This window comes from Limanda limanda, chromosome 23 (assembly GCF_963576545.1).
Source record: "Limanda limanda chromosome 23, fLimLim1.1, whole genome shotgun sequence".
Classification (NCBI taxonomy): Eukaryota; Metazoa; Chordata; class Actinopteri; order Pleuronectiformes; family Pleuronectidae; genus Limanda; species Limanda limanda.
In genome coordinates, this window is record NC_083658.1 from 8,581,181 (window position 1) to 8,648,702 (window position 67,522).

At 42.7% G+C, this 67,522-nt stretch overlaps 8 protein-coding genes and 1 non-coding gene across 11 annotated transcripts; 5 read left to right on the top strand and 4 right to left on the bottom strand.

Annotated features, from left to right (window-relative positions):
* The first annotated feature begins 10,414 nt into the window (after window positions 1–10,414).
* Window positions 10,415–14,720, top strand: LOC132996847 (collagen alpha-1(VIII) chain-like). Its single transcript, XM_061067214.1, has 3 exons — window positions 10,415–10,436; window positions 11,660–11,917; window positions 12,019–14,720. Exons 2-3 carry the CDS (start codon window positions 11,665–11,667, stop codon window positions 13,971–13,973), a joined length of 2,208 nt encoding a protein of 735 aa, XP_060923197.1. The 5' UTR covers window positions 10,415–10,436; window positions 11,660–11,664; the 3' UTR covers window positions 13,974–14,720.
* A 710-nt stretch (window positions 14,721–15,430) lies between these two features.
* Window positions 15,431–18,334, top strand: LOC132996683 (protein jagunal homolog 1-B). Its single transcript, XM_061067018.1, has 4 exons — window positions 15,431–15,519; window positions 16,459–16,556; window positions 17,701–17,773; window positions 17,857–18,334. The coding sequence occupies exons 2-4, from the start codon at window positions 16,468–16,470 to the stop codon at window positions 18,250–18,252; spliced, it is 558 nt and encodes a 185-aa protein (XP_060923001.1). The 5' UTR covers window positions 15,431–15,519; window positions 16,459–16,467; the 3' UTR covers window positions 18,253–18,334.
* A 219-nt stretch (window positions 18,335–18,553) lies between these two features.
* Window positions 18,554–29,332, bottom strand: LOC132996684 (NF-kappa-B inhibitor zeta-like). The gene is made up of 10 exons (XM_061067019.1): window positions 29,102–29,332; window positions 28,519–28,568; window positions 28,081–28,397; window positions 27,902–28,007; window positions 21,230–21,376; window positions 19,822–19,885; window positions 19,584–19,744; window positions 19,406–19,516; window positions 19,150–19,317; window positions 18,554–19,076 (listed from the first exon to the last, which is right to left on the bottom strand). The coding sequence occupies exons 1-10, from the start codon at window positions 29,151–29,153 to the stop codon at window positions 19,038–19,040; spliced, it is 1,215 nt and encodes a 404-aa protein (XP_060923002.1). The 5' UTR covers window positions 29,154–29,332; the 3' UTR covers window positions 18,554–19,037.
* A 544-nt stretch (window positions 29,333–29,876) lies between these two features.
* Window positions 29,877–39,276, bottom strand: gk (glycerol kinase). Of its 2 annotated transcripts, XM_061067146.1 has the most exons (21): window positions 39,111–39,276; window positions 37,716–37,789; window positions 37,526–37,632; window positions 37,358–37,435; window positions 37,159–37,238; window positions 36,524–36,661; window positions 36,330–36,439; window positions 36,167–36,233; window positions 35,964–35,981; window positions 34,314–34,349; window positions 34,157–34,224; window positions 34,040–34,082; window positions 33,886–33,966; window positions 33,717–33,795; window positions 33,523–33,619; window positions 33,335–33,419; window positions 32,714–32,834; window positions 31,760–31,903; window positions 31,576–31,662; window positions 31,279–31,365; window positions 29,877–30,560 (listed from the first exon to the last, which is right to left on the bottom strand). In XM_061067146.1, exons 1-21 carry the CDS (start codon window positions 39,201–39,203, stop codon window positions 30,550–30,552), a joined length of 1,704 nt encoding a protein of 567 aa, XP_060923129.1. In that variant the 5' UTR covers window positions 39,204–39,276; the 3' UTR covers window positions 29,877–30,549. The 2 variants fall into 2 exon arrangements, with proteins under 2 accessions (XP_060923129.1, XP_060923130.1); XM_061067147.1 differs by lacking the exon at window positions 35,964–35,981.
* A 378-nt stretch (window positions 39,277–39,654) lies between these two features.
* On the bottom strand, window positions 39,655–39,726 carry trnae-uuc (transfer RNA glutamic acid (anticodon UUC)). The gene has a single exon. It is a non-coding gene; the product is annotated as a tRNA-Glu (tRNA).
* A 173-nt stretch (window positions 39,727–39,899) lies between these two features.
* wbp4 (WW domain binding protein 4) lies at window positions 39,900–43,448 on the top strand. The gene is made up of 10 exons (XM_061066859.1): window positions 39,900–40,153; window positions 40,323–40,395; window positions 40,486–40,548; window positions 41,298–41,424; window positions 41,510–41,698; window positions 41,787–41,854; window positions 41,948–42,023; window positions 42,152–42,360; window positions 42,452–42,699; window positions 42,802–43,448. Coding segments are annotated over exons 1-10 (1,266 nt in total). The 5' UTR covers window positions 39,900–40,151; the 3' UTR covers window positions 43,013–43,448.
* A 498-nt stretch (window positions 43,449–43,946) lies between these two features.
* Window positions 43,947–49,054, bottom strand: mtrf1 (mitochondrial translational release factor 1). 2 transcript variants are annotated; one of them, XM_061066845.1, is made up of 9 exons: window positions 48,627–49,054; window positions 47,446–47,543; window positions 47,285–47,366; window positions 47,086–47,193; window positions 46,584–46,756; window positions 46,369–46,486; window positions 46,121–46,257; window positions 45,948–46,046; window positions 43,947–44,240 (listed from the first exon to the last, which is right to left on the bottom strand). In XM_061066845.1, exons 1-9 carry the CDS (start codon window positions 49,009–49,011, stop codon window positions 44,103–44,105), a joined length of 1,338 nt encoding a protein of 445 aa, XP_060922828.1. In that variant the 5' UTR covers window positions 49,012–49,054; the 3' UTR covers window positions 43,947–44,102. The 2 variants fall into 2 exon arrangements, with proteins under 2 accessions (XP_060922828.1, XP_060922829.1); XM_061066846.1 differs by lacking the exon at window positions 45,948–46,046.
* Window positions 44,745–45,789, top strand: LOC132996552 (5-formyltetrahydrofolate cyclo-ligase-like). The gene has a single exon (XM_061066847.1). It carries the CDS (start codon window positions 44,859–44,861, stop codon window positions 45,357–45,359), a length of 501 nt encoding a protein of 166 aa, XP_060922830.1. The 5' UTR covers window positions 44,745–44,858; the 3' UTR covers window positions 45,360–45,789.
* A 204-nt stretch (window positions 49,055–49,258) lies between the features above and the next one.
* On the top strand, window positions 49,259–51,781 carry LOC132996909 (coiled-coil domain-containing protein 122-like). Its single transcript, XM_061067270.1, has 6 exons — window positions 49,259–49,325; window positions 49,680–49,777; window positions 50,325–50,723; window positions 50,828–50,944; window positions 51,107–51,180; window positions 51,389–51,781. Exons 1-6 carry the CDS (start codon window positions 49,298–49,300, stop codon window positions 51,471–51,473), a joined length of 801 nt encoding a protein of 266 aa, XP_060923253.1. The 5' UTR covers window positions 49,259–49,297; the 3' UTR covers window positions 51,474–51,781.
* The last annotated feature ends 15,741 nt before the right edge of the window (window positions 51,782–67,522 follow it).

Genomic DNA, 67,522 nt, shown 5'->3' on the forward strand with positions numbered 1-67,522 from the left:
CCCCCCCCCCCCTCCTCTTCCTCTGCTGGTTCCTTCAGCACAGTGAAGAATTTGGACAAAAGCTACATGTTTCTGACGTTTCACACCAAAAACGCTGGTGAGGATTCGCACAGGAATGCAGACGCAACCCAAGCAGGCCCGAGCATCATTTCCAGCTCGTTCCTCATGTTGTTTTCATCAACTTTTAGATTTAGTTTGACAGTTTGCGACTCTTTTACCTTAAAACAGCAGCTTCAGAATTGCTTTGATGGTTCACTGACTTGGAATAGAAAGTATGGCGCCTATTTCTTTCCCACTCTTCACCCCGAACGTCTGCTCTTGCTCCATACGTCACTTGAGTGAGCGGATACGATCTCCTGTGAGAAGTCACTGACTCAGTCATAGTCTCAGTAATGCCGAACTGTAGATCAGTTAAAACAGTCAGTAAAACCAGCAATAATTTCAATATTTTAGCGAGGAAACTTTTAAAATAGGAGGAATTCTTAACAGAGTTTGGTGGATAGAAGCCTCTGAGTTAAGTGAGTGGGACAACACTAACACACTGAACAGTCAGAGCTCCACTCGACACATCCTTGGTTTTTTCTCTACATGACGAACCGTTTAAGCCTTATTTATGCTCAGAATGCATATGGAAACTGACAGAGCCTTCTCTCAGTAGTCTGTTTTCATTTTGTATATTTGTGCACGTCTTAAAGCTAACGGATATGGACGAGTAGCAGTACCACCACAAATCTTGGTGGGCGGGGGTCAGTGTAGCCAATAGTTCCAGCGGGACGATTGTGAGTATTTAACGTCCACATGTAGTGATTTATTTAATCGCCTCACAGACCATTAGGCGCTTTTATTATCACGGCCTCCTCCAAAGTCGCCATGTTTGCTCTTGATTCTGAGCTGGCCTCTAGTGGATGCATCCATGCTAATGTTTGGACACATGGAAGTCTGTGGGTTGTCGTGTTGTTGGTAAATTCGACTAGCGTTGCTTAAAATTGATGAAATTCCTGCAAAACTGCATTAACCTCAGTTAAACTAAGGTTTAATGCCAATTCGCAATTGATTGTATTCAAAACCGAGATGGGGTACATGCTAGCGTTGTCACTGCAAGTATGTTAACATGCTGAGGTCAGCATGTATACGAGTTGATGAATCTTACTGCTCAAATAATGAGTGAAAGTAGCATTTTTGTCCCTGGAAAAATGGGCCTTGTGCGCCCTGTTGTAGTCCCAAATAGAACCCCTCCCCTCAGCTGGCTGTTGACCCCAGCCAGCGCTGGCTAACCAAAGTGAGACCATGCCTTTTAAATCTTTCTGCATGCAAAGAATGCAGCGAGAGGTCCAAGTCAAACAAGAATCTTCCTCCCAGTGATATATTGTCGTGCAGCTGATTTGGTTTCCTTTCTCGCCCCCCCCCCCGGTTTTGCTTCTGTCTGCGATGACCTCAAATGCTGCAAACATGTAGTGGTTTCCTTCTCCTCGCACAGATCCCCTCCCTCCCTCCTCTCTCATACATGTACTGATCCAGTGCTTCTCTTCTCTCTCTCTCTGCTCAAGCGGCTCCACCCACCTGCAGATAAAAGCCAAGCCCTGGGCCGAGCTGCTGTTCAGCGTCCGTCTGTCCCAAACTCCTCAGAGCTCTGTGATACCTCCAGCCTGCAGCAGCACCGCACGCACAAAGGTAAGCGATGCCCGGACAGTTGCTGATGAGTTAATCGGAACTTTCTTTGGGTGCAATCCAGAGCTCCACAGGCACGACCAGGCTCTCAGTTTGTGTTTTCCTTGACTTCTTGTGCAGTTGCAATGTCTTAAGTGGAAAATATTTCTATTTTCTCGTTCTCTGGTTTTTGAATTCTTGGAGCAATGCACAGGAAGATTTTTTGGGCTGGCACGTGGTTCACTAAGTCTCAGAAAGGGCACACGGACATCCCATTGTTTCAGACCAAATAGCATAGGATGAATCCTTGGTACAGCATCTTGTTTGAATTAATTGTCACTTACTGGAAGGAAACTTTTTAGACATTTTTGTGTGTGAGGAAGAAAAGGATTCAGTGTTGAGGTCATTGTCGTTTTAACAAGTCGACTTAAATATGAGGGAAACCGGAGTCAAATGTGTTTCAAACTTTCTGGCAGCACATTGGTTCTGAGAAATGAGTCAGCGATGGAAAGTTTGGGCTTTTAAGCACATTTTTTTTCCGTGTCTTCCACCTAGAACATGCAGACGTGACTGTTTTAAGTCAGAGTTTCGCCTCTTTAACCTCTCAGCATAAGTTGATCTAATCGAATCCAAGTGAGCACCTGCCAGGAAACGTTTTGGAATCCCTGCTTTACACCCACTGAGGATTTATCACAATGTTATGCATGCCCAAGGTTCCTTCACCTCTCTTTAACTGGAAATGTGTTTCAATAGCTGCTATATTTCGTAGTTTTCAAAAGCATGAAAGCTTTGGTGCAAGTAGAAGATGTGGAAAACAAATTCTAGCTGTTTTTTGTTTGTATGGACAACTCTGCGTCTTTGTTTGATTTCCTGTTGCTGATTGCAGCCTTGTCTAACTCCCAGCCTTACATTTCTGTTTGAGATGATCCTGTTTTTACTTTCTCAGCGAGAAGTCTTAATTAGGGGGAAAAGTGGCACAAGGTAAAACAAGTCGTATAATTAACTCGCTGATAGTTTTTGATGACCGCAAAGCTGGTAATGCACAGCCACGGTGGTCCTCGGTCTGAAAAGACTGTTGGTATCAGAAAATCATGGTATGGGCTGTTTGTTATTAGGTGCTAAACAGCAGCGGCGTGGAAAAACACATTAGACTGTTTTGAGGATGAGAGAAAGCCAAGAAAGATGCAATCGAGAGCATCGGGATCCTTGACTTTAGTTTTACCTGCTTGTTGGAAGGTTTTTCCTGTTATTATCCATTTGGCTTGAAGTCTGGACCGACCACCACATTTCCCAAGATGCAATTGTGCATTTTGGGTGGATGGTTGTTTTGTTTTTCTTGGCCTGCAAATGATTTTTCCAATGTAGATAAGCTACTAAAGCAAACAATGTTAGAAGTGTCCAAGGGTGTAAGGCTTTTATTAGGATCTTGAAACTATATGTTCACATTTAGTGAATCTGAATTAAATACCATGCCTTTCACATGTTTGGAAACTGTACTTCATCGTCAGCTTGCGGTTGGATCCACAGTTTTAAGTCAGGGTTATAATCTTTGGATCCTGGCACTCTTGCATTGTTTGTTTTCAATCAAGGTCAAGTAAGTAATAGTAGTAGTTAGTAGTACGTGTCCTTTGCTTTAGATTAATATACTTTAAGATATCGGAGACAAAGCCAGTTGCTGTAACAGGATGTGAATTTCTCTAAAGTTTGGTTTGCTTCGAGCCCAGGCTGCAGAATCGAACCTGCAAACTCCAGGGAAGTGCGTGACTCGTGTGCACGAGATGCTTCTGTCCTGGACTTTATGCATTTGTCACGCAGTTAATGTCTCCTGGCGATCTGTTTTTATTTCCCTCCGTCTCGCACTCCTTCGCCGTTCTCACCTACTGAACAGGAAGTGTTTATGCAGCTCGGAGAGAATGTGTCTCTTGATCCCGCAGCTGCAGCCTCTGCGACTCGAGGCCATGTGTCCAAACACTCTGCTGCTACCGTGCAAGAGCAGCACTGCCTTGGAAATGTCTCAAAATTATGAAGCCTCACTCTCTTTTTTACATAAAAGTTGCATTGTTTATCAAAAACTAAAACTGGAGTTACTAATCTCAGCTAACGTGAATTTACCCTCTTTATGTGCAGCAAGTGGGAGTTTAGGTTAATACACTATTCTGAGATCTGGGCTCTAAATTGTGCTGATTTATTACAGAGCGTCTCTTATCTAAACTCCTAGTAGACGGAGTCGTAGTCCTTATTATGCATCGTAAATACTCCACCGCAGAAACATCTGGACAGAAGGAAAAGGGAGGATTGTATTTTTTCCCTGAGTGGCATATTTTACAGTGGGACTGTGTAACACATTAAGCCTCCTGAGATAGTCGTCATATAAATATATATATATATTGTCACCAGTCAGACGATCCATAAGCCTTGCATGATCTGGATGGATTTAAATATTTTCAGAAAAAGGTAGAAAGACCCCTGAAAACCACCATTAAAGTGAAATAGTCTGGCAATAAACCCCATGAAACCTCCCCTCAAACTAACATATAATCACCACCTAGTAATTTTTAAATATTGCTCTGCTCCCACTCTCCAAATTTCACCAGTTACGACTCCCATGGAAGCTGGCGTTCCCAGCTTGTGCTGTATTATTCATGCCCCGTGTGTTTTGCAATTGCTGAAGCATTCATGGCAGGATGTTGGGGAATCTTCACGGTCAGTTTGCGGTGGAGCTTTTCTGACATTTTTATGCTTTGCAGCTAGAAGTGTGCAGATCCATCATTGAAGAGCTGCCTGTTTAATGCAGGTCAGAGCTCGGCCCTCGGAATAACGTCAGTCGCAGGAACAATGTTTGTTATACAGCCAGCCATTGTTAGAATTCTTTTTTCAGAATAACCTATTTCACTCTGTAGCAAAACTTCCACAGATGGTAATTGGACAGTACTACTTGTACAACCCATTTCATGAGAGAAGCGCTAATAAACAGTCAAAACTACAGCTTAAACCACTGTTGATATACAGAGGGGCCATTTTGGATTTCAAAGTTGGGGGTGTTGAAGTTCCCCATCTTGTTTAGCATTGTCTTTTGGCCTTTTACTGGTAATTTGTTCCAAATACAGTTTTTTTGTAAGGGGCCAAGAGCCAAAATGTTTGATGTTGATGAACAATGTCATTTATAAACTTATACATGCTTTAATGTAAAATCTAAAATGTAGTGGTGTAAAGAGAAAAAAATCAATAGGCCTAAAGTACATGTGGTCTCTCTTTGATTCACACTGAACACAAAATGTATTTACGCAGCTGCAATTTGCAGATTTCCCACCGGAGTCTGTGGTTTATGCTCGGTATAAGTGATCAGATCTGATTATTAGCCAAACGTTGTTGCTGCCTGTAAAAACAATCACCCACCGAAGCAGTGTCCCTGCGAGAGCTAGTAAAAATGTGGCAAAACCACAGGAAGCTCGGGCAAAAAACTCGGTCGAGTCTGAAAAACCGCCCGAGTGTTTCTTTCCCGCTGTGCGAGATAGTGGAACATGTCGTGTAAAAAATAAGCCCTCTTCAGAGGAAACGTTTTCTAACTCAATAATTGTCTTTTGTTCCTCAAATAGAACAAATGTGAAGTGCCTCTCAGTTCTGAGCTGCTATTAACTTTTATCCATGGACACCAGATACGGTGTTTTGACAGAACTCAAAGCTAATGGGAAAATAATTCTCCGCCCTCCCCGATCTTTGCCTGAAATGAAAATTGTGGCCAGACACTCTGTGACTTACGGTTCCCAGAACTGCTAGAGAGGGAAAGTCTGTCAATGAGCTGGGTGAAGAACTTGAACAGACAGTGTGTGTGTGTGTGTGTACGAGGAGGTGTAAGTGCAATCACGTGCATTTACGTCTCTGTGCGTCAGAGCGGTGAGAAAATACAGCCAATCTGAGTGTCATGCAGATGATACTTCCCTTCGCGGTGGATCGGTTTGTTTGCAACATCGGTTTAAAATGTTGCCACCCTCCTAAAGGTCAGCTAACCTCTCGTCTGAGAGAGAGAGAAGAGATTGAGTTGGTGTGAAGGAATGCTGACAGAAAAAAAGCGAACGGAGAGGAACTAGGGAGGGTGGAGCAGTCGTGCACATTTTGCCCGTGAGAGAAACTCGTGTTTTCCCTTCCTATCGAGATAAGCCAGGATGAAGGGTGGAAATGAAAATGTTGCTGGATGATTGAGGTGGGACGCATCACCTGCTCAGAGACCTGAAGGCCAGTGAACTTGGAAAAAAGGAAAATAGCTTTAGGTCCAGAATATCTTCCAAATATGACGACCCAAGACGTGTTGATCTGCACACAGGAGATGATTGTAGCATTATGTTTGAATCAACTGGAAAAACAGTCTTGATCTGAAATGTGTGTATCCTTTTACATTGGAAGCACATGAACTTCTCCACCCAGGCCATGGAAATACCAGTGAACAAGACAGTGGAATAGAAATGGAGTTTGTCGCCCTCTATTGAACCACCAGCCCCACTACTGGCTTTGTTTAAAGTTATTGTCTCATCTTGACTGTTTTAAATCAAGTATAGCTTAGAAATATCCAAATACTTAAGGTACTAGATGAAAATAGCTTGTTTTGTTTAATTATGGCAAGTTTAAAAGGTAAAATGTACAGTATTTCATTTTGTATCATAGGGAAAAGCAACAAGTCTTCAGATTTAAATCTGGAGGTTGGGAATTATAATGACTTTCTGCTGATAAACAAATTGATTAATGTTGTTAATGTTTTAGTGGGCCTGGGTCTCGGCCTGCTCTGACCTGAGGTGATCCTCCATAGTGTTGACTTTAGCGGCCTTCAGCTCGGCATTCTTCTCGCCCAGTGCGTTCCTGTTGGTGAGCTCTTTCTTTTCCAGGCTTATGCCCTCAATCTTCTTCTTCCACCTTCCATGTCTCGCCATGCCGTGCTGGTGGACGGGGGGTCAGCCTCTTATTCAGTTCTGTAGGCCTCCGGTCGTCTGCACTTTGCTACTTTTCATACTATCTTACTTGGCTTCTGTGGTCGTGCCATGTCGCTGTTGGTGCAATAGATCTCTGGCATTAGATCTCTCTCTCTCTCTCTCTCAGCTGTTGTGTTGCAGTCTTGTTTTTGTTGTGCAGTCGTAGTTGTTGTCTCACTGTAGGTTCGGGAGAATAGTTTCATTCCTTTTATTTCAGTTGATCCACAAAAATCCACATTCATTTTCCCTGTAGCTCAGGGGTTGTAGTTTTGCAGTTTGTCTTTTATAACAAAACATTATGGCGTCTATCGAAGTCTGTATTTGGATTCCTGATATTTGCCTTCATGAAAAAGGTTGTTTTTCACTGAGCAGATTTGATTTTAAACAGTTGATACACGAGTGGAACCGCCGCTCCTTAATAACTATGAGTCAGACACTTCTGATAATAATCTCTTTATTTGACTTGGTTTAGTGACCGTTTTCTGTTTCCACTCGTCTCCTGCAGCCGTGTTTACCTGCTTGCTCACAAAACACAAAGGCCAGGCCCGACCACAAGCAATTAAGACTGGCCCCCATATCTGTAAGCAATGACATGCCTCCGCTCCTCCTCATTCGTCTATGGAGCGGTACTGTCCCACCATCTGGAACCAGTCAGGAGAGGAACACGGAGGAGAAATGGAAATGTGATTATTTTCAAAGCCGAGCTGGAGGTGATAAAAGGCTCGTGGCTCATCACGAAGCGGAGCCGGCTGCGATTGAAAGTGTTGGCAGAGACCTTCAGGGGACCCGGCGTCCATTCCGGGGCGAGCGGGCTTTTGTTGCGCCGAGGTGTCGGAAGAGTTTTCATCAGAGTGGGGGTCAGGCAGGAGATGGGGAAAATCAAAAAAAGGTGAAAAAGAAACAGTTACATTCAATAGATTTAAAATTTGGAACAATCCTACTACACACAGACAGAGGGATAAGTTGAGTTCCTTTTGTGAAATGGTGCAAGTAAAACAGCTGAAGGAATACGCATTGCACTTTCATGCTGTTGAAGTTTAAATATGTCCTGTTGAAAGCCGGTAAGAGGCTCCATAACATTTTATATTCCATGAAAAGTACAGGGAGGTGAGCTCCTCTCATTCTGTGCAGGAAATGGAGGCTCTTACTGGCTGTTCTCACCAGCCATTGGGATTTGACGGGGACCCTCTTGCCCCAGGGGAGGTCCCGACGGCGCACGGTGGCACAGAAACCTACGACTAAAGCAGTGGCTGATTGCTCAATTTTCCTCCTAAGTTCTATAAGAACATTGTGCTGCGAGCTGAACCAAGATAACATGCTTTAGTTTTAAGGGGATTTTTGTTCAGGAAATGGCAGGACGAGTAGTCGTAAGCAGATGTTTTGTAGCTGGAAATGTGCTTTGCCTCCAGTAAAAGTGGCACATTTCTGATTTTGTAAAAGAAATAATCACGCAGTCATATCATTTTTTTTCTTTTTGGCGGCATTCAGGGGAGAAAAACAAGCAGGAACCACATTTCGTGTGCAACTCTGGTCCAACGAGCCGCACCAATCTTCAATTTCATGTCTTGGTGATATCCAAGACGAAACTCTGCAGTTTTGGTGAGTTATTTGGTGGGAAACTTTGGTTTGTGTTGCACAGCTTTTGAAATCCAAAGGAATTTCACTTCCGCAGGATATTTGTTATTAATTCTAAACGGCGCCATAAATCTTGCCCGTAACTACGTGTTTGCCGATTGAGAAGTTGGAGTTGAAAGCTTAAAAGTCCTTGAAATTATCAAAGGGGGAGGAACTGTTTTCTGTGGCTGGCAATGGAAAAAACTGAGTTGTTTCTGGCAAATGTTGTTCATTGTTTATTTTATTAGATCCCTTTTAGACTCTCAGCAGTTCCTGGGTTTCTCGCATAGAGAGAGGGCCAAGCGAACCGTTATTATGGTACAACTGTTAAAGAAAGTTCCCGGAGGAAAAAAAGTAATTCCTAAAGTGGAACCCAACTGATCATAAAGGGCATAATAGCACAACTTTAGAGTAATTGTTTATTCATTAAGAAAGTGGATCCAAATTCATGCAGCCCGTCCCGTAAATGGGATGAGATTTTTTCTCCGCTTCTTCGCCCTGACGTAGCCTCGGAGGTCATAGGAAACATGTGTTTCAAAGTGAAGCGAGCGTCCGCTTTGTTTTGCTGACTTATTGTTTTACGGAGGTCGTCTCGTTTCCTCGCCAAGCACATGTTCCCCTTTTGGTTTGAGTCTGGGGGGAAAGAGAACGCCTCTCTTTGTGTGAGCACAAAGGGTTCTGACTACAGCGATGACCGGCTTAGCATCCCCACATGTGAAATCATGTTCAATTTAGGAGATCAATACGTGAGGATCAATTGGGTTTATATCGGAAAAAGATGTTTAACAAACGTTTCGTTACAGCTGTAGGGTTTGAGGAAATACTTCAAGAAGGTATTTGTTCTGGTCATAAACGCAATATGTTATAGTAGCAGTGCAGCTGTTTTCAGTTTAACTGTCAATGTCCCATTTTCTCAACCAAACATTAGAAATTTACCACACACTGAGGAATGTTACTGGAGGAGTTACTGTGGTTTTGGGCGTCCCGGCCAGGTAGTAATTTAGATTGATTGATTAGATTATTGTTTAAATGGGTGCTTTATTTCTGCTGCGGTCGGATACATGCTCAACATTATACAGTTTCAATTAATGTGATAGATCTACGCTTACTTTACAAGTCCATTTGTAGTTGATACATTTTTTAATCCAGCGAAACGGAAAGTCAAATATATAACGTGATGTCAATGTATAAGTGATGAAAGGGATTATAGGAATATGACAACAAAGTGAAAAGAAATCTGTTTTTAAGTTCTAATCTAAATTTTACTCTGTCCCCTTCAGGTTTGGGTTGGACTTGTGGAACTGATTTAAAATTTAAAAATCCTCTGGTAACTAGCAGGAATTGATGAAGGCTCCAAATGTCTTTAAAAATACATTCTTAAACATACCTGGAGCTAATGTAATGGGGCATGTATTTGCTCTGTTGGTCAGAAAAGTTTAGTTCTTAAAGTGTTTTCAGATTTAGAATTATGTTTTTGGATGATGTCAATAATCAATTGTGCATTGCACCGGTCCTCACCAGATGAGGTACAGTGGTTCTGTCACCTCATCTGGTTGAAATCCCCATTTGGCTGGGGTCTAATGTGATTTTTAGCTTTGAGACTGAACAGTGAGACAGATCAGAGGTTGGTTATATGAACTGTATGGACTTTCCATATATGGGCATTCAGTATCAGCTGCACAGCCTCTGTCCCTGGGGCTGGATCTATACATTACTAATAGCATGTTTTAAATTCTGTCAGATGGGTGTGGTGACAACAACATTGATTTCCAATGACCATCTTTAATAATGTTTTGAAAGGAATTTTTCACTTTCCTGTCTTGTCCTGTTGTTTGTGTTGTGTTTGAGCAGTAAGTTGACAATATAAAACGTTGTAGTAGATATCTCTCCCCATGGAGTTGCCAAGACACAGTTTTGCTTTTTAATACCCCCATTACTACATGTGTGTCTCAGCAAAACTGTATCGGGGCCAGAATATGTCTGCCACGTGGGGATGGCAGCGTAGTGTTACAAACCCCAGGCCTCTGCGAAAGGTCACTGCCTGACATTCATCCAACCTGACATTCATATTTCTGCAGAGAACAGCGGGATCGGAGCGAACACCTGGCCGGAATCCGGTGCACGGCCACCGTCCCACTTATGCCGCGGACAAGACCCAGAGAAGCGACGTAAAGTTCGGGGGAACCAGGGGGAGAGACGAGGATAACGCTGAAAGTAAGAAGTGGTGTTTTTTCCAACTTTGGTTAAATTATAAAGATGTGTGTGTGATTATGCAGTTTGCTTGAAGATGAACATTTTGTACGTCACCTGAGTCTGTGAATGTAATGTTGTGAAGCCTATTATGAAATTCAGCAGTGAGTTTCAGGTTCCAGCAACATTTCAAAAGTTCTTTTAATGTCAGGTTATAATTTATGAGGTGCGGTCACCTGGGATTTAGTTTAAACAAACTACCTAAGATAACTAACCGTAACCCATCCCATGATCTAAAAATATCATATATATTTATACATTGACCCATCTGCAACACATTGATTGGGCAGATCAACTCCACAGATCAGAAAGAGTGTGCTATTGATATCCCCTCTAATCACATTCAGCCTGAAGCTTTGGTTTCCTTCTTCCTCAATAACTGCTGGAAAAAATGTAAGCAAGTCTGATTTCCATTGTCCGAGCTCCCCAAACGTTTCAATGTCCTCGGTTTGGGTTTCAGAGCACACAAATAACGTAGAGGTGGAAAACATACATTCACCCTTCCCCGTTTGTTTTTACGCTGCTCTCTTGGCAACATTCACCCAATCTCTTTAGCGCGGACATGTTTAAAGGATTAGGGATTAAGTTCCGACATCTCCTGCAAGGCCTCTGTAATTATGATTTATGTTTTAACAACATACGCGATGTAATTCACGTCAAGGATATGAGACTGGTGTAAACACAGGAAGAGAGAGATTGGGGGGTTGTTTTATTTTTGCAAGTTTGACCACAGTGGATTTAATTTGAAGGAGGACCTTGGTTTGCTTTATTCGTTCTGCTTTGTGCAACAGCACCACCTATTGGTTACATAGAAGAACATCATATCTTTACTATTACTAGTCATGAGTAGTTGAGAAGCATGAGATCCAAGCAGAGAAGGGCAAAATATTGCATAATGGTAAAGTAGGAATCATGCTTTTTGAAGCATGACCTCTGATGCTCTGTCTTTATTGTGTTACTTGGGTATTTGTACAACTTTATAGTTTTGGGGAAACTTTGTATTGAAATCATTTGTTAGCGGTTAGTTTCTACATTGACCTTATTCATCTATAAAACTGTATCAAAAATTCAATAGGTCATTCTGCATCAAAGTTGTATTTGGAAAATGGCCCACTCTAAGATTTCAAAATAATCTGGTGTGGAGTTAAAGTAGAGATTTATCTGCTTACGTTTATTCTCCAATTTAGGAAAAATGGCCGTCCATTTCCTCCCTCTACTCTTCCCAGTGTTCCAGCTGTGTTTGTTACGCCCGGCCCACGGGGCGGTGTATTACGGACACAACCAGCCACCTCACCAACCTCTGCCACAGCACAACGACGGGTATCCTCAGCAACAGTTTCTGGGGAACGAGATGCCACTCATGCCGTTGGTGCCTCAGTATGGAAAAGAGATGCCTCAGCTGCCTTTGCAAAAGGGAAAAGTGAGACCATTGTTTGAAGGCAAAGGTGATTTACTTGAAGATATCACAAAATAAGTTTGAATTGAAACCAATGCCGAGCGGATCAATATTTCCCTCTATCCATCCAATGTGTCCACTGTTTTCCAGGTCAGACATTCCCCAGAGGGGCTAAAGGTCCACCTCCCCCCGGCCCTGGCGTAGAAGGTCTCCAAGAGGGTCCGCAAGGAATTCAAGGCCCCCCCGGACCGACGGGACCACCGGGACCACAGGGCCCTGCCGGACAACCAGGCCAGGGATTGCCAGGGTTACCGGGAAAGCCGGGGCCTCCCGGTCCTCCCGGTTACCCAGGAATAGGAAAGCCCGGTATGCCGGGATTGCCAGGAAAACCCGGAGGTCCAGGGTTCGGAGGACCGAAAGGCGATCTCGGTCCAAGCGGTAGCGAGGGACCAACGGGACTTCCCGGTCCCGCCGGCCTTCCGGGTCCCCCTGGACTCCCTGGGATTTCAAAAACAGGAGGCCAGGGGCTTCCGGGCCAGCCAGGACCTCTAGGGGAGCCCGGTCAAAAGGGTCCATCTGGGCTGTACGGTACCCCGGGCCCCAAGGGAGACAAAGGAATCGGTCTACCCGGTTTGCCAGGTCTGAAAGGACCCGGCGGATCCCCTGGTCCACGTGGAAACGTGGGCCTCCCCGGTATCGGCAAACCTGGCCTCAACGGCGTACCCGGACAACCAGGGATCCCCGGAAAACCAGGTCCACCTGGAGAGCAAGGCCAGGCGGGACCATTTGGGGAAACGGGTCAACCGGGGCAGCCAGGTTTGCCAGGAATCGGCCAACCGGGACAAGATGGATTTAGAGGTCAACCGGGGCCCTCGGGAGGTAAAGGAGAAGGGGGGCCACAAGGCTTACCGGGGGGTCCGGGACTACCGGGTTACGGTAAACCGGGTTTCCCGGGACCTAAGGGTCACAAGGGACACGGAGGTCTTCCTGGACCTCCGGGCCTTAAAGGCGATAAAGGTCACGGAGGTGTTCAAGGGGTCATCGGTCCCACCGGTCTCAGCGGTATGCCTGGTCCCCCGGGTCCAATCGGGCCTCCCGGTAGTCTGGGCTTCCCGGGACAAAAGGGAGAGTACGGTGCCGGAGGAACTAAGGGATATCCTGGAACAAAGGGCGAATTAGGGCCTCCGGGTCTTCCGGGACAGACGGGTAGATCGGGAGAGGGCGGACAGCCGGGACAAAGAGGTTTTCAAGGGCCTACCGGCCCTAAAGGAGAAGCGGCTACAAGGGGTTTACCGGGCGTCCCCGGTGCTGCCGGATTACCGGGATCGAGGGGAGAGGGAGGGAATTCTGGAGAAACGGGCCACCAGGGACCTCAGGGAATTCCAGGGATCACTGGACCAGGGGGACCGATCGGACCTCCCGGCCCGCTGGGCCCAAAAGGCGAAACGGGGGTGTCCGGTAAACCCGGCTATCCCGGAGACGGTAAACCGGGATCGCCCGGTCACATCGGTCCTCAAGGTAACACCGGTCCCAGTGGGCAACCTGGATTTCCAGGGCAACGGGGACAACCGGGAGCCCCTGGTCCTCCGGGACCGCCCTCTGTATCTCCCGATCTCGGACAGGTCCTCCCGGCGAGCGGCCCGTACAGCGGCGAAAGACAAGGTTACAAGAAACAGAAAAATGGAGGCGAGATCGGCGTAAACGGCGCGGAGTTGCCGTCGTTCACGGCCAAGCTCACCAATCCGTTTCCTCTCGTGGGCTCTCCGGTAATCTTTGATAAACTCCTGCACAACGGCAATCAAGACTACAATCCCCAAACTGGTACTTTTACCTGTACCGTACCGGGGGTGTACTACTTTGCCTACCACGTCCACTGCAAGGGAAGTAACGTGTGGGTGGCGCTGATGAAGAACAACGAGCCGGTCATGTACACTTACGACGAGTACAAAAAGGGCTTGCTGGATCAGGCGTCCGGGAGCGCCGTACTCCCGTTGCGACAAGGAGACGCCGTGCACTTGCAGCTGCCGTCGGACCAGGCCGCGGGACTTTACGCCGGCCAATACGTCCACTCGACATTTTCCGGATACTTGTTGTACCCGATGTAAGCGACGCATTTACAACACAGTACTCGAGCCTCAAGTTAAATAGTTTACGAGGAGCGGCGGCAGAACGATGGTTTTTGTAGCGGCAACATAGTTCATTGAATAGTTTTTTGCATTATACAACTCGGATCCATATCTGGTAATCGGCAATGATTACAATGAAGCCGCGAGGTCAAAAGTGACTGAAATACATTTATTCATATACTAATCCGAATCATGACTTTGCGGGAATAATTTCTTGAACAATGTGGCTAGAATTGTTTTTCACTGGGCACATACAATACTATGGGTGTTATCATACAATGCATTTACTCTTATCGTAACTTACAATGGGGTTATCGCGTAGTTAAGTTATTGTTGTTTTTGGATGTTATTTGGGAAATGCAGCTTTTTAACTTGACTAAATCTTTTGTCTCAAAGTCTGGCACTTTTTTGATCCAACTCCACGCCACATCTCAGTTTGGAACCAAATCAAACAATGCCAGCAATTTGGTAGATTATCTCCTAGTGACCATTTGACGAATTTGTTTTGAGTTGAGTTGGTCAGAATTGTTTGTAATTTATTTGTTTGACTACTGATTACTAAGCATGTTGTTTTTTTAGTGGTAAACAGTCATTTTGGGAATTTAAAAACAGCCAACCTATTGTTTGTAAAAACACCTACCCGGTAATATCTTTTTGCATTGGCGTTTAAAGATTTTGATCTGCAGTACAGTAGTTAAAATGATGTTTGCAAAAGCAAATAAGAAACTGTGCCCAAATGTGTGGATTTTGGCCTGTTTTGCTAAATAAAAACTGTTGTCTAAATCTGTCTTTGTCCATGAATTTGTAACGTATACATCAGCAACTGGTGGTTTTCAGCAAACAGACAGACAGGAAGGTCAAGATATAATATCTGGTGTTCACAGACAAACATGGCAACCTGGAGAGGCTCCTGGCATAGGTGGTTGGCTAGGGCGCAGGTAGATTTATCATTTAACTGTCAGTACAGCCCATGAGTTGATTGTTTTGTAGATTTTTTTTATGGCCTGTACTTGTGTCTGTGTGCATCTGTAGGCAGTTTAGAAGTTGTTGAGGATGCATGATCATTTGAAAGGCATGTGAAATTTATTGTGAAGTAAAATCCCCCCCACATACAGCCCATAGCTTTGTTGAGGGTTAAGGACAGAGGATGTCACACAATGTTAAAGCCCTATGAGACGAATTGTTATTTGTGAATGTGGGCTATACAAATAAAAATTGATTGATTGTCATTTGTAGAAGTGTATATATTTTTTTTTTTTATAGAAATTTAAAAATCCCCATAGATGGAAATCAATCCACATACAGGCCATAGAAGCGAAATGAAGTAGCTGGTCTGTTAATTGTCTTGTTTCCATTGTCGATAAAGCTGAATTGAACAGGAGACATTCTGACCAATCAGACTTTGAGGTGTCACACTTTCACTTCCTCTTCCTCCGGGCATGGAAGCAGAGAGCTAGCATCACTTTGCCTGTTAGCAAACATTCATGCAGCGTTCGGGCCGTTTGTGAGCAGAGCCACGCACAAAGTAAGTGTGGCGTTCAATCCTATATTGAGTAACTGTCTGTGTGAGTGTGAGAGTGATTGTGTAATGGCCCAGGAGCGAGCCGACACCCCATCTGTATGTATAGGGTAGTTAACGGTTAGCATGTAGCCGGCATTAGCTTGGTAGGTCGTCTGTATTCTGTCGTCACTGTTCCCTGCATCTTTGCAAAGGCTTTGAACGGCAGCTATTTAAGTGTAGCTCCAGCTTCCTGCCCCGGTGACGGATGTATGAGTAATGTGAGCTTCACTTGACGTTAATGTAGAATAAAGTAGCGAGTAGCGAAGTGTCAGTCTCATACATACACGTCATGTAGAAGCTGTTTTTTACAAACGAGCTGTGTCCTTGAACGATGAGTTCCTCAGTTTGTTTACGTGTAGAGTTGCATTCATGTGGGAAAGTCTGAAGTTGCAGTAAATGTGACCATGCTTTCATCTTTAACTTTGTGCCATTTTTGTATGCACTGTATTTCTTGTAATAATAATTGTTTGTAGCCTTAGTCTGTGTTTAGTATTGGAACACATGAGGATTGATGTGTATATTGTTTATTTATTTGAATTACTTAATCTGACGCATGACATCAGTCTTTTGACAATAGATATGCAGGTTTCCAATTGAACTCACTTGGTGGCATAATGGTGAGTTTTTATTAAGAAAGAATATCTTGAAATTACTAACTTTATTGACATGCAGGTGTAAGTAGTGGCGAGTCTGTGTTTAGTATTGGAAGAAATGAGGAATTATCTGTATATTATTTTTTTATTTGATGTCATGCCTTAGATTAAGTATGAGTTTTTATGAAGGAATAATAGTTGGAGATGAGTAACTTTATTGACATGCAGGTCATGAGTAGTGGCTGTGAAGTGATGTCATGTAATTGTGTTTGTTGTCAGTCACCTAACAGATGCTGTGTTTTGTTTTCAGATCCTCACCATGGCTTCTCGAGCAGGTCCGAGAGCAGCCGGCACGGACGGCAGTGACTTTGAGCACCGGGAGCGGGTCGCCAAACACTACCAGATGAGGTAGGAAAAGTCTGTGATGTAGTAATACTAGTAAATGATAGGTTTTTCACATTATTATTGAATGTTTGCGAGCCTCTTGTATTTTTAGATTTCTATCACAGAGTAATTTGGTGTTCCAGCCTCTTGTGTTAATGTTAATAATGATGGAACCATCAAGCTATTTTGTACTTGAAGAGCGATTTGTTGATTGAACCTTTTGCAAATCCTTGAATTCATGGCTCAACCTTCATTCTCCTATTTAACATCTATTCCGATAATAATAATAATAATAATTAGTTTCACTGTGAGATCCCTGTGACTGTATTTTAATAGGGCTTTTCTGTACATAGAGTGAAGATGGAGAATAGATGACTTGGTCTTTAACTCCAAATAAGGTTTCCACCACTATATTGTACAAACAACCAAAAGTTTGGTTTGATGTTGTAATAATTATGGAATGATAAACAGTGTCATAATTTGCCACAGAGTAGGTTGAGATTGTAAGCCTAATCATATGTCACTGCCTTATATACCTTACCCTCTGTGTTTTTTATTGTGGTATTATTTGTATTTGTATTTTTGTCTCAGCCATGAATTGATGACTGCACCTTATGTAGTCTTTAACATGTAGCGGTTGAAGTAAAAGAACCCAATGTTTGATCATTATTATAACGTTAAACCAGACAGAGGAATGATTGAAGACAGGCTTCAAATCTTAACCTACTGATACATTGCTATGTGGCAAATTATGAAACTGTGTTGTTTTTCTACAGTGTAGGAAGAGTGTGATCTAGTAAAACTATTAAATGTAAGGTATTTTGAAATTATTAAAATATAGTTTAATGTTTGTGAAAATACAAGAGGCTCGCAGACCTAATTAGGGCTTTTCTGCACAAAGGATCAACAGTCATGGGATGTCAGAGTGAAGATATAATTATTATTATTAGAATAGATGTGTAGGAGAATGAAGGCTGAACCTTATGCAAATCCTTTAACTTGGACTGACTTGTTGACTGAGCCATGAATTGAACAACTCAAACATGTAGTGGTTGAAACCTATTTTGGAGTTGAAGACTGTGTCATAATTTGCCACATAGTAGGTTGAGATTTGAAGCCTGATCATACATGGCTGTGTTGAATCATTCCTCTGTGTTGTTTCCTGCAGTGTCGCCTTGAAGTCTGAAGTCCGTAAACTCAACATTGTCCACGTTCTGATCTGGGTCCTGATGGCAGCTCAGGTAAGCCAGCACCAGAGTGCAACTTTGAAAGAAAGCACTTGTTTTATTCACTGACGGTAACTAAAACGTGCTGTACATCTCAGGTGACGGTGAGCCAGCTGGGCCTGGTGTCGTACAAGGTGGTGGCCACGCCGTACCAGTGGGAGTATCCGTACCTGCTGAGCATCATCCCCACAGTCTTCAGCTTCCTGGCGTTGCCTCGCAACAACATCAGCTACCTGGTGATTTCCATGATCAGCGGGGGGCTTTTCTGCGTGGCCCCCCTGCTCTACGGCAGCATGGAGATGTTCCCGGTGGCGCAGCAGCTGTACCGTCACGGCAAAGCGTACCGCTTCATCTTTGGCTTCTCCGCCGTGTCGGTCATGTACCTGGTGATTGTCATAGCGGTGCAGGTGCACGGCTGGCAGATCTACTACAGCAAGAAGCTGCTGGACCAGTGGTTTGCCTCCACCACCACGCCGGACAAGAAGAAGAAATGAGTTGTGCACCAACGAGAGACTCAAATGGGAAGTTGTTTTTTCCAAACTTTGTCTGGATTTCTATTTGACATGCTGTCTGAAAATGTGTTTTGGAAGACTTTGTACACGTCTGGCATTTGAGGCTTAACAAGTGTTGAGTGTATGGGTCTGTATTTGATGTTTGAACTGACAATTGGAGTGTGTGTAAGTTAATGTTTTGGAGAGAAATAAATGCGATAGCAGCCAGTTATGTGAGTACAAAGAGTTTGACAAGAAACAAGGTTTGAACTGAAAAGAGACTTTATTTGTAGAGTACAAATGCAGATTGTGTAATGTTGTTCAACTTTAGTACAATCGTTTTACTTAATAGAATGTTTGTGTAAAACCTAGATATTTTAGATCTCAAATAATAGTGAAGATGTTATCAAAAAAGTGCAACCCCGCCCCCAATCCCCGCTAAACATAGAACTTGATCACAATTTTAATATCCTAAAACCCAGTTACAGAAATGCAGATTATGTAATGTTGTTCAACTTAAGTAAAATGTCACCTTGTTTGTAGTAAATAGAATTTTAGATCTCAAAATATAGCTATATATGTAAGCTACAAGAATAGTAAACATGTTATCCCTAATCCCTAAACATAGAAGTTGATCACAATTGTTAATATTGTCGTAAAGAAAACCCAGTTACTTTGTAGCATTACACGGTAATGAACAATGAGGTATGTTTCACAGAAACGACCGGCATCTGCCATACTTGGCAAATAGTTGAATAGAGCGGACTGTCTGACTGACAGTGTTTTTTTTAAGTGTACACCCGTTTCCCCTTCAGGATGTGGCGCACCTGAGGGAAAGAGGAGGTAAAATTGTCAGGGCGTCAAAATATGTCATAGAAAGTTCGTTTTAAAAGCGCGTACCTTTTCCCCGACGGCTCCTTCGGGCACCAGCTGAGACGGCAGCTCATTTTCCCAATTCTTAGTCCCGGGGTCAGCGCCCTTTCTCATCAGCAGCTTCACCGCGTCAACTTGACTGTTGGGATTTTGCAAAGCGCTGACGACGTGCAGGGCGGTGTTTCCACTAAACGTCTGAAACGTAAAGCTGTTTGTGAGTTTCCCCCAAATTGAACAAATGACCCTAAGTGCGCTAACTATAGAGAGTTTGTAGGACAGTAACCTTCAGATTGATAACCGACAGCGAGCGAGGCTGGTCCAGGAAGAGTTTGAGCAGCTGCACGTTTGCCACCTCGGACGCCATGTGGAGACAAGTCCGGCCGCTCTTCAGATCCTGTCGGGAAGAAGCTGTTTTGACACCTGATGACTAAGGAAGAAGAAGTGTTGTTTGCGACAGTTACCTTGGTTGCGAGGGAGGCGCCCATGAGCAGCAGAGTCTGGATGCATTCCACAAAGGTGTGTTTCCTCTGCATTGCCGCGTACGAACAGGCGCTTTCCACACGCCGCAGTTCTTTGACCACATTGTTGTGGGACAAAACAGCTGTGTGGAGCGGGGTGAGACCTCCAGGGAAAGAAGAAGGTGGTTCAGACTACGACATTCCCCATTAGCATTACAGTAGTGAAATTGCACATTCTCACCCTCATAACTGAAGACGTCGACGTCAACCGGTTGGCGACTCTGGCAAAAGCCGTTCCACATTGTCTGCAGAAAGAAGGTAAGAAATGTGTCTTTATTTCAGGACTGACCACAGCCACTGTCATTCCACCAGACCAGGAGTCTGCTGTTGGAATTTCAATCTTTGTAGTCTGTGTCTGACTGAAGTCTTAACAATAAAGATAGGAACAGTTTTAGCTAGATATTATGTGTCATACAAATGATTTTAATAACTGTTGCTATTTAGTGTCAATGTGTCTTTACTTGTCCTCATAATTGATATTATCTGATATGAAAGCATAATTCCGTCAGATTAAACTCACACTGGATCCAGGAACTGTCCCTTCTGGGCAAGTCAGTATGACATTGTTTGTTTTGATATAGCTGAAACATAATCTTTTCTCCAATTGTAAACACCTTTGGCCGACATTGGTCAAAGCATTTACGAAGTGAACAGGTAGCTAGCTACGCCTGCGCACTTCCGAGGAGGAGGAACGAAACCTGCTATAAAATAGACAGACGCCGGATGTTGGGGCGCTCTGATGCCTAATGTACTGAAGCCATTGTGTCTTTAAACGAGCCGAACTCAGTTTGTTCAATTTATTAAAAGAACACGTTTCAATACTAGAATTATGTTTCCATTTCAATAAAAACAAAGACAATCTGACCACCACTATCTCGAGGAGGTATGATTCTGTATTAGATGTTAATGAAGAACAGAAGCTTCATTGTGATATTTGTCACAAGACATGGCCGTAACAGACCAGAAAGCAGTGGCTGTCACAGATAATTTACAACAGAAATCAGTACTGCCTGCCAATTTTCTCCAATTCGTGCCTGTTACAATAACATCTCTTTGCATCCCGTCAAGACTGGTGGACAGCTCTGTCGAGCGACAACCAGACTTGAGGTTGAATACTGTTTTACTTATAGAATGATGAGTGAAGAAATGTGATTATTCACCAACTAACAGGTTAAGAGGTTAGATTCTTTCCATATGATGTTGAACTCAAGGACCAGTTCCGGTTACTATTGACTCGCGCAAGTCATCAATTTTGTTGTGACTATGTTGTGGAGAAAGCTAGACTTCAAGTATTGAAATGATGTCTGTTTGAACTCTTGCAACAAGTTGGAAACTATACACGTCCTTTGAGCATTAACTACACGAGCCCAGCATCTGAGGAGGCAGATAATGAACAGACCTCGCGGACAGATTCCATGAGTTACTTTAAGGTCTTTTCTAATTTCTGACCTTCAGATTATGATAAATGAAGACTTTCAGTCGCACTACATGTTTCAATCGCCATAAACAAAGACAAACAATTTGGAAAACACCTGCAAATAAAGCAACTTCATTAGTTCACTTGTGGGATAGTGACACAAAGTTGTTACCTGAAGACTGAGAAAGTGTCCTTTCTCACAACACACGTGCAGAGGAGAGCGCCCCCACAGGTCCCGAGTGTCCATTTGGGCTCCGTGCGCCATCAGATCGTGGACAATCAAGTGCTGGTTGGTGGCAGTGGCAATCTGAAAAGACGTCTGTGGACAAGAGCAGATTATTTTGACTTGTATAAAGAGGCTCCTTAGTAACTGGCAAGGCTAGGGAATTGAAACTTGCTGAGGACATAATGTTAACAAGGGGAATCAGAAGCAATGATGACAAACTGCCTGCAGAAACACAGCAGAAGTGTTCTGACTTAAGACAGTTATGCAAATAATAATAAATATCTTTCAACCACATCTTCAACTGTATCAGTCAACATCACACAACATAAATCAATACACCAGGAAAAAATATTCTACTCCAATGAATCAAGCTGATAGCTGTCATGGCACTTGATTGCTGGAGAAATCTCCCCACCAAGACACCAACAGGAAAGCAAATTCTGACTAAAGCTGAGGTTTCAGTGCAAGTGGCAGAAGACTTTTGACTATAATCTTTAGCACCAAGCATGGGGAAAATGGAGGGAAGTTCTCAATTTTAGAAAGTGGAACAAATCTCCCACCACAGATGCTAAACCACAAAGCAGAAGGTCTTGTGAATTCACCATTACATGAAAGAGCCACCAAAGCTGGTCAGAGGCCGTCATACACAAAAAGGACACCTACCTCAGCTAACAAAAGTCAACTGAGGTGTCACAACTGACAGGCCCAATTTTGCAAAGTGAGTCACCAGGCAGACCTGATGATTTTCTATACATAACATGAAAATGACCACTCATGCACAAACACAATGCAATGTAGACTGTTGTTTGCACCTAATTCTTCAATCAGACAAGCATTGTCTCAACACTGACAAGGCTAGGTGGACGTGACAATTTGACTAGGGAATTGAAACTCTTGAGGCCCAGTTAATAAGGGTAATGATACTGTGGCATTGTCTGAGGAACTATGTGGATGGACATACGTTAACAAGGGGAGGCAATGACTTGGAAAGGTGGGAGATGCCAAGCCATATGAACCAGAGTTCTTTGCCTTACTTCAGAATTTATTACTAGACAGCACCACCTAGAGTACTTTCTGCAGACTGCTCTGTAGCACAGTTTCTAACAAGAACACTGAACGTGGTATCCAATTTTACACAAACATAATCAATACACCAGAACAATGAGTGCAGCGACAACCTTCATTCATTACCTACAAACAAAGCAAGCCTTTCAGTTGAGAAAAGAGCAGTCACCGTATTGTTCCAAAAATAAGGCACACCAAGCACAATGGAATATTTAAAGATCTTCATTTTGTATAGCTATCTGTGGCTGGATATATGCTTCCATCACACACTGGAAGAAATACCTATAGGGAATTGAATCAATATCAGACCTGAAACAAGACTCAACTTTATGAAACATACAATCTAACTGTCACCAACTGTAAGAGGAAGGACAAAACCCAATTCATTTGCCGCCACATGAAAATGACCCACCCACAGGAGTGATGTAATATTCTTATTTCTATACTGAACAATACTAGGGAATTCTACATTTACAATCTAGCAACGCACTGTCAATGCCAAATAAAATTGGCCTATGGAACAAATGGGATTTAATTTATAACATGGATTAACACTCTCAATAAAGAGCCAAGACTTTGGATTTCCTTGTCCAATTCTGAAGTTTCAAGAATTGAGAGCAGTGTCCATCTATTTTGGCGCACTGGCCAAGTTAATAAAGGTGAGGGTGGGAATATGGAAGGACATAAGGTTAACGAGCGAAAATCACAAGCAATGATGAAGCTCTCAATTATTCTGCACAAACTATAACAACAATCAAAACACACAGTCAGTTTTGATCTGGGAAATAAGGTTGTCAGAGACTGTCTGTTGTCCTGCAAAGTCACATACATGTTTTCTTTGTGAATTCAAGTGTTGTGACGTGCAAACTCCAAAGTTATGCAATACTTTCTTTTCAAGCAATAAATACGTTTCAACCACTTCTTGTAGTGTTTTCATTTAGCTTCTCTGTGTAAAATTGGATGTCTGTTTTCAAAGACTGTCCCCCACAACCTTCAACTGTCCAGGAACCAGGAACTAATATTCTACTCAAATGAGTCAAGGCTACTTAATCAGTTAGATTAAGTGTAACTGTCAGCAAAACCGGCCAGTTTATGAAGACTGTTTTATTTTAGGGTTGGGATATATATTGTTCTTATGTTCAACTACGGTTTGGGTTATTTTCAGTTTTATTTCGTCGTCTTTTACACGTAGCGACTCCCCTCGCATAATTACCTGCAGCAAAGGAGCGGACGGTTTTATTCGACACACCTGATCCCTCGTTTCCGCCCCAGTGCAATAAAATACCTGCCGTGAGCCCGGAACAGATAGGAGCCGAACCAAACCGGACGCCAGCTTCGTGGAACTTCTCTGACCTAAGAACCATCCAAACACCAATAGCTTAACACCCCTCGCCAAGCGGAACGAGGTAAGGAAGCTGGTCCCATTCACTTTGCTGCGGGTAGTGCGGAAGGGAGTCGCTGTCACTCTAACGAGTCAGATGTGTCTCACGCAGTGTTGGTCAAGTTACTTCTAAAAAGTAATTAGTTACAGTTACAAATTACTTCTCCCAAAAAGTAATTAACAATGTGGTAACTGAGTTACTAACTCAGAGTAATTAGTTACTCAGCAAAGTAACTGTGGCGTTATTTTTCATGTTTTATAACGCTGTTACGTTCTGTAACATCTTTAACGTCAAAGATGTTTATATTAACTGATTGAAGAATAAAAACACTATATACAGTATTTTAGAACATTTGGTATTTATTTGAACTCAATAGATTGCAGCCTGCCATATGATGCATAGAATTCAAACATATAAAAATAAATATTGAAAATGAAATTCAAGTGCAAATGTAAACTTGGGTAAAAAGAAACAAAGGACAATCTGGCCATTAAGTAGTGTGAGAAGTAGTGCCGGTACTTCCAGTTATTGAACGCTACTTTTGAATTTCCCTGGCTCGTCGCCATTGTCGCTGTCTTGAGCTGTAGTCAGAGCGTGCAGTGAGACAGCTCTCTCCACGCAGCTGGGGTGTAATATTGTAACGGATCGAGAGACCCCCCCCCCCACCAGAGTGTTGTTTGACAGCCGTCGCCGGATGATGACGTAGCGAGCGACGTCAAGCCTATTCATTGGTGGAGAAGGAGTCGCAAGGGACAGGAGAAAGCGGAAGTGCGGAGGAAGCCGGCAAACAGCGTCGGGGACTGCGGAGTCGCTGCCGGTTGAGATCGCCGACTGACCGCTTCATTCAACCAAATTGTAGTAACGCGCCACTTTACATTATCAATAACGATAACGGCGTTGTAACGATGACAAAAGTAATTAATTAGATTACTCCGTTACTGAAAAAGAACTCCGTTAGTAACGCCGTTATACTTAAACGCCGTTACTCCCAACACTGGTCTCACGTGGCGATTTGTTTGTTCATTGTATTTTAACGTTCGTGTTTGGTTTTAATGATTAAAATCTTTGTAACTTGCAACTGTCATTACAGTTTTACGGTGCTACTACGGCAAGCCAGATCAGTCAAGAGACTCAGAAGTTTGTGTGGAGAAGCGGGGGCCGTTACATTAAGTGTTTGATAGTTGCTGCACAAATCTCACACCATGACTATCAATCAAGAGGCGTGTGCACCAACAAGGGACAAGCCTTCATTATTTTAACCTATCAAATTACACCTGCACAGCAGTCAAAAATTGTTCCTAAAATAAATACAATAACGCTGAGCTTCACTGGTAGAAGACTTTTGACTAGTCTTTCCCTTGCCTATCGAATCGCTGGCCCAGTTAATAAGGGGTGATGAGGGGGTCATGATGCATAAGATATCGTTGTTTAACAATGGATTTCCTATAAACAAAAGAATATAATCGTCATCTATACCAGCATTATGTCTGATATGGGGACGTTTCAGGACATAAGATGAACGAGGGCCAATCAAACACAATTATGATTACAGGAAGCTGGCCTACACAATTGGACAGACTTGTGAGATTTACATGGTCCTATTTCCTCTAAATTATACAGCGCAAACTTCCCCCATCAACAATGACTTGGAAACATGGGAGACCTTTCTTTGGTTGGGAGGGTAGAAACCATAAGGATAAATGTTCTGCCAAGGCTGTCATTTGTCTTTTGCCCTCTTCCTATTGTTGTCCCATTATCTACTTTTAAGCGCTTACTGGTTTCACCATTCAGATGGCAGAACAAGAGGCCAACTTATTTTGTTACATAAAGAGAGGGCTGGCGCCTCATTTCTGAACAACAACTTAGAGTACTGGTCTCCTGGCTGGCTGGGACAAATCAAATCAACACCCAGACTGTAGACACAGTTTCAAACAGGAATCAAAACACAGAAAACGCATTTACATCTTTTGACTTTGCACAGTGACTTTTCAAATAATAAATACGTTTCTGCCACACTCTTTGATATAAAAAGTGAAGTATGACAACAACATCTTCACAGACAACGCTCCCTTTCAACATCTGCGGTTCTGGGGGACACACAGTTGTTTTGGTTTGGAGGATCCACATTTTTACACTAACACACAGCAGGAACACAATATTCTACTCCAATGCATAAGCCGAGTCAAGGCTAGTTTATGAAAGACAAATCAAGTTGTCATGGTTCCAAGAGGCATTAAAATTACACCTACAATCAAGCAAGCATCACATGGACTGAGACAAAATTAAGGAAACACGACGCAATTTTGATCAGTACTGGGTGGAGATAGCTGACAATCAAATTCCAACTAAACATATAATTCATATGGATACATATGAATATAAAAGGTAAATGGGAATTGGAGGCTAACACCATTATGACAGATGATGAATGCTCTTGGGGAAATGTTTAAATTCTCTCCAGGTTGGAGTAGTCAGTTGGAAGCTAAGAATGAGATATTTTAAAATTGTATGCAAATACTTACTTTTCAAATAATAAATACGTTTCAACCACATCTTGTACTGTGTAATTTTCATTTAGCTTCTCTATTGTGAGACTGTATATATATATATATATATATATATATATGTATATATATATGTATATATATTTACAGAATAAAGCCAAGTCAAGGCTACTTTATCAAACACTAAAGATAGTTGCTGGAGGAATCTCCCACCCTGACAAAGGAGGATGGTGACTTGTTCCAGTGCCAAGAGTGCACCAACAAGGGACAACCAAATTCAACCAACAACCTTTTTTTTTTAACCAATCAAATTGCACCTAGCCTGTTTCAGTTGAGAAAAGACAAGTCAACGTATTGTTCCTAAAATAAATACAATAAAGCTTTCACTACCACTAGAGGTGGCAGAAGACTGAAGCACAGTGAAAATGGAGGGAATATTTAAACTTCTTAATAAAGCTAACATCTTTCAAAGGCAGAGACAGCCTCAATTGTACAAACTGAAATAGAATGAATCATCAGGTCTTGCACCATCTGTGCCCAGACCTTGGCTTTTTTTCTAAGACCTTGTGCTTTCTGCACGACTGTTATGCCACAAAGAGAGGGAGCCGTCCAATAACTCTGCTTGGGAGTGATTTCAAGATTCTTAGTTCTATACTGGCGAACCAAATAAACCTAGGGAAATTAATCCATCCTGATCAGACTGGGTTTATAACGGGGCATCAAGGTGAAAATAATATTAGAAAACTTCTACATTTACAATCACTAGCAAGACATTCGCACACTGTAGGAGTGGGACAAAATTAAGGAAACACGACGCAATTTTACTGGGTGGAGATAGCTGGCAATTCATATGGATTTGAATTGACACATTGGATATAAAAGGTAAATGGGAATTGGAGGCTAACACCATTATTACAGATGATGAATGGGAAAGCTCTTGCGGACAAATGTTTACTCCAACCTCGAGAGAATTTATTTGGAAGCTAAGAATGAGATATATTAAAACACCCATAGTAACAGCTAAGTATGACAACACATATTCACCTCTCTGCTGGAGAGGTTGTGGTCTAATAGGGGATTTTTCTCACATTGTCTGGGAGCTATACTTCAAGGGCGCTAAGAAAAAACGATTTGTATATGATCCCAGTTATGATGCTAATTGCCCACAGACTGATCACAGTAAACTGCCTCAGGCCCCACACACCTATGCTGGGCCCAGAGGCTCCAGGCTGTGAATTGCATGGAACGTTTAACTGCAAATGGAAATTTACTTACACAGAATGTTCATTTTAACACATATAAGACGTGTCCATTTTGCTGACATTTGACTGGACTAAACCATTAGGTAACCCTGCAGCCATTTGTGTTTTCTTTTTTATTTGGTCTACTCTTGTAATATTGTATGACATGCTGTGTGAGACTCACTGTCAAGGTACTTGATCTAATAAAAGTTGAAAAAAATATTACACCTACTGTTCTAATTATCATCCTTTCGGCGCGACTATTGCTACTGATTTAACCGAGGCTGTGCAAAACTACCCATAGCTATGCTGTAAACTTTTCATTGCTTCTTCATAAATACTTGTTGAATTACACCACACCGCCTCTTCCCATATTTGGGATAAACAAACACATCAACCAGCAGAAAAAGAACCGAATGTGCCTACCTGCCCGTTGTGCTCCTTCACGTCCAAAGATCCGCATTTGGCCATTTTCCCAGCAAGCACGTAGGCCAGAGCCCGTCTCCCTTGCGCCACAGCAATGTGAAGATACCTGAAGAGTCGGGAAAGGAAAACGTCAGTACCGCACCACGCAAATAATGTCAATGTTACAAAGTCTTACGTACGTGTCGCCGTCTGCGTCTTGCCAGTTGAGCAACTCGGGGGGAACATCTCCAACTTTCTGGGACGCTTGCTGGATTTGCCAGTGAAACAGAGACACCTTGTTCTCCACAGTCGGAGACACGTTTCCCCACAGAGCCGGCATCTGGGTGTGCTGCAGCGGCGGCTTCAGGTTGATCCCTCCAGGATAAGCAGGAGGGGGAGTATTTTGGTTTACTGGGACATCAAACTGGTAAAGACTCACGTCGTTGGCAAAGGGTTCAGGTTTTGCAAACTTGAAATGATGCTCCGTGTGGTTGTCCTCGTCCCAGCAGTTCCACTTCTGAAAGACAGACATTTCCAAGCATGCAAATGTCATTGGTTACAAAAACACTACAGCATTCTGTCAATTGAGCTACTTCCTCATAGCCCGCATTAACGCAAGATTGATCTTTGTCACCAACCTGCCGTTTCATCATCAGCAGCTCTTTCACCGTGTTCCTCTGGATGGATCCTTGTATTTTGCCAAAACAAACAATTCATGTTATGACAGATTTCAATAGCAAGCATCAGCCAAACATTTCCAACTTGTACAAGCCAGTTAGTTATGTATTTACTTTGCCCGCCCCCAAGGAAAAGCCTGTTCTGTGCACTGATGGGTGTTGACTGCATTAACCTGACTATTAATACATTGTGTTATGTGACTGTACGTACAATGTACTACGTGTACTTTTTTATGGCATTATCAGGCTCTACAATAAAGTACTACTTCTCACCTGAGGTCAAAAGGACTTTGACATGTTTCTGATTAGGTCATTCACATTTTCGACCAGTAGGCCTACAACTACATTATTAATGTTTAATAATCAATGATCTTGTAGTTGGAATGGTAAATCATTGTTTTCCTAGTCATGTTACAGGCAGTGATTACAAAGAACAATGATTAAGAATGACACATTAATCTTGAACACACGACCAAGTGCTTTTATATCGGTCAACTTCCGTGTCCCCCCCCCTTATCGTCAAAACAGTGTGCAATAAACTGACCTTCATAAATGTGGCCGAGGGCCGTCATGTCGCCCGCTCCTGGATCCAGCATCTTTACAGACTCATCTGTCCTCTTCTCCCACAAACACCTGCAATTAAAACACACCGTCGCCAGTGAAGTGCGATGACCCCCCCCTCCTCTTCCCACCTTCCTGCTCGACGAGGCCCGGATCACAAATGAGGAACTGCAGACGCAGAAAATGTCTCCAACTCAGCTTCCTGGTTGACATGTCACCCAGGTGAGGCGGTTTCAAAATAAAAGCATTGCGCCATTAACTTCTATGCTGATGCATGGATCAAATTTAAACCGCGCATGTCTGGTATGTCACGTCACCTTGCTGTTGGTAGAAACCACGCCCTCGTCAACGGTTCCTACTTGTTGGGCTTTTCCCCTTCAAGAAGGTGCGTTACTCTTAGTCATGGCATTTGGAGGAAAGCCAAAAGATATATCATTTTGATTTTCAATAAACTCAAATAGATTTTAACAGTATATATACTGTCTATATCTGATAGTATGGTTGGGATTTTTGTTAAATTTTCTTTACAACCCAGTAATCACCTAAATAACTTTCTTTTTTGATGCTACTTATTCTCCCACACTACCAGCTCACATTACTAACTTTATTGTTTCCTCATTGTAAAGCTATCTCATATCCGACTAACGCCCACCACGCCCTACCTTTGATCAACTTCACTACAGGATTCTACACTGTTTTCATACATGTGCTCATTTGAGATCCTAAAAGTGCACTAATTAACTCAATACATAAACCCGTTTGATTGGAAGCACTGCTTTTATTTTCATTTCAAATTCACACATGTTGGGCAACAGAGTCAAGACAAACATTATTCTTCAAAACTGCACAGCGGAATAAAGTTAGGCATTCCAATGCTTTCGTAACACTCACAAAAGATAAACTCAACTCTTAGTCCAATAAAGCTGCTTCGTCTACAGTGGTTACATATTTACATTCAGTGGCAATAAATATCTGTTTCAAACGTGACCTTAAAACAACAGAGCTGGGATGACGTGATAATAAATAAACGCCCTTCATCCTTTAAGGATGTTTGCAGATTTGTGGCCCTCCTGGGAAATTCCCCAAAACTTTCCTATATTATATATATATATATATATATATTATATATTCACATACTCTTGCAAGTACACAGGTCCCACGATAATGTCAATGACTACGAGTTTGGAAAGGTTACAACAATTTCAACCACTTTTGACATAAATAACCTCAAATCATTCCCTAACATTATTGTACAAACAAAAACCCTGCATGCACCCTCCTGCAAACAGAACAAAGAAACAAACAGTTCTCAAGTCCCAATAGTCATTTCCAATTTGTCTCTCTGGAATGGAGGTTGGAAGTGTTGGTCCGGCACAAAGAGCGTTTGTTTCCACTTTCCCTCTTTCTTGCAAAGCCTCCGGTTTTCAGAGCCTACTGGCTGCCTAATGTGGAGATTCAAATCAAAACAGGAAACTTCAATTTAGATAAAAGGTGGACATAACAAACAAAAACAAAAAAATATAAGTCAGTTGTACGAGACATGTTATTTATTAGCTTGGTCTGATAAAATAAAATCCTGACAAATAACTTGGTTCATTGTTAATAAAGCCATCTGTCACAATTGTAGTGTATTGGCAGTGACTAGGAAGGGATTCTTTTTCGTTTGAAGACTTTATTTGATATATTTTCTTTTTCTGTATAACGTTGCATTTGTTTTTTTCTGTTTTTCTTTTTCTGTTGTTACCTTGTGTTTTTTTTTGTTTTGTTTGTTCCTGAAGTTATATTGCCTATACATGTCTGTCTGGACACATTGGTGTTGATTGTTGTACTCATGTTTACCTCCTGTCTCTGTAACGTTCATTCAGCATTGCACTTATATATATTGAAAATCCTTCAATAAACAGATTTTAATTTGAATAAAGCCATCTGTCTTGAACGAAACAACACTTTCGGGGGGGGGGGGGGGGGCACCTTTCTCTCTTCAACCTAACTCTAACCTACAATTACGTTGCCTAGTATCAATCCTCTGGGATCTTGTTACAAAAACACCCTCACCCAGGATGTTTGGATTCTTTACCCATGACCCCGACCATTTTAGTCTAATGAAATCAATTCATGCAAACAGCATTATGCTTTTTCAACATGGAAGCCGACACTGACCTGAAAGGTATCTGGCACCGACCAACATCAACATGCTGCCCATGATGAAGAAGCCCAGGGGGATGCTGCAGAAGATGCTGGTTTCACCTTTGATGAGGGAGAGACAGACAGAGATCTAGTCAGACATTTGGAAGTTTTTTACAGGAGGGTGCATGTAGGTCTTTTATTTTTACAACATTAATACAGTGGGATTTCAAAGTTCATTTATTTTATAAATTCCACATGGTAGTTGACTTTGGTTGTAACCTCTCCACAGGACATGTTTTTATTTGAATTTGTGTCACTGTTGTTTCTTACCGTTTCCGTTACCGACAGGCTCCGTCGTCTCCCAGTTCATGGACTTCTGAACCGCCCTCTTCCACCGTGCGTACCGTAGCTCGCTCTCTGCAAACAAACACAAACCAACATTAGTTCCCCCGCAGCAGCTTCTGAGGATGTGTACAATGCCATCATCTCATCTTGTTGTGTTTACTCGTCGTACCTTCGGGGTTGATCTGAGGCTCAAACTTCTCCGACGTGACTTCGCTCAGGTCCTCGGGCTTCAGGCTCCACACGCTCACGCCCTCGGCTGATCCGGCTGCCATCGCCGCCCCGAGCGCCGTGGTCTCGGGCATGGACGGCTTCACTGAAAAACAACAACACCCCTTTTCTTAGGACAGATCCAATAACTGCCACAGAAATACTACACAGACTTTTAATGCTCTATGTAGACACTTTTCATTGAGATCATTTTGTAAGAATTGTGAATCTTTACATAATTAAAGTTGTGCTTCATCAACATGTCTGCTTCACTGACTACAATGTATCATAACCCCTACATTACAACACTTTGATGCAACAGTGATCCACATTTGACTTGCTCGTGCTCAGAAAATACACAACACAGGATGTTGCTTCAGACAAACACAACATCAGGGGGACCTGTCGGACGAGGAAACGGTTTGATCATTGCAACAGTTTAATATGCAAAGAATGTGTGCGCTGTTTCCTTTTAGGCGGGACGCTTGGTACGTGGACCTGCCCAGGATGTACTCGCCTAATGTCAGCTGGGATTTATAGTTGCCCTTAAACTATAAAGGAGGGAGAAAATGCACTTGGCACAAGCACATTCCCTTCAGAGAAAGGATGAAGCTTTCCACAAAATTCATCTAGGACACTAAACTTACACCTGACCAATAACAACATTTATTCCCCAAAAGACACTTGACTCTTCTCTCTAAACTTGTGTGTATCATTAATAGTAAAGTCAAATACAAAATCACAAAGACTAACGTTTATCTCATAAACACAGGGTTATTTGAAGGCTTCCGTTTTAAAAGACCTTGGTGTCGTGTGTTGTCTCTCCGACAAATATGGAAACATTCTCCTCGGTGGCTGGACTGGAACCATTTGTGGCTCAGGTGACAATCGAGGGGCAGATTAAAGGAAACCTTACCAACGGGGATACAGAGAATATCCGCCTGCAGCTGCATGAGCAACCTGTTGGACGTCATTCCTCCGTCCACCTGGAGCTGAGTTAGAGGGATGCCGCTGTCCTGATTCATGGCGTCGAGTATCTGCAACAAATACCATTTCTCTCAATATCAGGTACCGAGCAGTTACAAGTCAAACAACAACATGATTACTTTTAAAGAGATGGATTTATTACCCACCAAAGATATTCTTATATAATTGCAATTATTTAGAGCACTGGCCTAAATAAAAGAGGTCATTCCGTTTTGTTGGCAGTATTTAAATGTAGTCATATTAACATATAGGATCAGACCATTTAGAAATGATAGGGGGAAAACAAAATAAACTATATACAGCCCATCCCCCCATGCTGACGATGGTCTTCTGTATTTAACTCTGCTCCTCTTCTGGCCAAAATAGGTTGAAGGACTGATGCAGCAGACAATGACCAAAAACTAACACCGCTAATAAGGACAAAGCAGTGTGAACTACATGTGCATGCCTCATTAATTTCTACATTGTATTCTGAATAACTTTGCAACTGATGCTGTGTGAAACCATAAACGTGAAATTAAACATCTCCTGTCTTTTGGGGAGCGCTTACCTCTCGTGTCTGGAAACAGACGGCTTCCAGTGCAGAGAACGCCAGATGGCTTTTATTCGTAAACTGAGTCAACCCGCAGATGATCCTGCAACAAAAGGGATTTAATACAGAGCAAGATTTACTTTAGCAGGCCGTGTTAGTAACTGTACACAAGTTTGCAGCCCCGCCACACAACATCTGGCCCTTACCCTCTTGCGCTGGGCTCCCAGTAAGGTGCGTAAAGACCCGAAAACGCAGGAACAAAGTAGCAACCGTAGGATGTACCGACTGACGCGGCCAGCTTCTCTGCACAAGAACAAAGACACAAAAATATCACCCACTGCAACCGACAACTTATCATCTACATTTAATAACATCGCAGTCCTGAAGATGTCGCTCTAACCGAGTTCTTCAGACGACTCGATGATTCCCAGATTGTCCTGCAGCCACCGAACCACAGCTCCAGCAATGGCCACAGAGCCCTGACGAGAGGAACAAACAGGGGAACCTCAAATAAATGAAGATCAAATCCACATTTGTGTCAACCTGCCAGTTTATTTTGAACAATGTACCTCCAGTGCATAACAGGCAGGTGTGTCCCGGCCAAGCTTGTATGCCACAGTGGTCAGAAGTCCGTGCTCAGACATCACAGGCTGCAAAAACAAAGACAAATGTCACTCCTGCAAGGTGTGTTGGTGTTTCATACTCTAATCTGAGGTTATGTACCTTGGGTCCAGTGTTTCGCAGCAGAAAGCAGCCCGTTCCATACCTGAAACAAAGGACATATTTGATCAGGGTTGAATTTCAAACAACACACAACTTTTGCCACAAAGGGATCCTTACGTGTTTTTCGCTTGCCCGTCCTGAAAACACATCTGTCCGACCAGAGCTGCCGACTGATCCCCCAGACACTGCGTTTAAAGATCAAACATCAGGTTACAAACACTATTTAACAACAGATGGTGTGCATTGTGCAAGGACAAAAGACAAATACACTTACCCCTGAAATTGGAATACCTGAAAGAGCTCCAGATTTCTGTGAGAGGAAAAGAGTTGTTCAAGTGTGTTTCCTGGTTTTATCACATTAAAAGAACACTTGAAAATGAAATGTCATATGACAGAATGTTGCATTTCTGTTTTTATCAGCACTATGACTCAACTGAATTTACTTAAAATAGAAATTAGCCTGTCTGTTGGGAACAGGATTATAAAACATTGTATTATAAACCTGGGCCAAATTCAGGAAGAAATATCAATTAAGACATCAATCCCATCATGGTTACTCACTATGAACACTTTTGCCCTGACAAGACCACAAAGCTCATTATTTGACTACATGAAGCCAAATAACAAAAACCAACGCAATTCCACCACAACATGTGCACATGCAGCTAACTGTAACCATGGAAACGGAGGGACTGTTTCTATGAAAATGTCTTCACTCCTACGCGAGGCCGTCATTTTGATGCGAGATGTTTAATGGCGGACGACAACAGTCGGGTAAATACAACTGGGCCAAAGAGTGAAGACATTTGGGAGACGGGACGTTACAGAAGCAATGAGGGGACAGGGGCCGTCCACTACATTTCAACCAGGAATATACAGTGCATCCAGACAGTTTTCAAACCATTTCAACTTCTCCACATGTTTCAGACTCATCTTAAAATGGATTTTATTTACTTTTCCCCCCCTCATAAATAAACACAGAATACTCAACAATGACAAAGCTTAAACTGCTTTTTGGAGGGTTGTGTAAATGGGATATTTCAGTCTTATTTCTAATAAATTTACAAAAGTATTAAGACCCTTTCTTATGACACTTGCATCCTACCTGGGAGTATTGTGTGTACATTGATGAGGAAAACAATGAATTGAACAAATTCCAAGACGAGTCTGAAACATAACTAAATGTTGAACCCTTTACGGATGCAGTGTGTATGTGATGGGTCCAGTAGCGCCTGCAACACTCACATGATCATAACCATAAATCGTCAGATTGTATTTAAACATCCAGCATTGAGAGCAGAACAGATGTTTGGGCCTGCAGACAAAACTAAGGGCTCAAACACCAGAAACCTACGCCATCTGATAACTGCTGTTTTACCAACTCTGTTCTGCTTAAGACTTTATTTTGGACATTAACATTTGACCATGATGATAAAGAAAAACGACAATCCCACCTTTGCAAGGTTTGTTTGCGTCAGGTGTCTTATGCCACCGATACATTACAAAACAAAATGTACCTTGTTAAAGACTGGAAAACAAACAGCTAGTGTTGTCTGTGAAAGGCTTGTATATTAAAAGAGGGCTGACCTGAAGACCTTTTATATTTGAGGGTTTGAAAACTACACCCTAGGACTGTTAACACACATATATTAGCAAAAGTACTGATGGGTGGAGTTAGTGTTGTGATCCAGGTTTACAGCATGCTAACTTCCTAAAAACATTTCTAGATGCCCATCACATCCATTTTTACTGATGACCACCACATTTACCAGAAAATAAGAGCAATCGGTATCAGCTATAAGCAGTTGTGAGGCTATATTAATTCAGAAACTAATATAGATGCGTGTTGGATTTGTCCACAGACAAGTACAACGGGTTATATTCTGCATGATGAGGTGAAAGAGTGATGGTGAGAATTACTTACCCGGCTAGAACATATTTTCTACCGGCGAGAAAGGAGAGACAATGGCACACAGAACAAATGCCTAAAAGACTTTTTCAGTAAACCTTCATGCACTTCAAAATCACTCAATGGACACAGCAGTGAAATCGTGGAAGGATTAAAAGTTCATATAAACACTCACTGCAGAGGAAGACTTGGAGAGAAACTGATTTATGCGCACTCACCATGAGACCATATATCTCGGATGAACTCCTCACTCTGGGCAAGATCTCCATGGGGATACCAAAATATCTGATGACAGAGGAAGAGCAATCAGACAGTCATCAAGTTTAACCCCAATACAGACTATTCGATAAATACAGGGAGGAGATGACGCAGCTTTCTTACTTGCAAAGTTCTGGGTCCCATTCCAGAGTGTGTATGTTAAACAGCATGGTTCTACTGGCGTTGGTCACGTCTGTGCAGTGGACTCCGCCCGTCTTGCCGCCCGTCAGACACTGCAGGACGCCAATCACACACAGTCAGTTTCACACAACATGTCCCCACCACCTGGACGCCAGCTGTGGTCGGAGCTCTCTTACCCAGATGAGCCAGGAGTCCACGGTGCCGAACATGGCGCGGTGAGACACGACGGCGTCTCGGACCTCGTCCACGTTGTCCATCAGCCAGCGGAGTTTCACCGCGCTGAAGTAGGTGCTGATGGGGAGCCCGGTTTTGTGCTGCAGGGTGAAAACATGATTATATTGTTGCTGCTGCCAACACTGTTATCATCAAGTCTGTTGGAATTTGACCCTCTGGAAACTGACATGCCACGGGCTGGCCTGAGCTTGTACTGCGAGATTGTTTGCATGAAATAGAATGCAAATAAAAATGTGTTTTTCATTTATGTGTTTATTCAACCAATTCTCCCCACGTGTATTTTCTTGAATTCTGTACTTTTATCACATATAAAATTATATCTGAGGTTGTATAGAATTTACTGACATCAGGCAGTTCAAAATACAACAATTGACTGGAATATAAATCATCTGCCAGTGGCCACAATTGTTTTTGCTGACAGAGTTCAATTAGTTAAACTAAAAGGGGCTTCATTTCATTATAAACATCGCCAAAGCAAAATACAGTGAAAGGTTCAGCATGCAGTTTCACAAAGCTCATATCTCCACTGACTTATTCAGAGGACAACCCACGAGGATGTAGAAAAACAAACTCGCACCTTCAAATGGTTCTTGTTCCTTCCGGGAGTTTTGTTAATTAGACGTTCCACAGTTGATTGTGTGCGCAGGTCCAACCAAACTGAACAAACAAAAACAGAGTTCAATCCAAACCTCGGTTTTAGAATCACAGAATGTCAAATCTGACACAGGATTAATAGAAACGACGTCCAAATAGTGACAAACAAAACTTCATGTTACCGATCGCATTGTAGAGGGGCTCCCCGGTCTCTTTGTCCCACACCACCGTGGTCTCTCGTTGATTGGTCACTCCGATAGCTGCACACATTCAAGCACAGTCTTCAGATCTTTAACACCTCTTTAAAATCCACTGAACATGGAGCATGTGCAGACCAAACAGCATCAAACCTTTAATGTTGGAGATGTCGATGTTGAGCTGGGTGAGTTTTTCGCACGTCTTCTCCATGCACTCGTACACCGAGTTCAGGATTTCTTTGGGGTCCTCCTCCACCCATCTGAAATTGATGGAAAATCAAATCCACTTCCTGATTGCACGTGCATTGCTGCAAATGGATCATGCATTCAACTGCTCACTTACCCTTCTTTGGGGAAGCTCTGTTTGATTTCCACCTGGTGATGGCTGAGGAGCTCGGCTGTTTTGGCGTTAAACACCTGAACGAGACAAAGAAAGCTGATTCAGCCAAACGCCCATGACTAAATACAACTGGGGTCCAGTAAACACAAAGTAGAGAAGACCCCATGCTAAAAAATAACAAGTTTAAAGGAATAAAAAGGCAGACTTCAACTGACAACCCATGGAGGAGAGAGACCAGCTGAGTGCCACCTGGTGTAATGGAGCCACACCAGGTGAGATGAATCTTCCAGCTCCCCCTATTGGGCTCCTGCAGGGGGGAGGTCTGCTCAGAGGCCGACACCCAACGTTTCAAAGTGGTTATGCCTCAAAACCACAGAATGAAATCGTGTTCATTTATAGTTTTAATTGGCATTACACACTGAGGCATTTTGTCCTGACAAACGTGTAGGTGCCTCCACCATTTTAGATCTTCACAATCCTGGTTCAACATGCATCATATTTAAGTTTTGAGGGTGATAATCCAGGTCATAGTTGCTATGAGATGGCAATGACAGACAATGCATAAAACAAGTGTATTAGTCACCCCAGTCGCCAGAGGCAATCAAATAAACTAATGTATGACATTTCCATTTTAACAAGATTGTCAAATATTAACTCTAAGACGCCTTGTTTTATTTGCATGTTCTCTTCTTATTCTGCAGGAACAACACGTCAGACTCAGGCAACGATGTGGGATTGTGACTGCACTGACTTTTAGTGCACAGCAGCACGAGCCATGTTTAGAGTCAATTAACTCCAGCAGTCCTGAGATGACTCATGCCAATTCTTGGCTCCCGACCATCTGTCCACACCCAGAAAAGACATCTACTGCAATAACAAAAGACCTTCTGCATTGCCTGGGAATAAAACGGCTCCAAAAACTACTGACAAGCACCTTCACAGAAAGGATTGAAAAGAATCTTTACCCCATTGAGACACAGCACAATCAAGAGCCAGAAATACAGCCTTGGTGCACGTTATGGATAATTTCTATATTTCGTCAAAATGGCATATATTTATGTTCGATTACTTATTTGGTCTTTAAATGTCGGCTTGCAACATCGTCATAACATTGCATGTCAATCATAGGCATTTCCATCTCATCCCTTGGTTTGTTTTGCAGCTTTTCTTGCCAAAAGATATTTCAATGCTCCTTTCAAGTGCTGCTTTCTCTTAAAAAACTAATTTCTAATGTCGCCTTAAAATGCTTTTAAAGTCACACATGTGTTTTATTCTTGCAGTAGAGCCGACACACATGACATTCTGGATGAATGGAATAAACAGGAGACAGCTACACCATCATAAACACTTGTAATGTAGCATAGCAAAGCTTAGCACCGGGAGCAGAGTTTCACTTACGAGGAAGCGAGTGGAGCTGGTTCCCTGGTCGATGGCGGCGACCAGCGGCCCGAGCGTCATCCGGTGCGAGGAGGCGGCCATGGCTCCGTTCATGTGCGGCTCCAGGGAGCTTCGTGCCCGGGCACAGGAGAGCGATCACCGCCGGGGACTGGGGATCAAGCTCGCTCCAAAGTCGGCCGGCGAGTCGCGGGGTGATCACGTCATACTGCACAGTCGGCAACGGGTGATGACGCAAGCAAGTTGGATCCCAGCAGTAGACATCAAACCTCTCTGCTTTGATGCCTGCTATGTTTTTCAATCTACAAATAATCATAATTCAGTTTTCACTTTGAAAGTGTTTGTATGGATTTGAACTCTTTGATTATTTCTTCTTAGTTGTTATTTTTTTCCTTCATTGTATATTACTTATTCTGATACATTTTCTTGATATAAATATAATTTCAATTGGGTATAAAAATTATGATAGTTAATTTGAATGTGTCTATTTAAGTGTAATCTATCTAGTCTGTGCAAGAGACTGTTAAACCATAATGTAAAAGAGCAGTTCCCATACCGGGAGTCGAACCCGGGCCGCCTGGGTGAAAACCAGGAATCCTAACCGCTAGACCATATGGGACACGTAGCACAGAAGGTCCGTACGTAGATTGTTATAGACGAGGCATTCAATTGGTATATGTTACGGTCGTGATTACGGATTGTTTTCTACGATACTCCGCCAGGAGGCATTAGAGAGTCACTACACACTGGTTTGCCTTCTGCGCAACACAACCCAGCTGACACGACTGATCCACGATCCAACACAATCAAACTCCTACACATTCTTATTCCAAACACGTGCTAAACTCTCTCAACGTATCACGATCCATTATTTACAATGTTTTGATTTCAACCCTGAAGCGCAAGCATCGTCCGTGTCTGGCGACGGTTGACGACGTCATCACCGACGGACGGTGTTGTCCTGAAATGTGGAGCTGGTGTTTCCATTGATCTTTTTCGATTTAACGTCCTCGTCCCGCTTCAATCGACCAAAGCTGAACTAAAATGTAAGTGCGTTCACACACTGGCGGGTTTTAGCTACTTGATACCGGGAAGGACCAGTGAGGTTTTCCGTCCTGAACAGGATTTCTGACAATATAGCCACGTTAGCTGCCCATGCTAATGCTAATCTAACTCATTCATGTGTTTGTGACCTGCTCATTTGTGCGTTTTCAGGGCCGACTACTGGAAGTCCCAGCCGAGGAAGTTCTGTCAGTACTGCAAGTGCTGGATCGCAGACAACAAGCCGGTGAGTCGGCTGAAAGATGGAGGTTATATATCCAAGTGGACTAGTTAACATGTCATGCTAATGTCTTCCCATGTTTGTCTTGATCTGCAGAGCGTCGAGTTCCACGAACGAGGGAAGAATCACAAAGAAAATGTGGCAGCCAAAATTTCAGAGGTATTCACAATGTTTTTTGTTTTTTTTTCTGCGTTTTCACAATATACAACAGTTAGTACAAATTTAACAATTAAAAGGAGACAAAGAAGGGAATTAGATAAGACGATTCCAGATGATTCAGTAACCATTGCTTGACAGAATTGGAGAATGAGTTGAAAGTCGTAATGTTCCTTAGTTGGATGTGCTGCTCAATGGGAAAAGGCTGATTATGAAAAAGGATTTTAATCTACAACTGAAAGGAAAGTGTTTTATATATATTAAGATTTGAGTTGTATCACTGTAAATATCTTCCATTTGCACGAGGCAAGTTCTGATCAACCTGTCTTATCAATGGCAATAGATATGCATTAACGCTTCAAGTAATTAGCAAAATAAGATATATAGATAACCAGACATCAGTGGTTCAAATACTAGTCACCAATGTCTCTTTGTATCTGACTAAATATTCAGTTTACTTTGAAGTCTGTCCAAGAAAAAACATCAAAGGATCATACAAAAGATGCAGAAATAGCCAAATATATGACATCTCATGAATTTTATGGATTTAGTTTCTGTTTCTTTTATTCAGTCAGCTAATTAGGTAATTATTGCATCTCAAATGTTGTGGGCTTTTGATATATCAACAGCCCACAAAAACTCCCCTGTCTTGGCACAGCTCTTGGGACTGGCAGGGGAGATAAGGTCCAGGCTCTCCTTTGATTGGCCGCTTTTCGATGTCGCTCATGTCTTCCTATCTTTCCTTTCTGCAGATTAAAAAGAAGAGCATGGACAAGGCCAAGCAGGAGGCACGTCAGGATAAAGACTTTGCAGCGATGGAGGAGGCTGCGCTGAAGGCGTACGAGGAAGATCTGAAGAGGATGGAAAGGGAGGAAGCAGGTAACTGCCTTTTTTACTGTGAAATAGTGTGTAACTGTGTAGGAGGAACTTGTTTTTGTTTACGTTACATTTTGTTGTGGGTTAGGATTAGGTCCGCTGGTCGAACCCCCAACAACTCCTCGACCGAAACCTGTGGTCATATGCCAGACCAAAAAACAGTACAAGAAAGAACTCAAGTCAAACAAGAAATCCGCAAAGCAAAGAGAAACACAGGTTTGGGCTGAAGGCCGGTCAGAAGATGGACACACGTACTATTACAACTCAGAAACCGGAGGTGAGCAAACTGCTATTCTATAACATTTCAATTTAAAACCGTCAAACTGGGCTCGTTTTATGATTTTGTCCATGTTCTTTAACTACAGAATCTCGATGGGAAAAACCTGAGGATTTCGGACAACGTCCACCCTCTGCTCACAATGGCCAGACTCAGGTTAATAACAAAATGTGATATTTTCTAATGTGCACTTTATTATGCTGCTGTTCATACCACGTATATATACATTCATATTGTGTTTGTTTTCAGAGCTTTTCAAGCTGTCCTTGGATGGAAGCTGTCAGCCCCGATGGTTTTACGTACTACTACAACTCAGGGACTGGAGGTAGAATTTGTTTCCATGCATTCACTCTTTATTCTAATTAACTGGTATTTAATCCAAGTCTTTGTTCCTTTTTATGGTCAGAGATACTTTACTGATAAATCATCCGCTTTGTCTTTCTCACCTCTCAGAGTCCAGCTGGGAGAAACCAGCAGACTTTACTCCCTCTGCAGCATCTGGGTCTGGATCCGGCAAAGAACAGAATCGACAGGAGCCTTCTACCCCTCACCCCGAGCCACTTTCAGCAGAAGAGAGCTCCGGTGAGGCCCAGGCATCTAAGGAGGCGGGGATCCCTGAAGAGGCCAGTCAGCTGTCCAACATCCCAAAGATCAGCTTTAGGGTGAGAAGAGTCCTGGTAGAGGATTACTGAAAAGGATTCGGCTTTTGTCGCTAAAATTTTATCAAAACAAATCTTTTGTGTTTGTCCTTAGAAACGGAAAACCGAGGACAGGCCCTCGGACGTGGAGGAGGACAAAGAAGATAAAGCCGCTGATGATGCTCCCAAAGAAGTTGCCACAGAGATGAAAAAAGAGGAAGAGGTCCAAAGCACAACAGCTGAACCCGAGGAGAAGAAAAAGGAAGAGAAGAAGAAAGAGGTCGTGGTAAGGCAAGCCAAAAAGCCAAAGAAGGCCAATCCATATGGAGTCTGGGAAGAGATCCAGGAAGAGGAGGATCCATAGTAAGTAAAGAGTGTGAACCAGTTTGAATGGTTGATAAAGAGGAGATACTGATACTAAGCTTGTGAAAACGCTGTAACCCATTTTCTCTCTTTACCCTCCAGTGCCAACATTGACTTACAGCTGCCCAAGGTGGAGTGGAGCGCTGTCTGCCCTCCGGCTGAACTGCAGCCGGAGCCCAAGCCCAAGTTTGGTGAACGATTCATCACGTCACTCGGAGACCAAGGCGGACCCGCTTCGTTCAGGAAAAACAAGATGCAGAACGGAAAGTCCAGGAGCCTCCGAACCAGAGAGGACAGCGACGACGACGATTGACACGTCAGAACTTTGACGGCAGAATTAGACTTTTACCCAATAATGACAAAAAATCTTTCTAGGAACTTTTGGGTCCACCATTTTGGGGGGGTGAAAAATTGGCCTTAAACAAATATCACAAATCATGCTTTTTCTCTGCGCTGAAACCTTTGCAACACTTTCAGTCTTCAGGTTGGTTTGGTCTCATTTGAACAGTATAGCAGACATTCAGTGTGATGAGTTTATTCACGTGAACAATGTTTCTTCCTGTTTGGAAAATGCCGCTGTATCCATTCAGAGCAGTTCAATAACTTCTTTTGTATCTGAGTTTTTTTACCCGTGTAAATTATGAAAAGGCGAGTGGAAACATTGCAGTACTTGTTAATTAATGTGAATGACTGTCATATTTTATAAAGTTGAAAAATCTGTTCTAAATAAATGATCATAGTTAATTTCACTAATTCGTGATTGATGAATGACTAATAAAACATTATGACGAGGGGAAATGTACTGGAGGTTGGCTCGGCTGGCACACACATGCAGGGTGGGACATGCAATGGGTGTGTGTGTGTGAGATATAAAGCTGATTATCACCCCGACTGGCAGAGAACCATGAAGAGTGTTTACTGACAATAAACACGAGTGCTGTCTGTTGACACTGAATGTCAACAGACAGTTTTACTGAACATTACTAAGGAGTTAAGATCGTGGTGCTGACTGATTATGACCTGGACAACTGAATGCTAAACACCGTCATTGTGATAGTTTTTTTTAGAATATAAATGAAAATTCCTATCGCTAAAGAAAAGTACATTTTTAACTTACAACAGCGAGTAACACATCCCTTTGTTTAAACTATATAATCAATACATTAATATGACTCATTGTTTAAGAAATTACCTTGACACAAAATACATAATTTAATATTTTATTATAAAAATAAATACTTCAAATTATGATGCTCCTGAAGCTACATGCTTTGCATCTTTACTCTTGCTAAAGCATAAATATCAATTATAGTAATATTACAATAAAACATTTCAGCATAGTACCTAATCATCCTCAAAACTAAAATACTGTACATTCAGTCCACTTCACCAGAAGTTGAGTGTCAATCTGCAGATTTACCAGATTCTGGTTGTGTCAAACTGCTGCTGCTCTCTACCACCTCCAGGAGAGCCTCCCTCCATGTGTGTTCATGTACGTCAGAGATCAGATCGTCAAGAGCCTCCCCTCCTCTCATGAACTCCTGCACACGGAACAGAACCAGTAACTGATTTTAACAGGGGTTACAGTTTATAAACGGGTGTGACGGAGCGCACGGCGTTCGTCACGTCAGTAGGACACTTCCTGGTTACACGTGTGAGGCGGGGCGCACGGCACCCGTCGCGGCAATAGTACACTGCCCGTTTAAACATATGTGTCTAATGTTAAGTGTATGTGTTGACGTAAGTGAATGCTTTGCTCGTTACCGTGGTTCAGTGTCGCGCCGGTGTTTGGGGAAGGCGAGCAGTCCGGAAATACGGATATAAATAGACGCTCACTTCCGGTTCACTTCCGGTGTAACCGGAAGTGAACCCGCATTTGGTTTAAGATTTGTTTAGGCTGTTATAGGAATAGTGGGCTATGCATTCAAGTAATAATTGTGTTAAATATGTTACCGTGCATCTTTCCAGGGATATGGAACTAAGTTTATTAGCTGTTAAAGCTTCTGTGTTTTTACGGACCTGGAACACGTGTTGAGATATTTACAGTGTGGTGTGTGTCATGTGCTGTCACACTTGTCAATGTTTAACTTGTCGAAGGTTGCATGAAGCGCCACGCTATGTCGAGCCCGTTTTCTGACAGAACACACTTTATCTAGGTAATGGCGGCCCTGCGAGCGGCGAAGCAGGCGCTGAGGAAAGCGATCAAGACACGGGTAGCAGCGCTGAGTGACGAGGAGAAACAAAGACAGTCCCTGGTGGTTTCGCAGAAGCTTTTCCGACATCCCAAATATGTGTCCTGCAAGAGGATTGCACTGTTTCTCAGCATGCATGATGAAGTGCTCACGGAGGAAATCATCAAAGACGCGTTCAAATTGGGAAAGAGCTGCTTCATCCCCAGATATGAGAGGAGTTGCAGCCATATGGACATGTTGCAGCTCACCAGTCTGCAGGACATGGAAACGCTGCCCCTGACCTCCTGGAACATCAGACAGCCTGCTGAAGATGACAACAGCAGAGAGGAAGCACTGGCTGCAGGTCTGGACCTAATCTTGATGCCAGGCCTGGGTTTTGACCTAATGGGGAAGCGTCTGGGACGAGGGAAGGGCTACTACGACGCCTACTTGGAACGCTGCATCAAATACTCTCAAGGAAAACCGTAAACCATTGCCTTGGCCTTCAAAGAGCAGCTGTGCCAGGAAATCCCTGTTGATGACAACGATGTGCTCATTGATGAAGTTCTGTATGAGGATGATGAGTAACTGGTCAATCACCAGAGGTGCATTATCATTACCAATGCACACATTTTCACTGCAGACATTTAATTTGATTTAGCAGTAGAAGCTCAAATTGCCTTCATTAATATATTGTATTTAGCATTATACAAGCTAAGATGCAAATTCAGTGGCTGCAACTGAGAGGACGTGAGTCTGCGAGCTCCCTAGAAGTATTTTCACGGAAAGTATATTGCTATTGTAATCATTTATTTGGGCCATAGTGCTTATTTGTTTTCTTATTTTCAAGTGTTTGTTTTTTTTTGCTCTTTTGTTTTATTTTATATTTTACTGCCTTGTAAGCATTATTTTGGTAATAATAAAATACCCTCTTACAAACGGCATCTCCAAGTACTCCTGAGAGTGATTTCCAACGCGCTCAGCCGCTCGTCGTCATACCTACCTTTAACAACGGGCTAAATTCCATATGGTTTGTTCTGAATTTGGAGACACGCCGACACTCCCTTCAAATCTAACCTTAATCTCTCGGGTAACGTATCCAGTCCTGTGGTCTGTGACGCGGTCCTGGCTGAAGTTGTAGGTGCGAATCCTCTCCGACTGAGAACGTGTGCCCACCTGATGTCGGGAACATGAGCATGAAGAAGCTGCAAAAATATAATCGTCATACATTTCTTTATCCAATTGCTCACCTGCTGCTTTCGTGCCGTGTGCCTTTGCTTATCCTCTTTCCCCATCATGCCCTGGTACAGCCGGGCCCTCAGCACGCGAATGGCGAGTTCTCTGTTTTTCAGCTGAGAGCGAGTCTGCTGACATTCGGCGGTGATGCCTGTAGGGAGGGTGATTAAGGATTTGTGAGACATGAAAGCGGAACTGAATCTTGATTTTTTTAAAACCTAAACCTCTGAGGTGGGTCGAGAACATGTCTGCTTGGTTTTACCTGTGGGGAGATGAACGATGCGCACGGCACTGTCGGTTGTGTTGACGCTCTGACCCCCGGCACCTCGAGCTCGGAATGTGTCGATGCGAAGATCCTTTGGATCAATGTGGACGTCAAACTATGCACACAAAAAGAAAGAAATACTTTTTATAAGATGCTTATAAACGCATGGTTGGTGAGAAGGCAGGTGGTAAAGAGAAAGCGATAAAGCAAACCTCCACTGGCTGAGGCAGGATGATGACAGTCATGGTTCCCGTGTGGATCCTCTGCATCCTGGAGGAGAGGCCGACCTCCGGGATCCTCTGCACCCGGTGGGTTCCTCCTTCGTGCTTCAGATATCTGTACACGTTGTCCCCGGCTATTCTTACAGCAGCATGGTGCAAACCACCTGAGACACAAAGTCAACCGATGTTACACCTTTTCTATCATGGCCCTCTTTAGACTTTGTGACTTCTACAGCAAAACACCATTGGTGTGACTAATAACATTAATACTGCTGGAAAAACCTCAACTTTAAATCTGTACCTGTAATAATAAATCTGTAAAACATATACTATTTTATGCTTCCCCACTTAAATTAACATTTATCCAAATTGTCTATTTAGATTTTCCATAAAAACACATTAAATCAGACAAGAAACAACAGACGTGACTCACTGCACATGACCTAAGGAAGAGGATGAATAAAACTAAAGTACAAACAGAAATATGAGTTACCAAAGTCAGCAGATGTGTAGTTGTAAACCTCAAAGTCCCAGTTCTTATAAAACGCAAAACCCTGGTACATGTCAAACATTTCTTTGGTGAACTGTTGACAGATGTCCCCTGAAATCACAGAGAGAGAGAGAACTTATTCTTAATGCAGGCAAGTGAATCAATCACAAACTGGGAGTCCAAATGATCTGCATCCACGCACCTCCTGTAGTTCGTCCTGATACGACCTCCAGCAGGACATTACTCGAGTCCAGAGGGTCAGAGGGCACCAGAGCTTTAATCAACTGGAAAGAAAGAAGGTTCACTCGTTAATACAAAATCTTCAACATGCGCTAAATCATCATAATGCCTGTGGGTTCTTACATCTTCTCTTAAGGCCAAAATCTTGCTGAAGATTTGTTCTTCCTCCTCTTTTAGCATCTGCATCAGTTGCTCATCTTCATCATTGGTACCGACCGACCCTGGAGGAAAACACAACATGATGTGCGCATGTTAAGATATTTGGATACTATTTATTGATCTCTACAAGAACATGGACATTTGCTTGACGTAGTAACACAGACTTATTATTTTCAAATCTAAAACTTTATTTCCTGTGTCAATACAAAATGATTCCTTGGAGGTTACACAAAGAACATGGAAGTAAAATAATATTCATGTGCTTGGCCAGGATCTGGAAAAAGTTGTGAATGCCTATGTACATTAATTATGGCATTTATTAAACAACATCTACTAAAAGTCTGGGGCATCATATGTGCGAGCTGTGCAAGCAAATCTGTTTTAGAACAAAAGTGTGAGCTGAAATTGTCTAATTCTATTTATTCAGAGATTCTAATAATGTTTAGGACATCCATCGCACAGCTATAAGACGGATATGTGATTTAACATCATCTAATAAAGGGCTGGGGTACAAATCAACATCTGTAACGTGACATTTATAGAAATGAATTCATTAGACAAGTTTGATCGTGATAGAAGTTTGTCCATATGACAGAATAAAAACAAACACACAAGGGATTAGGTTCGTGTTTTGCTGTCATGTATTAGTGACCTAACTCTTTGAGGTTCTTCCCTCCGGAAGGAGGCTGCGGGCCATCAGGACCAAAACCTCCCGCCACAAGACCAGCTTCTTCCCGACTGCAGTTGGCCTTATCAACAAGGCCCGGGACCCCTACCTGACTCGGACTTTTATTCCACCCCCACACCTCTAGGATGTGTTAAATTAAACATATATTATATTATACTGCATTACATTGCATATTGCAAGTTGACACTGTTCACTGTTTTGCATTTAGCATTTCACTTTTTACTTCACTTTTTATATCTTTTTATTCAGAAATGTTTATGTCAAAATAAATATTACTTTGTATAAATATTGGTAAAAAGTGAGTAAATATATACTGGTTTCCAATTTTTTATTGCCCTCCTATGTATGTATGTATTTAGTGCGTTTTTATCTTTCTATGTTCATTGTATGCACCTTTTATTGCCAAACGTACTCGGCAATCAAATACTTCTGATTCTACATAACTAAGATCCCTCACCCTGCAGCAGTGACCGAACCTCCTCCCGGTCTCTCAGGGCTTGTTCGACCCTCTCCTGTAGATGAACCAGAGGCAGCAGCTCAGAGTGTCTCCTCATCAGCTGCTTCCGGTCCGACTCGTCCAGGTAAAGCTGCTGCAGCTTCTCCCCGAGCTGCCCGTGCTCCTGCACCAGCTGCTGCAGGTACCTCTGGACCCCCCGGTGCTCGGACATGTCCCCGGCAGCACTGTGAGACAGACGTGTTGATCCCTGTGTCCTCCACCGAGGCTCCACTGTGATGTTAGCATACTTCTTCAAGTGTCCTCCTGTCAGTGTCCTCCATCGTCCTCTGAAGCTAGGACAGTGAACTACACGAGTGCCCAGTGTAAACCAGCGGCCGACGAGCATTGCGCAACATTTACAAAGCAACAGGGGGGGGGAGACAAACAGATTACACGTGTTGTCTCTGTGTTTTCATTGCAACCTTAACCGCCAGGAAGAGGAACCGGATGTCGTTCTTCTTCTTGCTTAAATAGCGGCTGTGAAATCATATTATAGTTGCAGTACCGCCACCTACTGGGCTGAAATGGCTTATTTGTAGTTTTTTTTTTTTTTTACAGCATCTGTCCAATTACTAGCTACGTCAGAGCTTCACCATTAGCCAGCTGACAGCTAACTCAAGCTAACAGTTAAAATGACCGACTGTAGAATCAGTGAAGACGGTAAGATGATTTTAAAACTATTTAAATAGACTAACTGATTAAAAAGTTCATAAATAACACCAGTTTAACAACTATGAACAGTTTAGCTTTTACTAACACAAATGTAAACATTGTGAGCTAATTATTAGCTAATATTAGCTTATTTTAAACCTACAAAGCAACTTAGCTCTAAAAGTATTTACTGTGGTTATAACATCAGCCATAGGTAAAATTATACATGTTTCAAATTATAACATGAGGAAATGACACCTGCAAACACTACTAGCTAATCAGAGCTTTCTAAATGGCTTCCTATTTGTTTAACATCTATCTTGTAAAGTCACAGTCCAGCTGGTGTTTGTCTTTGTCTCTCAGGTTCTTCACTGACCAAGGCCGTGGAGGACGTCAGTCAGCACAGCTTCACGCAGACCAAGGCTCTGAAGGAGAAACAGAAAACCCTCAACTCCCTGCAGGTTCACATTCATGCTTCCACTCAATACACACATCACAAGCTACATGAGCTTCTACACAACACTGTGTGTGTGTTGACAGTACGTGGTAGTCGTAGGTGTTGCAGTAAAGGTAGAAGTAAAATAAATGATAAAGAATAAACATAAATCTAGATAAGACAGTGATTTACAATAGGGAGATTTACTGTGTTACAGCAGCAAAGAGGGAATAGTGAAATACACACTCAGGAAAGGTATTGAATAGGTAAAAAGTACAATATAAACACAAGGAATTATTAAAAGTCATCCTATTATTGCTGCCACATCTCTCCATTTATCGATTTTCCTCCTGAATATTATTAATTTGATTAAGGACAGAGGGTGTTGCACCTTTTTAAGCCCTATGACACAAATTGTGATTTATGAATAGTGGCAATACAAATACAATTGATTGATTGACTCTTGCCGAGGGTCAAGGCCAGAGGACGTTATGCCTGGCTATATCCTGATTGTCTCACCATAGCTTAGTTATGTTGTCACTGTTTTAACAAAACAATGCCCCCTTCTCCAGGCTACTCTTTCAGATGTTGAGAAGAAGGCCGAGATGGCAGAGCAGGAGCTGAGATCTAAGGTGAGGGACTCCCTGGTGCTGGAGGGCAACGTGGAGCACCTGCAGCGGCAGACAAAAGTCCTTCAGGATCGTTGTGTGTCCATCAACAAGGAAAACACACAACTCCACGTTCGCATATGTGAGGAGGAAGAGAACGCTTGCACGACGCTGGCAGGGTTCGACACCTACCGACAAAAGATGGAGGGTCACGCAGCCGCTGTTTTGCGTGTGGCGAGCCAGACGGAGGCCTTTAAAGAGCTGGAGGAGAAGAGAGCGCTGGTCAGGAGGCTGACCCAGAAGAAAGAGGAGCTGAGGGAAGATCTGGAGAGCTCTAATGGAAACACAGCACATCTGGCAAAGGTGGAGAAGAAATTCATTTGTTTATAACCCCAGAAACCTCTCACAGTAAACTGCTGCATTCGTAACTATTATATATATATTTCTTATCATTTGCTTTTCTGCAGGGAGAGATTAAGGCTCTGAAGGGCGAGGTCTATTTGATGAGGCAAATCGTAGCTGAGCAGAGAGAGCGACTGCAGAAGGAGTTTGAGACTCACACCCGGATGAAGAAAGACATAGAGGTGTGGCAAAAAATATCAAGTGCAGCACCTTTTAACATCTCATTTTAGAACATAAAGAATGAATAAAGATAATAGGATTCAAGCCCAAGATCAGAGGTTGAGTTCTGGTTTTAGCCTCACATGAAAACTCCTCAGTCTTTGTTTGTGTCTCCACTGCCTCAGATCCAGAACAGGCGTTACGAAGCCATCGTCAAGCGCCTCCACTGCCAGCTGAGCAGGGCCCAGTCTGCCCACAGGTAACAAACACAAAAACAACACCAGTGAGGACACCAACCTCTTTTTATGCATTAGTTAAATGCTCAAGTATGTTTATTTACGGAGACGCAAACAGCAAAATGACAGCTCTAAAGATACAGAAAATACACAACATATTTAATAACTTATTTCACAGAATTGCAGTTGTAATGTTCCCAATTTTAAAAGGCTACATCTGCTTTTCTTTAGGCAAATGTGTGACGATATCTACCACATGGAGAGGCAGCTGGCTGAGCTCAAGAAGCAGTCCTCACAGGGCACCGGGGCCAGTTAACTGTAGTGTCGGCTTGTCTAATTTGAATTTGCTTTACGCAAGGTTATTATAATTGTCTTCTTATCAGATCCAATATTACCAATTGTTATTCATATTCAGTTTCTGATTAAGAATGGTTACCGTTGCAAATTTTGAACAGCAGGGGTCAGCAGTGTCAACTAAATACCTCTGTCTGTTTAACTTCATCACAATACCCTCATCTAATCTGCTACAGACTGGCAGTTTGATACCAGATAATAACATAAAGGTTCAAGCTGCATATGTTCCAATAAACGCACAAGTTGGAAAACTATACAAGTGTTAAAATGTTTGGCCTGTTGGCACATTATTAAATCCCCTTCAACAGCAGGGCAACATGCAGGAGTGTTTTAATTTATTAGGAACTGGTCTGGAAAACATTGGGGATAACAGAAGCAGGGTGTGAGATGGGCTTCAGGTCAGTGGTGACTGTGTATCGGCTTGTCCGGTGTGTGTGTGTGTGTGTGCACGTGTCCACAACAGAACAAAAGCCAAGTGTCCAAACTCCAACTGTCGATGCAATGGTGTTGTTTTGGAACACGCTGTTCCGAGCGTCCGCTTCACCGGGCCGCTTGATGTTCTGCGAGATGACAGTCCCACTGTCGACTAACAAGGGCGTGACTGTGCTCCTTCAGCCATCGCTCAAAACTAATTACACAAACCAAAATGGCTTTTCAGACAATTACCCCTCGTAAGAATGTGTCGCGTCAGCTTCTGAGAAAAGCAACAACATGTGAAATTGAGTACATTTGCTTGATTTTCACATTTGTTTTATCATGTGAATCCTGCTCTTTCAGACTATATGTGTCTTTTTATTATTAGAACAGGGACATAAAAGCGAAGGCAACCGTGGAAATGCATTTTCCAAGAACTGGAGAATCTGTAGACATATACACAAATGTACAAATGTAGATTTTGATAAACTGGAGCTGAAACTATAGCAAATTGGAAAGATAAGAAAAACAGTAGTTTCTTCTGTTCTGTACACAAACCTAGCAATGTTTTGACTACAGAATCCTTTTTTTGTATTTGTGCAGTTTCTATTTTTATCTTAAATCTGCCACGTGCGTATATGTGACTACTAAACAACTCTATAACAAAAACTAAACATTTTAAGACAAATACCGGAAACTATTTCATATTTGAAAACCATTATTCTGTGAAATATTTGTGCAAACATCGAGCAGTACACTGTGAAGTAATCATAGCTTTTAATTTAACAATGTGTATAACAATGTCTATGCAGACCACATGATTAATTACCTACAACTTAGGACTGTGTTTATTACCCGTCTCAACCACAAACTGTTGTTAGGTGTGCTATTTTCTTAAAGGTGTGCACTTGGAGATATCTAGCCAGTGTGGATGTGTGTTTCCCTGCAGCACAGCTCGATCTGAATTACCTTATTTTCTGTTCTCAGCCTCACAGCTCTGTGCTCTGTCCCCGCTGACGCTGCCAAGCCCCAGAGCTGCTGTGCTCGGCCTTTTAAAAACACGCAATAATGACACGCAACCTTTTCAATTAGCAAAAAAACATCCTCCTAGGGAGGAGAGTCCAGAATATATATACAACAATATTCTCCAATGTCAAAGAGTGAATTTCTATTGCGTATTTGTATATGACATGTGCCTGCATGCGTGCCACTCCCAACAGTGTCACCTTTGAGAATAAACAGCTCTTTTTTTTCCTCATAACAACAATAACATTCCAGGAGCCAACGTAACCGAGTGTGTACAAATGGTTTCGACCATGAAATATCAGTTATCAGGCGTTCTGTGTTGCACTTACTTAACAAGGGGTTTCCACATTGAGTTCCTTTAAAAGGAAAGGCTTCAAGTAAATGCCACAAATATCCTCCCAGTCCAGCTAATTAAGCCGAGCGGATTGGGGAATTCATCCAACACCGGCCTGTTACCATATGCCGGTTTCATTTGTTTGGCTGCGACACAATAATCTACTCCGTTTTGGCATCACTCATCGTTTCAAAATACACTTGGCCATTGAAACAATGAACCTAGGGGAACCAGCCGGCGGGAAACCTGAACAGCAATAAAACGACAAACATATGTCAGTTTAAGGGGATTGTTTTACAATGAAATACACAAAACACTCAAATGTATTCAGCTGTATCGCCATTTTCACAGCACTGTTTCTAAAAATTGTAGTTTCTTAATGTGTTACTCCCTCACCTCCCTCAATGAGACGTCCCTGTACCTCGTGCTGGCGTTTATTAATAAATGCCAGTGCCAATAAAACAGGCTTGGCGAGCTTTCACATCGATGGAGAGGCTCTCTGCAGAACGGCTGAGCTCATTTACTTTCTGTCCTCCTCAGGGGACGCAATGAGCCGTTTATTCATTTTATCCACACGGAAAGTGGAGGCAGGTGAGGAGAGATTGTGTGTACAGTTAAAATTCATCAACATTAAGACTAAAGACAAACACGGATTGCTGCAGCACAATCATTAGGTAACAAAATGTCTGCCCTCAGCCAAGGGATGGATTCTGGACAGCTTATGATTCACGTGAAGCTCAGTGTGTGCAGTTATCGGCATTGTTAGCATGTCGTGCGTGATTGTGTGCGTCTGTCTGGCATCTTTACAACCGTTTTCACTTTGCTCTGGCTGGCTGCCCGCGTGTATGTAATGTGGAGGCCGAGGAGACAGCTGACTCTTGAGTGTTTGAGAAATCGTTACGTGTGTGCCTCGCGTGTTGGGTTGTGTTGGGTTGTGTGTAATAAATTCCTGAGCACTTACCACTGTAGGTTGAGGTGTAGTTTGAGTTTGGCAGAGAAACCAGCGCTGCAAAAACAAAGTAGTAGAGGCGTTATATAAAAGCAAACAATGCACCGTGAGTGTGCTTGTTGTGTGCGAGTGTGGGTGAATGTGTGTTTGCATTGGTGGAATTCCACAGCTCACAGGTCACATCTAGGTATATGTTTTTTTTATCTCGGCTGCATTATCAATGTCTTCACATTTGTGCACGTGCAAGTGTGTGCAGGTGCATGCTGGGACTTTATCTCTGACTCCTGTGTTTCGCCCAATTCAAGCCCAGACTCGAGTTAAGATAAGACTCCGCCGGTGAAAACATGGTGTCGTCTTTAAGTGATGTAACTCATCTACGTGCACAGATCACGGCAAAATATCTTCTGTCAAATCCCTCTGAGAGAAAAAAGACTACTGTAAAAAATTACTGTAGACATAATATCCACATTTAAATGCTTCAAGATATTAACCTGTTTCTATGGGAACAAGATTTTACACTTTTAGACCAGGTCCAATCATTCTGGCTTTGCTACTGACATTTTCCCCAAGTAAGGATCTGCAACAAAAACAACAATATCTCAGTGTCTGCATCAGACTATCAAACATGACTACACTCTGAATAGTGTTGTGCATATTGTAATCCCTGGTTTCACTGGTTGTCTGATCTTCACTACCCTGAAACCATCGACCACACCCCTGGTACACGTCCTAATCCCAGCCTTGGGCCTGACTCCCACCCAGCAGCTGATGAGTATCGGGTGGCACTGTTTGTGTGGACAATCAGCTGATCGGCTGTTTGCATGCGACCACATTCTTCTTCTGTGACATCAGCAGCTCCCTGTCCACACCTGAGGTTAAGGTGGGAACGGGCGTTGAAACACGCCCTCGAATGATCATCCTCCCTCCTCTCCACGTCGTAGGACTCAGGAGAGGATACAGCATTTGTTTTCTCAGTTATAGAGATCAATTCCCAGAGAGACCTCCATTCTGTTATCGTTTCATTGTGACTTAAACAGATTTAGTGCTGCACAAGCTCTGAGGAAACAGCTTGGAGTCCACTTGCACTCAGAGTTCCACTGTGTTTACTTTTTTTCTGTTTGTCCAAGTAATTGCTGTCTTGGTAAAGTTATACAGACGGCTGCGTCTCACAGAGGAGTAATCCTGATTCACGAGAGCGGCCTCTGGTTTGTGTGTGGTTAACAACATAAAAAGAAGTGAGGAGGGGATATCCCTCTGAAGCTATGGCTATGGGAAACCACGGTGACGCTGCAAAGCCTCAAATTGCTCCCGTTGGTCAGCGTTAGACTAAACAGATCTACAGTTTACCGTTAAAACCTGCTGACTTTTAAACCTGGTGACCTATATTCCTTTTTCTTTTATCTGCTCAGATGAACTCGCCCACGGGTGATTAGTCATATTCAATTCATTTTTTCAAATTAGACCAGGTCCACTGGGTGAGTCACCGGGGCGTTTTTTTTTACGTTCCTCCTTTCCCGAGCCCGAGAGCTGTGCCCTTTGTTTCCTGGCATCGTCCGCACACAGAAACCGAGTCAAGATGCTCGGAGCTAAGTCAGGGTGTGGCTGGTCATTAGCTTGAGGAATGTTTGTGATTTGAACAGGCACAGAATGGCCCACAGATGAGTCCCACTACAGACGGCTAAACGTTCTCACCTGACTCCAGGAAGTGGGCTGGGACAGAAATAGATGCAATAAAGAAAACCTTTATCCCGCAAACACGCCGAGAGCCGAGCCTCACCCAGACATGTACCTAAGCAAAGTAAACAAAGGCATATATACTTTAATGTCCTGGTGCTCATGACAGATAAGATAACGTGTGTTAGGATGCATGAACACCTTTTATAGTACATGTGGGCAGGATGCACATGGTGCATATAGGGACTTATTCATACTCAAATGAGTCACGAGTCCAAAGTGGCACACACAGACACACAAACGTAAACACATATAGACTACACAGTATTGTGTAAGAGGCAGATAATCTGGTCCCACTGCATGTACAGTACAAATGTACATCTGGAGGTGTGCACAGTCAGCTGCACCCCCACCCACCAGGCTGTGAGTCATTCTTGTAAATGCTGCTCAGCATCTTAAATCCTCCGGCACTAATCACGGGACGGACACGGTGTACTGGCAGTTTACTTAAGTACGGGTAGCAGAAGCACAATTTACAATAAGAATAATAAACTTGATTTATGTTGGACCTTTCTCAATGATGTTAACAAATTGTTTTTCAGGGAAGGAACAATGGAACGCAAGCAGAGAAAAAACAACACTACAATAGATAGAATTATATAAATAAATAGGATTAGTTGGGGTAAATAGGAGCCAATCGTTTGTATAAGCTTTCATAATAACAAATGTTTTGCGAAGGGATTTGAAAGAATCAAGAGACTTAGTTAGTTAGTCCAAGTACAATGGGGAGGAAATTGCATAATGTGTGGCTGTTACAAAGCAAGACCAGCAGGGCTCCAGTCAAAGACCTTAGAGGTCAAGAGGGTATTTACCAGGTCAATAAGTCTGAAAGGTCTATTGGGTGCAAGGCCATGTGAGGCCTTTAAAGTGAGTGATAACATTTTTTTAATCAATATATCATTTTATAGGAAGCCAGTGTAGGGAGCCAGCACAGGTCGATGTGGTCATTAATTAATAGGAGAAACCTGAGTAAAGTGTATTACATTAATCAAGGCCAGATCATTTAAAAGCATGTGCAACTTTTTGCAAGTTAAGTAATTGATACTAAAAATATGTTGAAATTTGAAATGCTGCTTAGTAAAAGTTTGTAGGTTTCAGATTATAAAGTTATTTATTCTGCCACTGGATTATTGTTACTGACGCATTAATAACATTTTATCGATGGAGCTGGCGTCATTACGTTTCCATCTCAGATCACGTGTGTCGTGTTATATTTGCATCAATCACATTAATTATGAATTACACTTGTCCTCCCTACATTGAAGTGAACGGCTTAGTCTCAAGTGGACAGTTTATATGATTAATGTGTCAAATATTTTTTTGCATCTTATCAGCACATTTACACAGCTACAATTCTTGGGTTTTAATCTGATTGATTTGATCCAGATTTAAAAGCAGATTGATCTTGTGTATTTTTTGAATGAATTTGCCTGGTTGGTGTGTTTTGATTGCAAACGCAAGTGGGACAGCGCTGTCTTGTTCCCTCGCACCTTCTGCCCGCTGCTTATAAATAGTCTGGTAAATAAACAGTGCAATAGGATGTGAGATGCATGGTTGACATGCTGCACCTCTGCAGGCAGCCGGCAGCTGAGGCCTCCCTTGAAACTGCAGCACAAGACAGTGAAGTAGGACAGCGAGACACGGCAGCAGGGAGACCAAGGTCGTCCAATCACGGGACGGATGGGGTGTATCCTAATTGCAGACAGAACAGTAGGGGCAGTAAATTATGAATGAAATTCAGAGGGAAACTGTGGAGGGACGGAACTCAAATTCAGGGATCTTCTCTCTCTCTCTCTCTCCCTCCCTCCCTCTCTCTCTCTCTCTCCCTCCCTCTCTCTCTCTCTCTCTCCCTCCCTCCCTCTCTCTCTCTCTCCCATATAGGCATGAAAAAGTACATGCGGTACTGCACATACTGTTCCCTATTTATTTCCCCTCGCACAGGCCAAGAGAAACCACAGCTGCAGTTTTATCACTCTGCACAGAGTTTTTTTTCACAGGGCATCGAAAGTCGCCTCTGAAAACAAAAACAACATCCGCCCTTTTACTCGCCCTGTTCTGTTCCTCTCGTTTTCCTCCATGTACGTGACAGAGAACAAAAGAAAAAAAGATATTTATTTTTCGGGTTGGGGTCAGCAATGTTATGAAAAATGCATAGAAAACTACATTTACAGATAAAGTCTTATACGTCAAAGATGTCATTAAGGATAGGATATGTAGCAGTTCTTCATTAAAATATCTAAACACTACTTCTTTATGTTATATATTATGTTGCCTTTGGTGCTTACTTTAACCTAAATGTTTCCAATAATGTTCTATAACTCAGAGAAATCCCCAAATTTATTCAAAATAAAGGGACGTTTGGTCGACCACTTCGTACATCTCTGATATAACCTCAGAGGCAAATGGCATACGACGAAATAAAAACACACCGCTAGCCAGTTAGCCGGTCAACGGCTGAAAAGTACATACACCCGTGATTTGGCTTCATTTTTATACAGCGGGAAGAAGTAGAAACACGTCGTCCGTCTCGTTCTGTATTTAGATGTGAAAATAACTTGTCGATGGTGTAAAAACTTTTCTCCTTTCATGTGCTGGATATGCCTGTTAAATATTCGTGTCCGACTTTTTTACGACACTCACGCTCCAGGCTACGAAAACAGTAACAAAGAACTTGCATGGACTATATGTGTGGCTCCACACTGAAGTAAACACATGCAAACACGCCCAGCAGCACTTTCCCACCCTGCTTATGAAGACACTGCATGTTTACCTGTCAGATGAGTGTGTGTGTGTGTTTAGATGTCAATATTTGCCTTTTGTCCTGTGGCCTGGTCGGCTACAGGCCCCATCAAACCACTCAGCTTCATTCATTTGCCTGAAGAAGACAAAAACATACACGTAAATGTTTGCTTTGGTGTCAATCACTTGGCTCCCACTGAGAGCTTCTGTAAAACAGAACTATTCAAAACATGTTGCATGACAAGCTTCGCTGTCCCGTCGCCGTCTTCCCACCCGGGGCCTCTTTGTCAGTCTTGACAGCAGCTATGTCACGGCAGCCTAAACACTTTGTGCTTTTAAAATGACAAATGACAATGAAAGCCACGAATTAGGCGACGGTGAGCGGGTGAAAACATGAAACTACAGTGGGCTTGCTGTTCTAAGCACTTGAGATCTTCAGTGTTTTCACACCTTCTGCCCACGCTATGATGCATCGTGACTGCAGGTGATACACGTGTGTGTTCCGCCTCTCAAAGCTTCCCCTGTGGTCAGAGGCTCTTCATATAACAGCCTGTTTTATGTGAGTTGGACTCATCTTGGATTCCCACGTTTGTGTTGAGAGAAACAAGATCTGTGTCTGAGAACGACTTGAAGAGAAGAGATGTGAACTATAGTCTTGACGATAAGGTGGTGACAAAAGAATGTGAACACCTGTGTGTGTGTGTTTGTGAATGATGGGAGTGATGGGAGCAATGGGAAACGACTGATATAATTAAGGGCAGACATGAAATGTATCATTTTTATATAATGTATTGCTATTACAAAGATAAAATCATGAAGCTTTTTCTTCTTCCTCTTGAGAGTGATTTAATTAAATTATGTTAAACGTATCTATAAATATATACACTAAGCCCACAATTTATTCGATTTATTCACACTAACTCAACATGATGGAAAACACTTCATTAAATGTTACCCTCTACATTGAAATTATGCAATATATTGAAATACACACAGTTAACAATTAGTTTTGTGTACAATGGCAAACGCAGTACAGTGCAAACATCCTCCAAGGTCCAACAGTCCCTTTCAATTCAATCAAGCCACATGGAAATTCCACACAGTCATAAATATCATTTCCCTAAATATGTTGGATTTATTCATGAATTACTCTCTGGGCAAAGTTACGACAAAAACGTTCTACTGCCTCTGTCCCTTTATCCAAACCGACACAAAACTGTCCTGGGTTCTATCTTGCTTCATGTCAAATCCTTCCACCACATTTTATGGAAATTATTATTATATTATATGACCTATTGTATAGTCAAATACTTATATTTATACCACTACTATATATCATATATTATATCATACTCTCTGTATATATAAGTCTACATACACATATTTATACATGTGTACATGTTATTATTATTATTATTATTATTATATTTACTATTATTATTATATATACTGTTGCTGCCATTATTACTACTGCTATTATATTGGTATAATTACTATCATATATAAATATATATTATGTTATATTAGATACTATATATACTGTACTATTGTTATATACTGTCTAACAATAACATTACCATCATATCATCAGTACTATTACCATCATCTTGCCACTGCACCTTATCTACCTATTTATCTTGTGTTTCTGTTTTTATTCTTTCTACCTCAATATTTTTTATTTTATTCTATTGTATTGTATTTTATTGTATTCAAATATACCGGCTGCTATGACGACTTAATTTCCCTTCGGGGATGAATAAAGTAATCTATCTATCTATCTATCTATCCATCTTTTTGTGTTATCCTGTTTATATACAAACAATAAAATTAAACATACCCTCCTTAGTGGAGGTAATAATAAACATCTACATCTTCCCTCTCAAAGTGCACAGAATTATTCATCAAACTAAACTAAAATCGCGAAGGAAAAAAATATAGGAGCTTCGTCTGTATTTTACAATCTAAATTCTCACAGTTTATTACACTGGTACAATTGTCCCGCTGCAGGATGTCTCATGTGGACACAATGTACTCTGTGCATCCGACCTATAGCCAGACACATTCTCACGCATGCATGTGTGTGTGCATATGTGCTCGTGAGCTGTACCCTGTATGCTGAGGCTGCGCTGGAACACCATGTTCTCCTCAAAGCCTCAACCCCCGCCAGCTAAAGAGAGCGAGGGGGGGGTCAACCCCACAGTGTTGTCCTCGGTGACCTACATATCAACTCAGCGTATGGGACTATCTATTATATCGTTACAATCCAACGTGGTGTAACTCCAAAAAGTGTCTCTTTGTCTAAGTTTTGGTCTTGCACACACGACTAAAACATATATTCTGTACAGGTCGAGTGCAGTAGTTATATTGGAAAGTATTGGATAATATACTCATGCTGCTAAATTAGATATTTTCACGGTTTCATGCCGGTTGTGTTTTCACCTTTAGGGCACTGATATTTGAGAGTGAGACATTTGGTGGGGCGGTTTCTATAAGGGATGCCATTTTGTCTAAAGAATAACGTGGGAAACCTAAAGGGCAGTTTTTTTAGTTTAACATGACATAATGAAATATTATGTCAATCACTGTTTTTCCTGTGCTCGCTGTTCATCAGCTGACAGTAGTAAATCATTCTCAGCCGACAGTGAGTTGAATCCAGCTGCACGTCACATGTTTTCCAGTGTCTCGGTAGAAGCCGAGGTTCGATGCAACATGCCGAATGCAGGCATGAATTAGTAAATAGTCTCAATTCAGTCACATGCGAGTGTGACTGCAGCATCTCGTGTGCCAGGTGCCGCAGTGAGGCAGCAGTGGATCAACAGAAACGCTCATTCAGACCTTGTCCTATGATATGCCTCTGCCCTATGCTTTACCTTGCCCCAGTCTGCATTTTCTTCCAGATATTCTCTCCACGTGTCACTGTCTGCTGCCTGGAGCCGGACTGAAAACGTGAGCGGGAAGAATTTAAAGAAACACATCATTTATCATGACTGTCTTATCTAGATAGTCAGAAGAAAGCTCAGACTATTTCAGTCGATTTGGTAGTGGCCTGCAAAAAGAAGAATAAATTGCATGTCTGCCCTGGAAAAAGATCAGAGAAGTGGGAATGACAGTGAGGTGAGAAGTGAAGGACGACGCGTGGAAGAAAGCGAAGGCAGCCGATTTCTCTTCCTGTCTCAAAAATAGGAAGCAAACAGGAAACACTGCAGTGTTAGAAGCTGACCTCAGACTGCGGTTCTTTGTACATTTCGCACGCGTTGGGGTTGAACACACCATGTACCAGACATCAGGGTTCAAGGACATGGAGGAAGCACAGAAATAGACTTTGAAAATGAAAGACGGCCGCTGAGAGAGAGAGTTTAAACCCGATGTTCACATTTCTGCTGAGCTGCAAGGGGTTTAAACACAAACTTACTCCTCGATCAGTACTGCGGGGAAAAAAAACAACAACCTGAGATACAAAGTACGCTCTGTTGTGTCTGTGGATGCACCCGAGAGCAAAGATGATCTCAGAGCAAATATGCTTTTTTGGGAAAGTCAAGGTTTGTTCAACTTTGCTGTGTCTAATTATCTGCACACCGAGCACTCCCACAATCCGTCTCCACAAACAAGAAGTGGGCTTTGCACTTTCCTGCAAACAGGTCAGTACAGAAGGGCAGATGTCGGCCAGATGAAGCCTTGGGTTTCTATTTAAACCCTCCGCTTTCCAGGCCGGCTTCCATCCGCTCCCTGGCTACTTGCAAAGGCCTCGGGCTTGGTTGGCCATTTGGTGCACACCTGCTCAAACACACCCGCTGTGGTGAATTTGCATTTAGGCATCGCAGACGCCTGCTCGCCGAGCGTTCCAGCTATCTTTGAGATCTGCTGTCACGCAAGGTCGACACTTCTCCTTCCTTCTCCTGAACAGTCGAGCTGTGTGGACGTGTCCGTGTGAGGCCAGAGGAAGGACGTATTCGATGCTGGCATTGTGACAGCCCTGTGTGTCCTCTGATTGCTGCTGATCAGCACATTGTCAGCTCGGGAACAGACTGTCTTGCACATGACTTCATGAAACAGTTGATGTCAGTCTATGGAGGGATGGAAATCAATTCCTATTGATGCTGCAGCGTGGCAATTGTCTGTTTGCTAAGCCTGGCCTAAAGCTTTTCATTCTCACACAGCAATGTGTGCAATAAACAGCAGTAACAGTGGTCGATTATGAGACATTTGCAAAAGTACAGATTTCAGCTGTGACTTTTCCAGAATCAAACTACGCTCCTCCTAGCTCCACCGACAAAACACACAATGTGTGATTCATCCTGTCTCATGATTATGCTGCCCGTCCCTCCCGTGCACAGTCTGTCTTCTGCATCTTGCTGCGCTCTGTGTGGACACCTTCACCTTTTCCCACTCCTGTTATATCAGCAGTGTTCTCCTGTTAGATCATGAGATGAAGGTAAAGACTTCAGGGGCACAGACTCATATTTTAAGTTGAACTTTTCCCAGGGTGATGAAGGGCTTGGTTTTGGTTGGATTTGGTCCTGACACAACTACGATGTTGAGGTCATACTTTGTTTAAAACCGTTTTAGACTGTATATAATTTTACGCACTTACTCAGGGACAAGCTAAATACCTTCTCACCAGACACACTTCCCTGTATGGCTCTTAAAATTAAGTCCTTCAAGCGTCCTTCTAATAAAGTGGAGCAGTCTGGGCCATAAACAACCTGATTAAGAGGAAAGCTCTTTAAGTGAACGCAGTGTTGTTGGGCCTGTTGTTGTCTCTCCTGCTGTGTCAGCTCAACAGTGGGAAGTGTAATGACTGTCTGGCTGCACGGAAAAAAGACGCACACACATTGACACGCAGACGCAAACTCCCGTCAGCCAAAACAAACACAGACCTGAAGTGAAGGGCACCCAAGACGATTCCAGGTGTCTTACAGATACTGTTCTGTCTTTCTTATGCAGATTTCATGAAACTGCCTCAGGATAAAGGATATCCCCAAATTGAGGAGGGGAATTGATGCTAAAACCTGTCCCCTCTCCCGTTTTGCCTTTTCAAGTGCACTTTGATGCGGTTATAGTTTTGTTTTCATTATGCACCATGCAGCAGCTGCTTAATGTTCACCAGGAATGCTCCTGCTATTTCACAGTGACACTGCAAAAATAAACACTGACGCAGGGAATCAGTCAAACCAGACTGAAATAACAACAAGCTATGTCAGACAGAGCGCCGAGTAAAAGGAAATGATTACGCATACATGCAAGTCATTGGCCGTGTCTAGAATCCCAGGCGATGGAGATTTTAAGATGAGAACTTTTTCGGTTTTTGTCTACTCATAGGGAGCGAGGGAAGGTGCTTTGGGGAGGAAAAAGTGGAGGGAAAGAGAGGGCCGTAATCCCCCATAATCCCCTTCTACGCCCAGTGGGGGTTACGGGCGCCGTGCCTCCCTCTTTGTGCTTCGGTCTGTGGTTTGTTGTTGCAGTTTTCAGACGGTTCTTGACACGTGCCTCTCGGAAATGTGACTTTGGGCAGAGGACAGATGAGGACAGACGCACACCAGAGTACGGACCTGCTGCAGAAAGAACAATCGCAGGCGTATGTTAGATTTTCAGATTCGTCCGATTTTTACAGACACGTTCCTCCATCAATTTTAAAAATAATTCCCACATGGAGGAAGAGGAATGTCAACATGTGCCAAATATTTCCCTGGGATTAAGTGTAATCAAGTGGAAACCGGGAACACGGTGCCTCCATGGTGAGACAGTGTTGGACTAGAGCCCATTTCTGCTACGGATAATATGTTCTCGTCTGAATAATCACCACGGTCACGATCAAGTCAGATCTCGTAACATCTCCGTGTGACTTTCAACATGGACGTCTGAATAGATGCTGAATTTGCTGAACCACTTATACTATTGAAAGGTCACGTAGGGACGGAGGCAATTCCAGGTATCATTGCGCGAGAGGCGGGGTTACGAAAGCTTGATACGAACACTAACCAATCAAGACTAGGTCTAAGCTGTCCACCAGGGTACCACACTTTGGCTTTACTTTTGGGGTGCTGTCATGTCGTCCATCTTTGTTTAACCCAACCTGCATGTCTCTGGACTGCGGGAGGAAGCCGGAGAACATGCAAAAACCCAATCAGCCGCAATGGTCAAGTCAGATCCCTCTTGAGGTGACAGTGTTAACCACCGTACTGTGGCTTGTCTGAAGGAAGCCGTCAGGAACATGAACGTACAAGCCGCCCTTGTCGGAATGACAAGAGGCTCTCACTTTGACAACTGGATGAAGTTAAATTGTCCGTGTCTCCAAAAAACAACAACTTCTCTGATAAGCACTTAGCGTGAAGCCTTGACGTCACAAGTCCACTCCTGGAATGCACCAGCCATCCAAGACAAGACAACATTTGTAACCCTTTAAAGAAAACACTACTCCGGTGCTAGTGAAGGAGCTCTCGTGTTCAGCTTGTCTCTTTTTTTCTTGTGTGTCTATTTAAGTACTGCCACGTGCTCGCGCCTCCCAAACAAACAGACCTGACCCACATAGAGTCTCTTCATTCAATCAGCTGGACATCCAATTAACCGAGGCCGGCGTAGTAGAGCTGGTAATTTCCGGAATGACCACACACACACACACACACAAACATGCATTTCCAGGCCTTCCCCTCCCGTTGGCATCACAAGGTGCATCAAATGACTCACCCCCCGTCTGTATTTTGTGTGTAATTGGATGTTCAGATTGGAGCAGAGGCCCGTGGCGGCAGCTGACTTGAGCTGAAAGTTAGTGCCGATAATTTAATTTAGGGCAAACCGCTGTCTCCAATGTTTGTCTCTACAATCCCAGTTCAATTGGGAGACATGATCACGATGCAAAGGTCTTTTTGAAGTGGCGGCCCCGTGGGTTTAACTTATATCAGGGATTTGGTGTCGATGAGAGTGCCGTTAACAGGTTTTCTTTCAGTGCGTGTGCAAACACAAAGTGTATTTCTGACACGGGCTTACCCCCCCCCCCCTGTAGCACCTCAGTGGGTCCCCCAGGAGGTGGAGCTTTACTTACTGACTGTCTGGACGTAAGGGGTTTAACCAGCAGGACACCTGCTTTCTCAACGGTGAGGACGACATCAACAAGGCGGAGGGGGGTCCACGGACGGGGGGGGGTGTTTCTCTGGGTTTCTCTTGGGGCAGAAAGGTCTTTGTTTGCCTGAGTCGACCAGAAGCAGAGGTAGTACGTGTAAGCATGCAGTATGCGGTATTTAATACACTTTTGAATAAAAACTTAAACATAACTTTTAAAGAAATCGAAAATCCATGAAAGAATGCTGTTTACTACTATAAAAAGAGTCCAGTGTACAGACAGGGTGCATTAATATGCCATCATATACAGTTAATGGTGCCACACAAAGTAAATAATGACTAGATATGTGCCCCCAAACACGCCCGGCAGCACAAATAGACAAGGTTAATCCGCGTGTGATCCCTCAGCCTCGGAGAACATCCTGTACCCGGGGCGGCAGGCTTGAAGAAAACACCTTTTGTCCATGAAATGGGATTTGCGAAAGTGCCATCTGGACACGAGAGCAGGAGCTGTCTCTCCGCACGCCGTCTGATCCATGAAGCCCCGGTCGGCCCGGCCTCTCTCTCTCTCTGAGGTCAGAAAGAGGGATCAGACCGACTGGGCGGTGGGGGGTCCTCTAAATAGATATACATGTAAACACTCTAAGAAATACAAGGATTTAGTAGATTTCGCACAAGATTTTTGCACCTAAACTATAAAACATTTAGACAGAGGAAAAGTCTAACCAAGAAAAAGATGCTCAAAACATCTCGGGACTATCAGAGCCACTCGCCGAATCTTGAGAATTTGACCTTGAAATCAAATGTCAAGTCGCTGAGCTTGTCTCTACGTCTGAAGCTTCATTGACCTTTGGACACAAGGAGCCTTCTGCCACATCTCCTAACAACAGTCCCAAGAGGTGGCTGAAAGCTTTACATATTGTTGACTGATTTTGATTACTCTTACATTTCCGTAGCAGTCAGACTTGTTTTTATTTAGAAGTGAATCGAACAAAACTCGGGTAAATAGAAGAGTAGAGACAGAATCTTGTGAGTCTGTGCTGCTGTAGAGAGCCATTGATTCAACTTTGGCCATTTATAAGAATTTTAACCCAGGATTTGGGTTAGGGTTAGATATTGGGTTATATATTAGAAACGCATCCTCCATCAACACATTAAAAAAAACTGCCCGAAACTTATCCTCATGAGCTTTCAATTAAGTCAATCATTTAGTTTCTCTTATTGTTAACGTATACTCTGGGTCTGCAAATACAAATATATCATATAGCGTAGCACTTGTGGCCATTTGGAGATTACAAAGCGATTTATAGACAATAATCCATGACAAAATAGAGATTAAAATGTATTTATATTTATATTTTGTATATTACATAACATATATGGTTTTGCGTAAGAATTACTTAAGTTTTACCTTGAATTTAGGTTTTCATTCACATTTAAAGTACATTAAAAAATTATATTTATTATTATTCTATTTTAAGAGTACAATAACTGTTAATTAGTACATTGTTAATGGAAAATATAAATAGCACCTATTATGACTGTTCATGTTAAAAATAACATTTGATATTTATCATAGTGAAATGGTTGAAAGACCCCAGATGTAAATGCTCTGTAGTCACGTTCAGCTGCAGCTCCAGTCTCCTCACATGACGTCGCCTTGTGTTGCTGCGCGCTCCTGTCTGACCGCATGCGGGTCCACGTGAGGGATGAGTGGGCGGAGCCAGCATGAGACGGCTTTAGGGGGCTCGTTGTACTA

What these genes read in the sequence shown, in the direction of transcription:
- LOC132996552 (XM_061066847.1), top strand. Translation starts at nt 44,859, where the DNA reads ATGGCGGCCCTGCGAGCGGCGAAGCAGGCGCTGAGGAAAGCGATCAAG.
- wbp4 (XM_061066859.1), top strand. An exon ending in TGGCAGCCAAAATTTCAGAG is followed by an intron (nt 40,549 to 41,297) that starts GTATTCACAATG and finishes TCCTTTCTGCAG; the next exon opens with ATTAAAAAGAAGAGCATGGA. An exon ending in GATGGAAAGGGAGGAAGCAG is followed by an intron (nt 41,425 to 41,509) that starts GTAACTGCCTTT and finishes GTTGTGGGTTAG; the next exon opens with GATTAGGTCCGCTGGTCGAA.
- mtrf1 (XM_061066845.1), bottom strand. Translation starts at nt 49,011, where the DNA reads ATGCTCGTCGGCCGCTGGTTTACACTGGGCACTCGTGTAGTTCACTGT. An exon ending in ATCAGGACGAACTACAGGAG is followed by an intron (nt 47,194 to 47,284) that starts GTGCGTGGATGC and finishes CTGTGATTTCAG; the next exon opens with GGGACATCTGTCAACAGTTC. An exon ending in CATCGTTCATCTCCCCACAG is followed by an intron (nt 46,258 to 46,368) that starts GTAAAACCAAGC and finishes CCCTCCCTACAG; the next exon opens with GCATCACCGCCGAATGTCAG.
- LOC132996909 (XM_061067270.1), top strand. Translation starts at nt 49,298, where the DNA reads ATGACCGACTGTAGAATCAGTGAAGACG. An exon ending in AAACCCTCAACTCCCTGCAG is followed by an intron (nt 49,778 to 50,324) that starts GTTCACATTCAT and finishes CCCCTTCTCCAG; the next exon opens with GCTACTCTTTCAGATGTTGA. An exon ending in ACACAGCACATCTGGCAAAG is followed by an intron (nt 50,724 to 50,827) that starts GTGGAGAAGAAA and finishes GCTTTTCTGCAG; the next exon opens with GGAGAGATTAAGGCTCTGAA.
- LOC132996683 (XM_061067018.1), top strand. Translation starts at nt 16,468, where the DNA reads ATGGCTTCTCGAGCAGGTCCGAGAGCAGCCGGCACGGACGGCAGTGAC. An exon ending in GCCAAACACTACCAGATGAG is followed by an intron (nt 16,557 to 17,700) that starts GTAGGAAAAGTC and finishes TGTTTCCTGCAG; the next exon opens with TGTCGCCTTGAAGTCTGAAG. An exon ending in GGGTCCTGATGGCAGCTCAG is followed by an intron (nt 17,774 to 17,856) that starts GTAAGCCAGCAC and finishes TGTACATCTCAG; the next exon opens with GTGACGGTGAGCCAGCTGGG.
- LOC132996684 (XM_061067019.1), bottom strand. Translation starts at nt 29,153, where the DNA reads ATGCTGGATCCAGGAGCGGGCGACATGACGGCCCTCGGCCACATTTAT. An exon ending in CAAGACGCAGACGGCGACAC is followed by an intron (nt 28,008 to 28,080) that starts GTACGTAAGACT and finishes CCGACTCTTCAG; the next exon opens with GTATCTTCACATTGCTGTGG. An exon ending in AAGGAGCCGTCGGGGAAAAG is followed by an intron (nt 19,077 to 19,149) that starts GTACGCGCTTTT and finishes TCTTTCCCTCAG; the next exon opens with GTGCGCCACATCCTGAAGGG.
- LOC132996847 (XM_061067214.1), top strand. Translation starts at nt 11,665, where the DNA reads ATGGCCGTCCATTTCCTCCCTCTACTCTTCCCAGTGTTCCAGCTGTGT. An exon ending in ACCATTGTTTGAAGGCAAAG is followed by an intron (nt 11,918 to 12,018) that starts GTGATTTACTTG and finishes ACTGTTTTCCAG; the next exon opens with GTCAGACATTCCCCAGAGGG.
- gk (XM_061067146.1), bottom strand. Translation starts at nt 39,203, where the DNA reads ATGAACGGAGCCATGGCCGCCTCCTCGCACCGGATGACGCTCGGGCCG. An exon ending in TGGGACCCAGAACTTTGCAA is followed by an intron (nt 36,234 to 36,329) that starts GTAAGAAAGCTG and finishes CTCTGTCATCAG; the next exon opens with ATATTTTGGTATCCCCATGG. An exon ending in TCTGTTTCCAGACACGAGAG is followed by an intron (nt 32,835 to 33,334) that starts GTAAGCGCTCCC and finishes TATTTGTTGCAG; the next exon opens with ATACTCGACGCCATGAATCA.